Raw genomic sequence first — 65,137 nt, 5'->3', positions numbered from 1 at the left:
CCTGAGACCCAGGGCTGTAATGGGACCGGAGCTGAGTCCACGTGCTGTACCCGAGCCCCGCTACTCCACTCTGGGCATCTCCCTGACCTAACATCTGAAGGAGGGGGTGGCTGGTGCTGCAGAGGGTTGTGCCAGGAGGGACGAGGACCACCTGGGGCTGGAGCACCCACACCCGCCCAGCAGGGCACCAGCTGCCCCCGAGGGTCCTCTCAACCCTGTGTCCACCGCAAGCCATGTCCAGGCAGCAATGTCCCAAGGGAGAGACGGGGTGAACGCAGCCCTCATGCCCGTTCACTGGGAAAGATTCTCTTGCCCCTAGGGCCCTGGAAGACTGTTCCTGCCGTTCGCTCCACCCTGCCTCGCAGGGAAGCTGCCCGTGGTCCTGCACTCTGGGCCCGTTTATGGAGAAAGCACCCAGGTGTATCAGGCCTGCCTCACCGTGTGGACCAGAGCACCTGTCGCCGCGTCTCACCCTGACGGCGCCCCTCTGGGCCAAAGGGAACAGATTTTGTGTCCCTGTGTCTCCTTTTCAGACAGAGAGACTCAGGTTCAAAGAAGGGCAGAGAAGACTCGCTCACTCCATGGCTGGCCGGGAGGTCCCAAATCTCAAGCCACTGCAGAGTCTGCGCTCCTTACAGCCTGGGTCAGCCTAGCCCAGCATAACCCCGGGCCCAAAGGGCCCGCAGCGCCCTGCAGGCTGCTGGGAAGCAGGCCCTGCTCTCCATGCCCCGGGGCAGGGAGTGGGGGTCTTCCTGCCTCCTCAAGAGGGGCCAGACCTGCAGAGCCAGCGGCAGCCAGACTCCCGCCCGTGCTGCCAGACCAACAAGCGCCTCCGAACGTCAGAGTACCCGGCGTACACAGCACCCGGTTCACCCCGCGCCTTGAGCTCAGTGGTGTTGTCTGTGCGTGTGTCTGAGAAAGTGTGTGTGCGTGAGCTTCTGTGTGACACGGCAGATGAGTATCATGTTACCAGTGCTCTGGCAGCGTGGGCCCTGTGGGTGCCCCAAGTCTGCACACCCACGGGGAACCGAAGCTTAACCCCAGGTCTTGTGTCCTTGCCCCTTTAAATAGCGTATGTTAAGGTCAGTGGACAGAGCCCGGTGGCCTGCAGCAGACACATTCCTGGAAGCTCTGGCCACTCTAGCCCAGAGCCTGAGGGAGCCCCAGCTGATTCATCACTGCCCTTTGACCTCCCCGGTTAACCCTTCCTAAACCAGACCCTTGCCCCAGCCCTGCTGTCTTAGCTATAAGGGCTGTATCCACGTGGGGCTCAGGCTGCAAGCCTGTGTGTTTGTGCACAGGACTTGGGGGTGTCTTTCATCCTGGCCGGGGCGTGAGTGACACGTATACTGTGTGTCCATGTTTGTGGCCACGGAGTCAGCATCTGGGCCCGGCCCTGTCCTGTGTGTGCAGCTTTGGGAGTGCTGCGTGTGCTTTTGAGACGCTAGGCGTCTGCGGCTTTCGGGGCCTGCCTGAGCACTCGATGTGCGCACCTCCTCACAGACCAGCCCACCTGTCCCTGCCTGCCTTCCTGCCCTCCCGCCCTGACAGTCACCCTGGACAAGCTCAGCCATACCAGCGGCCCGTATGCACCTGCGAGCTCAGGAACACACACTGTTTGACTCCCAGCCTCGCCTCTGGGAGCCTCGCGGGGTTCCACACCTGGTGCTCAGTGAAGGATGGGCTGGTGAGGGAATGCATTAGAAGGGGCTCCAAGGGGCACAGTCTGGGGATGGGGTAAGCAGGCCCTCCAGGATGGGAGGGAGGCTTCTGGCGGGAGGGCCAGTGGTGGACGGGGTCAGATAGCTCCAGAAGAGGCGGTCAAGGCTGGCCGAGCCTGGGTTGGGGGCAGCAGGGTCTACGGACTGCCCCCGCGCTCCCCGGGGACGTCTGGGGTCACCGTCTGCACCGCCCGGCCCGCGCCGCCCCGCGGGTTATTTATGACCCCCTCCCCCTCCCTGGCGGCGGCGGCGGTGGCGGCGGCGGCGGCGGCCGCCTCTCCGGCCTCGGCCCAGCGGCAAAGGGCCCCCAGCGGGGGGACCGCGAGCAGCGATGCCGCTGCCGAGGCCGTCGAGGGAGTCGGGGCGGGGCCTCTGAGGGCCGGGGGAGGGGCTTTGGCCGCTGATCCCACCTGTGTTCCCCAAAGCGTCACCAGACCTGAATTCCAGGCTGGAGGAGATCCTAGGGCCAAAATTCTGTCCTCCTGACCTCTAGCTCCAGTCAGAAGTGCAGAGGAGCGCGCGGGCTACCAGATGCCGACCGGGACACAGGTGGACAGGAGCGAGAAAGTGAGAGATCCTTGTGGAAGACCTATAATGTCCAGGACAAAGGATGCCTGATCCCTGCGGGAAACAGGCTCTGATCCCGTGAGCGGGAGGGAAACGGGGGTGGGGGGAGGGGTGAACTGATTAGCCAAAGTCCAGGAAGGGGGTTTCCTGAGAGTCATGGCCTGGCCCTTGGAGGAGAATGGGTCCTGCAGGGAGCGTTTAACCCGTCATGGTCTTCTCAGGAAGCCCCCCCCCCCCGCACCCCAGGAGAGGTGGAGCCAGTGAGTACCATGCAGGCCAGCAGGAGCCCGTGGGATTAGCCTGGTGCCTTGCCAGCTGGATCCAGAGTGGGGGCCTTCTTGGCCCGTCCTTCACCACTGTGGGCCTGTTCAGGATGAACGAGGCCAGGGTGAGTCAGGGGTGGTCCTGCAGAAGGGAAGGGAGGTACAAGGTACCAGGTACAAGGTACCAGACCACATGGTACCTTGTCAGATCCAGAGATGAACTTCCCTAGCCTTCCCTTCCCAAACCTCAGTCTAAAGCTCAGGGGTTAGGAGGCCTAAGGGTTGTGAACAGGTGCAGGCAAAAAAACTGAGTGGAGGGGACCGTCTCTCCAAAGCAGTCTCGGGGCTGCAGGCAGCTGGTCGGCCTTCCACTGAGCCCTCTAACCTCTCCAAACTGTGTCCCGACCACAGATTAGCATGATGGCTCTCCCTGGGCCTTGGCTCTGGGGCAGGAACAGCCCCTGCACCCATTAGACAGGGAGCCAGCACACCCGAGAGCAAGACTTGGGCCACAGAAGCTGAGTGTGCACCCGGGTCAGGCACGCACGGGAGTCCACTTTGCACACAGGACAAACCAACTAGGGTCACTCACGTTCACACCCACGCCCACACCGGGCCCCTGAAAGCCCGGCAGGCAGATGTGCAAAGAGCAGAGCAGAAGGGGACATAGAGGGCTGTGGGCTCCCAGACTTGTTCCTAGTCTCAGCACAGACCCTGCTCTCCTAGCTGGTCTGGGGGCTGGCTGGTGCCCCACCTGCGACTGATTTTGGCTGTGAGTGTCAGCACGGGAAAGCAGAGCAGTGGCCAATGGTCAGGCTCACACCCAGCTGGTGCTGGTGCCTGGTAGGAGGTGAGTGATGATGGTGTGTTCCCTCACTTCCTCCCTCCTTGGCACAAGGCGTGCATGGGAGCATGCTCCGCCCCCCAGAGCCTGATCAGACAGAAGCCCCACGAATGCACCTCAGAGGGGTGGAGGTGGGGTCTCAGCGCTGGGATGGGGTCTGAGGCCACTCTCTAGCTCGCTCGGAAAGACAAACCTATCTCCTCAGCTTTCCGTAGGTTTCTGTTTCTCTTCCCGATGATTCTACCCCAAGGCCGACATGCGCGCGTGCAGGGAGATGGGGTTCAACACCAAAGAACAAGCCTCCCTGGTTCCAGGACTGGGCCAAGGCTGACCTGCTTCCTCAAGACACCGAAGTGGATGCGGGTGTAGAGGGTTCCTCTTTCCCAGACTGGCTCATACTAGGGAACAGAAATGTGCTCAGGGGTGCAATCTCACCCACATCGGCCCCTCTTCCTCCCCACGCCCTCCATCCCTCACCCACCTTCCTGCCTCACATACTGTTTGTCCTGGAGTCAGAGAGCCCGGATTTAAAACCGCTCATTACGTGACCTCTCTGTGTCTCAGCCTCCTCCTGTATAAAGTGAGAACGATGAGGAAACGTCGTCCTGCGACGACCCAGTGACCTCGGCCATGTCAAGTGCAGATCAACCGACAGACTCATTGTAGTCCCAGAACCGGAACCTCCCGACACACACGTGCCAACCCTGCAGATGCAGGGACCCCCACGCCCCGCCCTCCGCCGCTGCGAAAACCCTCCCCGCCAGAACCCGGCCCGCGGGCCGCTCCTAGCCACAGAGCCCGCCTCCGCCTCCGGCCTCCGCCCCCCACGTGCAGTCCGGGCGTCCCGCGGACTGACTCCCTCGACCACCGCGCGGTGGGTGCGCGCAGCTCCCCGCTAGCATGCGCCCCATCCCACACCCTCGCCCACTCGGAAACAGGGCAGGGGTGCAGCCCTGTCCCGCCGCCCCCGCCGCCAGCCGCGGGAGCCCAGTCGGCCGTCACGCACCCCCTGCTGGAGCCCGCGCCCGCCCGCCCGCCGCGCCAGGGCCGTTTAAATGGGCCAAGTTGTGGCGGCGGCGGCGGCGACGGGAGTCTCCCAAGTCCCTGCCGGGCGGGCGCGCGCCAGTGTGCACGGGTGCGCGGCCCGGGCGGCGGGGCGGGGACCTGGGACCCCCGGGCGGGGCGGGGCTCAGGGCCGGAGACTTCTGGACTCCACCGCCCGGCTGGGCCCCACGGGCGGACCGGCGAGCCGCGCGCGGGGTCGACCCAGGGGGCGCGGGCGCAGGTGGCCGGGCGCCCTGTGGAGCCCTGGGGCCCGCGATCCGGGTCGACGGCAGCTCCGGCAGCACCACGTCTCGGGCGGCCCGGGAAGCGGCCGGAGGCGGCGCGGCGGCAGGTGCCGGGGCGCAGTAGCCGGTGCGGCGGGCGCGCGGCCGGGAGGCCCCTGGGCCCCCACCCCCGGGCCCCGACTCCGGCCCGGGCCCGAACAAGTTGCGCCGGCCGCGGAGAGCCGGGCTACGGGGCCATCGGCCCGCCATGCCGGCGGTCAAGAAGGAGCTCCCAGGCCGCGAGGACCTGGCCCTGGCTCTGGCCACCTTCCACCCGACCCTGGCCGCTCTGCCGCTGCCGCCGCTGCCAGGCTACCTGACGCCGCTGCCCGCCGCGGCCGCCCTGCCCCCGGCCGCCTCGCTCCCCGCCGCGGCCGCCGGCTACGAGGCGCTGCTGGCCGCCCCGCTCCGCTCCCCGCGCGCCTACCTGAGCCTGCACGAGGCCGCCCCGCACCTGCCCCTGCCCCGGGACCCTCTGGCCCTCGAGCGCTTCTCGTCCGCCGCGGCCGCGGCGCCGGACTTCCAGCCGCTGCTGGACAACGGCGAGCCGTGCATCGAGGTGGAGTGCGGCGCCAACCGCGCGCTGCTCTACGTGCGCAAACTCTGCCAAGGCAGCAAGGGTCCGTCCATCCGCCACCGCGGGGAGTGGCTCACACCCAACGAGTTCCAGTTCGTCAGCGGCCGGGAGACGGCCAAGGACTGGAAGCGCAGCATCCGCCACAAAGGTCGGCGCGGGGCGGGCGCGGGGGCGCAGGCCGCTGCGGTCCCTCCCCTCGGCTCCCCAAGGACCCTTGGGTCCGGACCCCCTCATTCTGCCACCTGGGAGGCCATCTCCGCCCAGAGAGGGCGCTGCGACCCTGGGGCTGCCGCAGGGACACTCCCCCCCGCCCCCGCCCCCACCCCCGCTCCCAGCGCGGTCGCCTCGGTGGCCTCCGCCGTTACCCCAGCTTCAGCCGCGGCGCTCTGGGCTCCCGGCGGCACGCGCGCCGGCCCCTCCTCGCACTCGGAAGGTCTTTGCGGGGTTCCTGCGCCTGCGGCCCGCGGGGAGTTGACGGGAACTCGGAGCCTGCGGGGCCCGGCTGGGCGGGACTCCACTTGCCTCCGGGGTCAGGGAGCCACCAGGTTCTGGCGGGAGTAGAGGAGCACGCCGGCGGCCGGGGCGCGGGCGCGAGCTGCTGGACGGACGGGGAAGGTGTAGGGGTGTCGCAGGCAGGTGGGGGCGGCGGGGCGGGGGCGCGCGGCGGGGCGGGGGCGCGCGCGGAGCTGGAGCGCGGCTGGGCTGCGAGCCGCCTGCTTGGCGGAGAGTCTGGCTCCGAGGGCGCGATGTGCGGGCGCCCGAGCAGGCAAGCGGGGAAGCTCAGTGAGCGCCAGGGGCGGGGGTGGCGGTGGGGGTCGTTAGAAAGTTAGGGACCCAGTCGCGCTGGGCTTTTGGGTTCGCGGCTCTGCTGTGGCCGCCCCCTTCCCGCTGCGGGCTCAGGCACAGCCCGGGACCCCGCGGCGCCGCTCCCCTGCGCGCAGGCTCGGCCTTCCCCGGCCGGGTTCCCAGTTCCCCCCGACCGGCCTGGAGAGGGCAGAGCGGGGGGAAGGGACGCAGGGGCCGGGAAGGAGGCCGCCCTCGGTCAGGGGAGGGCGCTTGCCCGGATTTTGAGTTTCTGGGCTCTGCAGATCCTCGCGGCGTCCGCGAGGGTGGGGTGGGCGGCAGGGCCAGGTTAGGGTTCGGAAGTTGGATGTTCATACACGTGCCAGGAAGGGGAACCGGCCTTGCAGCTTCCTGTGCCCCGAAATTGCGCCCGCGTGTGCCGGCTTCCCCTGTGCCCCCGCGCTGCTCTCTCATCGGTCCTGGCTTGGCTCTCTTCCCAGGAAAAAGTCTGAAGACGCTCATGTCCAAGGGGATTCTGCAGGTTCACCCTCCGATCTGCGACTGTCCAGGCTGCCGAATATCCTCTCCGGTGGTGAGATGTGGGAGAAAAGTTGGGGCTTTGGGGGTCTTCCTTCTCCCCTGTGGAACTTGGGCCTGTATTCTACGATCCAGAGTCCTAACCTCAGCCCTGCCGGTGTGCAGGAGTGAGCCCCCAAGGGCAAATAGGGAGACTTTGCTTTGGGTGGGAATCCTAGAGGAGCCTTCTCTTTAGATGCGGGGTCTGACCACTGCCTCTCTTGGAGCCTCTCCTTGGGAGCCTTGGAGCTGCTTCTCCTGAGGTCCTGGGGACAGTCTAGGTTGTAAAGGCCTCCTCCCTGGACAGTGCCATCCAAGTGTGGCCAAGGGACCCTGCCCTGTCACAGGTCTTTGTGGGGAGGGGGCTTGTCACTTTATCAGCAGGCCCGGCTTGGGAGAGGGGCCGACCCTAAGGTAACACTTGTCCTGGGATGAGACACCGTTGGCGGGCCTGGTATGCCCTCTGGGGTGGTCACAGCTTGGACATGGTTAACGTGGGTTAGCACCTGGGATGCCAAGAGCTAGAACCCTGCTGGGCAAAGCCCTGGATATCCAGGAGAGTCTGAGTGAGGGTACATCCCAGATGGGGGCAGAATCTGAGCAGTGGGGGCCTTTGGTGGCAAGAGCTGGAGATGGAGGCTGATATGGGACCCCGAACCCGGTGTAGACGTATATCGGCCCCCTCTTTGGCCTAGGGGAGCAGCAGAGCTTGGGGCTGTGGGCCCCTGAAGCATTGTCACCCACACCCTGTGCCCTCCAGGCAGCAATAGTTGGAGGACTGGTCTGAACAAGAAATTGCGTCTTGAGAGGAACCAGCTTGAGCTGCTAGGGGAGAGCCAGTGAGGGCCCCGGCTCCTGGCGGCGGGTGTTGTGCTGCTCTTCCTGACGCCGTCAGCAGCACACAGCGGCACACAGACAGGGGTGAGAAAGGACCCAAGACACCCACTTGAGCTTCTTTACTTTGGACTGGAAGTAAGAGGGACGAAGGGATGCTTTGGCTTCCTCGTGGACCCTGGAGGCGGGTAACCTGGGCAGACTGGGAAGCCCCAGGCCCAGCTGCGAAGACAGACACCAGATCCGACACACACGGCGTTACAGCCATGCCTCAGTGTGTCCCCACCCCACACACCATGCCGTGGACTTGTCACCGGAGCACGTGCGCACAGGCAGCCCACCCCCTACCCACTAGCACGGTACCTGCCTGGGCAAAACGCCAATCTCCCTCCCCACTGAACCCACCTTTTCAAGCAGCTGGACCCGCAGAAGTCTTCTAGGCACCCTCAGGGGTAGCCTGGGGTTTCTGTTCGGACTGGAAGGCTCCAGCCTGTCTCAACCCACCCCCTCCGGAGGTCTTCCAGAGGAGTGTTGGTTCAGGTGGCTGAGCCCAGCATCGACTTCCCCAGGACATTGCTTGGACTGGGGAGGGGTGGAGAGTTCAGGCAGGGATGAGGCCACAGCCTTGGACTGCCTGCTGGTCTGGGGCTCCCAGGTCCCTGCCCTGTATGAGGGATGCCTCAGACCTGGGCCTGCCTCTCCTGAACCGGATTCCTCCCAGGCCTATCCCTGTACTCCTCCCTTAGGAAGGAGCTGCACAGTCCCTCTTGACTTTCCAGCCCCCACTTGTGCCGCATAGAGATTGTCTTCCTCCATCCCCCACAGCCAGCCCAGAGGTACGTGCACTCCTCATGGTCACAGACACCCCGGGGGCACAGTGGAGGTGTGCCTACGATGCAGGGGTCACAGCCAGGCAAGGTGGCTTTCCCGTGCCCACCCTTGCGTTCTGGGGAGCCTGTGCTTTCAAATCTATGTGCTGCTGAGCAGGGATGAGGGGTTGAGGTTCTGGGTGTGCGTGGGAGGAAAGTATGCTCCCTGTCCTTGGTCAGGGTCAGGGCTGCCCATCCTGGTCCCTTTTCCTCAGCTTCCCTCCCACAGGAGCACCTCCAAGAGCCACCCGAGGCCAGCATAGGTGGTCTGGCCTCATCCCAAGCAGCAGGCTTACCGCTATCGTTTTCCTCTCCTCCTCGTTGTCTTACGGATGAGAAGCAGAGGGAAATATATTTCCTTTTTTTCTGAAGACAGTAGTTGAATTAAAACAGAAAGGCAGGAGAGGAGGTCCTGGAGCTTGGGCCGCAACAGGCTAGAGAAGGGCAGGGCTGAGTGGGACTTCCCAGCTGTGCACACTTCGGACAGGGCAGAATGTTAAAAACATTCCCCTTGGAGCCTGCTGGCTGGCACGGAGGGGCGCGGGGTCCAGACAGGCCGTTCCACTTGTAGCTTTGCCCGCTGTCTCTGTTGCTGTTAGAGCACAGGGCCCAGGCCAGGGTCCCAGAAGGGGCCACAAAGCAGGCCATCTCGTCTTCCAGGCCAACCCTCAGACTCCATTGCCCCCCCACCTGACCCCATCCGGTGTGCCTCACTGAGTGTTGCAGAGAGGAACACGGAGGGTGTCCCAAGTGGATTCAGGAGGGCAGGTATGGGGGAGACTGTGGCTCGGAGAGTCTGGAGGGGGGACCTGGCAAGGGGGTAATTGTGGTCCTCAGACCCAGCGAAGAGACTAGGGCTCCCTGGCCCTCTTGGGAACACTGCCTAAACCTGGAGCTGGGGTGGGCTCGGTCTGAAAAGAAAAAGCCTTCTTTATGCTGGAGAGCAGGAATATAATGGCCGCATAGCTGTCCTTTAGGTCCAGGATGACATTGGTCCAGGGTGAAGCAAAACCCTCCTTCACACTTTCCTCCTCGGGCTCATGGGTATGGTTGTCCTGGCAGCAGGAAAGAGGGTGTTCGTGGGCCCCCAGGTGACTGAAAGATGAGAAAGAATTAGATGGTCCCAAGGTCCTGCCACTTCCGTGAAACAGCAACCCCTTATTAAAGAAGAAGTTTCCCGCACACCAGAAAGTAATCTCTTCCGCGTCCTCTGGGGCAGCAGGGCCCAAAGACCCTGGAGGGAGCTGCGGTGTGTGGTGACCTTGTCTGGTGTGCCCTGAGCAGGCAAGCTCGGGGGGGGTGCCCCCCGTGTCTGTCACAGGGCCTGCCTTCCTGCTCTGACCCCCGGCACCCAGCACACTCACGACATGCAGGTGGGCAGGGAAGAAGTGGGTGTCAAGGAAGAAACCGAGTCGCTGTTTCTGACCCAGAAGGTGGGATCCCTCGGGGCCCATGGGACAAAGGGTCCCCAGCAAGTGACCTGTGAACCCCAGGCCTGCACTTTGCAAGGGGTCAGCAGGATCAGGCCCCAGACTCGGGCTTCAAACCACCCCTGGAACCCTGCATAGGCTAGCAGAGTAGGAAAAGGACTTGGGTTGTCGGGGTCCAGGCAGGAGCTGTGTGGGAGTGTTCAGCACACGAGCAACTGCATGTCGAACGTGGGCAGAACGCAGACGTGCTGTGTTGTGCGAACGTGGCCCTTGGGGCTCCCTGGAGCCAGGGAAAGCGGGGGTCTGCCTCCCGGTGGGCATCGCCACACTCAGGCTGATAGCCTGGGGAGGGAGCCAGCCTGGAGTGCAGAGTCTGGACACAGAAGAGTCCCGAGGGGCCTGGCCAACAGGGGTTGGGGGGGCAGACCCAGGCCTCACCCCTCTGCTCTTGTCTCCGCCTCCAGACACTGGGACTCCGTGGACCCGTGGGCCTGTCCTGCAGGCTAGAAGCCCTGTAGCAGGGCCAGCCATGGTGCCTCTTTGACCTGAGCGGCTGCTCTGAGGGCCGCTGTGGCCCGCACCTGCCCAAGGGGTGGGCCTGGAGTGCAGGCCCCCCAGCAGCTTGAGGGCCCCGGCTCCTCCCAACCTTCTTCCTCTCTTCCCTCCGTGCCCAGAACCGGGGGCGGCTGGCGGACAAGAGGACAGTCGCCCTCCCCGCCGCACGGGTCCTAAAGAAGGAGCTGACCCCCAGCTTCTCGCCCAGTGATGGTGACAGCGATGGGAGCGGCCCGGCCTGTGGGTGGCGGCCAGGCTTGAAACAGGAGGACACCCCGCATGTCCGGATCATGAAGAGAAGGTACCTTTACTAGGGACCAGGGTGGGGAGGGCGCATGGACTCTGGTTGGGACATCTCTGGGTGGCTGAAGGCCAGGCCAGGCCAGGGTGAGGGCCTTTTGCCCCGGGGACGGGGCTCGAGTTTAGCTTGTCATGTCTTGACATCCTCCGAAGCTGAGAGAGCCTGAACCCTGCGTGCCAGGAGGCCGTGGTGAGAACCCACCCTGCCCCCACCTGGAGGGAGGGGGTGGATGTGGCTCCATGTGGGGAAGGGAGGGGGCTCTAGGAAGGGCCAGGGGCTCCAGGAGGAGGGTCAGGGAGACCCAGGAAGGGAGGGCCCTGCACCACCGCAGCCAGGCGGAGAGAAAGGATCCGAGCAGCCCCTCCCCCGGGAGCGGCCCCTAAAACCCACGTGCTCATTCCTCTTGGCAGGCAGTGGCCCTCCCGGCCCTCCACTGTCCCTTCCAGGCTCCCACGGTCTCCTCCCCCCTCTGCCCGCTCACCTCTTCACCCCACCGCCTGCCTGTTGTCCGTCCGTTCACTTGTCTGTCCTTCTAGCACGTTACTCCCCCCAGAGTCTCCAGGCTTGTTCTCTTCCCAGCTGGTCTCTGAACAGGTTCCAGCTTCTCCTCAAACAGCCCTCCCTGACCCCAGCAGCCCCGCTTCCCAGCCCTCCAGCGCACGCCTGCTGCGGGGACACACCCAGTCTGCAGCCGCCAGCCCTCAGCCCGAGGGGCTTTCTGGGGACAGTGCTGTGGGCGAGGGGACAGGCCCAGGGCAGAGCTGTGTCCCTACTTGACCTCTCGGCCGACAACCCTCCGACCTACAGAGCGAGGCAGGAGGCCGACCCGCAGCCGCCGGGACCGGGAAGCCACCCCCCCCCCCCCCCGGGCTGCCCCCGGCCCACTGCTGTGGCCGCCCCGGGCCTCAGTCCCAACCAACCTGGCGGAGCTGCTCCAAGCACTCGGAATTTGGCTCAGTCGGTGGCTGATGGGCGGGAGAGGCTGGGCCCGCACCCGGAGCCCAGTGTGGCCACTCTTCTGGGTTCGCTGCCCCAAGAAGGAGAGCTGTGGCTGCCTCAAGGCTGTCCTCCCGATTCCTTTGTCCGGTGAGGCCAGGAGTCGGCTCCTGCCTCATGGTTCTGTGCTGGCGGCAGCCACGGCTGCTGGAGCTGGTACCAGACGGCAGCAGAGACAGACCCAAGCAGCCCAGTTCCCTGGGGGCCAGCGCTCGGGGCGGAGGAGGGCCGTGCCATCCTGCGATGGCAGGATGGTACCTGCGATTCAGGTACCAGACCCTGGAGGCCAGCCTGACCCTCTGTTTCTCTCCTTGCAGAGTCCACACCCACTGGGACGTGAACATCTCCTTCCGAGAGACGTCCTGCAGGTAGGGGCCGGGCCCCGGCCAGGCTGATCCCCACACACTGTGCGTGGGCCGGATGGCGCCCTGTTGCTCCCCGGGCCCGCTCCTAACTCTCCAGCCACTGTCCCCTCCTCCCTCCACACTCTGTGCTGGGTCTGTCTGTTGGTGACCGGGCCCTGACAGCAGTGAAAGTGTGGGTTCTGGGCACCACCTGCCTGCACGGGACTGGCCATTTGAGTCGGTCTGCCCAAAGAGGACGCCATGACCTCTCCCTCCCACCCTCCCAAAGACCCCCCGGGGGGACGAGGATGGTGATGTGTGCATGGGGTCTCCTCGGTGCAGAGACATTCAGTAGGGACAGAGCTTGCCTGCGAATTGTGGAAGAACAAGGGAAGGGGCGGGGGTGGCGGCAGGTCTGGCCCCAGAATGCTAAAGGACTTTGGGAGCCGAGCCTATGGGACGGGGTGCTTCGGGCAGTGAGGGGCCGCCCGGCTTCTTGAGCAGAGTGTGTGTTTTCATGGGCCCTTCTGGAGGCCCTGCCCGGGAGGCAGGAGGTTTGCTCCAGGCGGCTGTGCTTCAGGCTGTGGCAGCACGAAGGAGGGCAGGGGACTGCGGACCCAAGGAGATAAAAATGAGGGAACCTGAAGAGGAGGCTGGGGGGTCTAGAGCCCAAGTTCTAGATTCCAAACGAGCCAAAGATGGTCAGTCTGTGGGTGGAGCCCAGGCTGTGGCTTCTGGTCTGTGGGGTCAGGTCTTAACCACAGGGAGGGCAGAGGAGGGGCCCAACCAAGGAGGCAGCGGGCACCCAGTACAGGCCTGGTTTCCTCAGCCAAAACTGAGGGGCCAGGCCCCCGAGGTGGGAGCTTGTCCTCCCCACTCCCAGCCTGGCTCTGTGCCGATGTATTATTATATACATCTCTGAAAATGTCGGAGTCCTAGAGCCAAATTACAATGAAAACATCTTTAAACTTATTTCCACCTCATTTTGAAGCTGCTCAACTGACCATTTTCATGAGCCGATGGCATTTTATGAGCGTTTTGCTTGGGAAGCTACAGGATGAATTTGTCAGTGAAGCTTTAGCGAACCCCAGGACGGCCCCTCCAGCCCTACGATGACCCTTCCTGCCTCCTGAGCACCCCTCAGCCTTTTAAAGTGGGAGAAGGTCCCGGGAGTCCAGACGGAGGGTGCTCCTGAGAAGGAGCCAAGTCCAAGTGCGCGGGGCCCCTTCAGTCCCGCACTGGCCTTAGGGATGGCTGGGATGCCTTTCTGGAGTCTACCAGAGAGGAGACTGTGGTGTTGGGCAGGTCTTCCCGCCTCTTTTCTCCCCACCTGCGGAGGGGGCACCTCAACGTCGGGCTTAGGAGGGCTGCAGCCGGCAGACAGCCTGGCCCCTTGGCCTCTCCGTCTGTCCTTCATCTCTGGTCTCCTGTCTGTTCTCTAGCCCCGTCCATTTATCTCTCTGCTATGCCCGTCCTTTCTGTCTCTGCGTCCGTCCATTCAGTGGTGCTCATCTGTTCATCTGTCATCATGTGTCACTCTATCTGTCCCTCTTCCTCCATCCGTCAGTCTTCATCTGTCTGTCCCTCCATCTGTCCATGAGGTCCATCCACTGGCCCAGTGGCCTCGTCGGAGCTCCCGCTTCAGCGCCTGAGCGCCCCCAGCAGCTGGCAGGAGACGTGGCCCCTGCCCTCCTGAGGCCCCTGCGCTGGCTGGGATGTGGGCAAACACTGAACAGTAGGACAGTCAGCTGAGGGAGGCTGGAGGAGGCCAGGGTGCCCTCGGTGGGGGTGGGGGGGGCAGCCCCTTCTCCCTCAGCCCTTGGCACACAGCCTCCTCCACCAGCCCCTTCTGTCCCTCGGGCTGTCCCTGTCACCTGATACACAGCCCCACCCTGTGCTGCCACAGAGAGCCTCCCGGGCTTGGTCCCTCACGCACGCCAGGGGCAGACAGCGTTTCTGCAGCTGCAGGAGCCTCGGACCTGGGATGCCAACGCAGAGCTTATGTGTTTTCCGCCTGGTGTTTCTTTATAGAAAACCTGGCATAATTTGTTCACGGAGTGGCCAGAACGTGGGTTCCCGAGGCGGGCCAGGCTGTCTTGGGGCCCGTGGGGCAAACCCCCAAGGCAGAGAGCAGGGATGTGGCGAGGGGCGGTGTCCTGACTCCCCCCAGGCCTCACCTCCATGCTGCCACGGCGCCACCCAGGTGCCTGACTGGCCAGGGAGCGACAGAGCTGATGGTCGGGGGGGGTGCTGCCCCAGGTCCCTGTGTGGGCGCTGGACGAGGGGTTCGGGGGAACAAACGATGGGACCTCTCCTCGCCTCCGTCTCGGGGACTTGATCCACTTCCTGTGGGAGTCCTGGGGACACCAGAATTGGATCCCCTCACAGGAGAGCTCGGAGGCAGCGTCCAGCCACCCCACCCCACCCCAGTGCTGAGGACAGCACTTCTCTCAACACCCTCGCACTGATGAGGATGAGAGAGGGATGAGAACTACTGCCAATTAATCCCATAAAGGACTTGCTCCCACCCCACCTGCCCTCCTCCTTGCATGGGGCGGGGCGCCTTCTCTCCTGGGGGGGTGGGGACGGGAAGAGGACCCGCATCTGGGTCTCCCAGAAGGCTCTAGAGCCCAGCCCTGGAGTCTTTGGGGCTGAAACTGATCTGCTTAGGGGCCAGCCTGGATTAGCCTGCTCCGGCCACGCAAGCCAGGGGGCTGGGAGCTATTTAATGAGGTTTAGGGTCGGTTCCCAGGTCATTCCGTGGAGGCTCCCTTGCAGCGGCCCAGCTGGAAGGCTGCCCTATTACAGGTGGGCCAGGGAGCAAGGGGACGGGGGAGGGTGCAGCGCCAGGCCATCCCTGCCCCTCCTCTCTTCTGTCTTGACTTCTGCTGCTCCAGGCAGGTGCCCCTTCTCTATGCCAAGAGCCCCAGGAGCAGACGGAGTAGGGGCCGGTCCCCCACACAGCCCCACTGACGTCTGCTTGCTCTGCCCTTTCTCTGGGACTCTGCGGTGTAAGCTTGAGCCGCTTGAGCGGAAAGAGAAACGAGGGAACCGAAGAGTCAAGCACACGTTTGTTCCAGGCCCGCACATGCCTGGTGGCTGAGGCTCTTAGCTGGGAGCCTCCGGGAGAGGGAGAGCCCCGAGCACACCAGGGCTGCATGTCCGCGCGCGCGCGTGGCTCTCGTGGCCCTTGCGTGAGTGCGCGTGTGTCCCCGCGTGTGCTCACATCTCACTGGCTGCAGGGCTGCCGTCAGAACCTCGGTTTCCGCGTTTGAAGAAAGAGGGTCTGTGGGCGGTTGCCGGCCTTCCTTGAAAGAGCGCGTGAGACCTCCTTAATGAAGCGGCTGGCCCGGGAGCAAATGCCAGAGGCACGTGTGACAGCGGTGTCCTCTCCCGTCACGGCTCATGAGCAGACACCCCCTCGTCGGGTGACTGCCGCGGTCACTGTTCGGCAGTGGGCAGTGGACAGCTGGGCTGCTGGCTCCCTGGGAGCTGCGGCGGGGCCTGAGGGGAGGTCCCCGTGCGGGGCAGACACCTGGCAGGTCCTGGTCCTGGTCCTGGGTGAGACCTGCCTCGGTCACACCCACCAGATGTTTCCCTCGGGACCTGCGGTGGGGACGCGGCGCGCGTGCTGCCGCAGACCACGCAGGGGTGCACACTTCCAGACTGTCCCCTGGCCCTGCGCGGGCCCGTGCTCGAGCTCAGTCGGGCACGGGTCGGCCCAGGGCTGGGCCCACAGCCTCCTGGGGTCTCAGCTTCGCTATCTTGCTCCACCGCAGCCAGGACAGCGACCTGCCCGCCCTCATATCCAGCGTCCGTCGCGGCCGCCACCTCGTTATGCCCGAGCGCCAGAGCCGCTGTGAGTTCCGAAGAGCTGGTGTGGAGCTGGGCCTGGGCGCCGCAGGTGAGGAGCGGGGGGCAGAGGCCACGGCTGCCTGCACTGCGGCGGCTGAGCCCAGGACAGCCAACCCTGCGGTCCTCCGGCGTCTCTGCTCAGCAGCTCCGGAGGCCGCCGCCCCCAGCAGCCTTGGCTGGCAGCCAGGGAGGCCGGCTGTCCCCTGGGGCTCCATGGGACGGTAATTGTGTTAATCCGGGCCAGCTGGGCAGACGGAGGCCGAGGCGGTGGTCCCACCGCGGCTACTTCTGGGCTTGAAGGGGCCGAAGCCACTGCCACCGCCTTCCCGCAGGAGCAGAAGCAGGGAGGACGGTCAGGGACGTGCGGGCCTCCCACAGGCCCAGAAATGCACCTCCTGAGTGGCTCAGTTGAGGGCAGGGACATGCTCTGTGTGCATGAGAGCGCCCGCTGGCCCCACAGAGCACAGGCTCCCAGAGGAAAGGGGACCATGGCCCAAGAGATGGGGGGGCTGCAGCCTGGACCTCTGCAGGGGTGGGGCAGGAGAGTGCTGGCCCAGGAGCTCCTGTGCTCATCTCAGAGGGTCATCTCGGAAGGACGGCTCATGGAGGCAGCAGGAGCTCGGGACGAGAGGGCAGCTGGGGGACCCCAGATGAGCAGGCCAGAGGAGACTCGGCCGTGTGGTTTTCCTGCGGAGAACGGGGCATGGCTGCGCTTGGAGTGTCAGAGGCGCGGGCAGGGGTCCCTGGCAGCTCTATGGCCAGGGCAGGAAAGTCCCCAGCAGTGGCTCTCAGAAAAGCTGGGCAGGAGGTGGTCGGCCCCGTTAGTGCCCCAGGCGCACCTGTGTCTGCAAAGGCCTTTGTGGGGTGGTGGGAGGGGCTGCTTCTGGAGCCTGGTTGGAGACCTCGGAGGCGCTGAGCAGGCGGCTGATAAAATCTGATTGCCCCATCGATCGCTGGAGCCACGGGAGCCCCACAGTGATTGAGACATTCTGAGCCGGCAGGCCCTCCCCCTGCTGCCCGCACATAGGGAGACCTCGCAGTACACGGGCACGAGTGTGCAGGCGTGCAAGCAGGCACGTGTGCCCTGCTCCCGGCCGGGGCTGTGTGCTCGGGGCCGTGGTGTGGCCCAGGCACCCAGGGCTCACTCTGTGTCTGGGTGTCCCCGTCTCATTTACGCTGCAGTTCAGGGCGGGCGCAGGCACGCCAGAGGCCACAGGTGCTCTGCGTGAACCGTCACACGTGTGCACTGTGTCTCCTTGGGGCTGTCGTCCCCCACGGGCTTCCACTTGTTCCTGTCGGCCCTTGGGTGGGGACATTTGCCTGCCGTCACCTCCTCTTGCTTTCCCAGGAGCCACCTGTCAGTCCCTATTCCCACAGGAATGGACCCTGGACAGGAAGGGCCATGCAGGACGGTGAGGGGCTCCCCCTGGGTCCATGCTGGCATCTCGAGACCGTGTATCTGTGTCTATGAGTGACGTGGCCCTTATCAAGGACGAGGGAAGCCCCAGATTACCCTGGCAGGACCTCGCTGCAGCCACGGGGTCTCCCTGGGGGTCCTCCTTCTACCTCCTCTCCCAGACAGAGAGGGGCCCACCCCCCACCGTCCACCCCTGCCCCGCAGCAAGGCGAGGGGGGGTTTCCACTGTGGAAGACGGGAACGGGACTCCGGGAAGTGAGAGTGCTGGATCGGGCGTGTGCAGGAAGGGGCCTGGGCAGCAGGTGTGGACCCGAATCCCCCTCCAGACCGCCCCCCCCCGTGGGATGGTGTGGCCCTCCTAGCAGCTGGGCCCCGATGCCCCCAAGTGGTTGGCTTCCTCGAGGGGCCCTTATGCTGGGTGTGTGGCTCCCTGTCCTGCCAGGTCACTGAGGTAGGAGCCCTTCCGCCAAGCAGTAAGGCCCTCGTCCCTCTCGGGGCAAGGCCTGGGCTTGGGCTGCCGAGATCGATAAGTTATTAGCACCATTCTGTCAGCTGTAAAGTGGGGATTGATTGGCCTCTCGCTGCTGCCGCACTTCCCCGGCCTGATAAAAATGACAGATTAAGGGAATAAGAGAAAGGAATTAGGCTCTGGGAAGCCTGCCTTGCTGAGGTGTCACGGCAGGGCAGGCCTGGTTCACCGAGCGGGTAGCCCTCCCCCCACCCACGCCGGCAGCCTCCTCAGGTTGGAGACAGGGCGAGACCACGGGCTCAAGCCCCGAGGCCAGCACTGTGGTGGTGAGCCCGGGAGACCAGGACATCTGCTGCGCTGTTCATCAGACAGCCCAGGCCTTGAGCTCAGGAAGGAGGGAGCCGGGGCTGGGCTGGAGAGCGCTGATTTGGGGAGACAGATGAATGTCATTTGAGGGAGGACATGGGAGAGTTGCCCCCCCCCCCCGACTGTGGCCAGGCTGTATACAAGACGAGACTGTTCTTGTGCCCTCAAGAGCTCAGAGCCCAGCAGGCAGGCGGGTGTGTGATGGGCAGGGCCAGCTGGCTCAGGCCTTCCGAGGGCAGGGAGGCGTGTGACCTACGTGGACGTGCCCAGGAGGGGGTGTGGCAGGTGTGCCTGCCTAGCGACCTCCCTGAGTGGACAGAGGCTGGGGTCCTCACCCCTGGAGGGAAGGTGACTTCCAGGCTAAACCAAAGCTTTCAGCTCCTCTTTGGCAGAACGATCAGGAAAGCCTGAGAATTTGCACAGGAGACCAGTCTGGCTGCAGAGGGGCAACGGGGCGCCTGTGGACTCCTGAGCTGCCCCTTGACTCTACTGGCACAGATCTCCCGTCACGTACACACATACCCCCAGATCCAGGATCAGAACCGTCCCCTGACCTCTCCAAACCCTGGCACCATGTCCTTTGGATGAAGGCCTGGGACCCTGGACTGGAGAAGGCTTTGAGTTGGCTGGGATCCAAGGGCACCTGGGCCATAATGGGTTAGATTCTGGGCTGAGTGGGGGCCTGCTGGGCCTGAGGCCTGGACCGGGTCCCTCTCGGCCCCTGGACCTCCCAGCTCCACCCTCTCCAAGCCTGGAGATGCATGAGGGGACTCACTCTATCCTCCCCGACAGGTGACCTGTCGGGCAAGAGGCTAGGCCGCTCCCCCCCCAGCAGCAGCGACTGCCCATTGGAGAAGAAGGCCCGGAGCAATTCACCCCAAGGTGGGAGCTCAACTTAGAGGCGGAGGGACAGGCCACAGAGGAGGGAGGGGGTAACTTAGACCCCGTGCAGGGCAGGATCGGCCCAGCAGCAGGTTCTAAGAGGGGAGGTCTTGCCTTTTGTGGAGCAGCACCTGAAGGAGAACCCGTCACCTTCTCCCCAACACAGAGACTCTGCTGCTGCCACAGCCAGGGCCCAGCATGGCCCCCGAGGACCACTACCGCAGGCTTATGTCTGCTCTGAGCGGAGCCGGCACCCTCGAGGACCCTCAGCGTCTCTACCACCTGGGCCTCCCCAGCCACGGTATGTGCCCCCAGCCTAGAGCACCACCCCTTACCGTGGCTGCCCGTGCGTGCTGGGCTCCTGCTGTCCCTGGAGGCCTCCGCTCGGCCTGGCAAGAGGCCCCGGGGTCTGTGGCCACTGATGCCAAGACTGCGTCTGGATGCGGACCTGCAGGCCCCTCAGCCCCGGTAGCCCCTTGCAGGTGGGCACAGAGGGGAGACTCTCCTCCTGCCTCTGCCCAGGCACCCACTTGTCTGGGTCGGTCTGGGGGACGCCCCTCCTGCATCTCCCACAGACTCTCCAGCAGGGCCAGCCCTCCCTGGTGACATGCCAGCACAGTCATTTCACAGATGAGGAAACTGAGTCTGGGATGAGCCCCAGGGAGAGCAGAAGGTGGGACTGAGCCAGGCCCACCCAGCCCTGTCTGGCTCTTGCAGCTTCTCGTTGTCCCCTGGTCCCTATGCTGCAGCCCTTCTTACTGCCGCGGCCGCATGAGACGGCGCCGGACACCTCACCTGGGCACGGCCTGGGTCTCTGTGTGGAAGGCGCCAGGAAGAGGGAGGCAGTGAGGCTAGGACAGCCAGAAGGCAGGATGGGGAGCAGCTCGGAGGGGGCAGCAGGACCTGGCTGGCAGGTCACCTGCAGGCGCAGTCCCTGCCCCCCAGCCCCCACCCAGCTGGCTCTGTCCTTCCTGCCTCTCCGCACACCTCACCCACGCACCATGCGACACCCTGACCCGCTGCACTCTAGCCTGCAGACCCCAGCCCACCGTGCTGGCAAAGGGCGCAGGATTTCTTCTCCTCACACAAGGCACTGTCCCCCAGGGCAGTCAGGCACCGAGAGCCTGAATAATTCACCAAATGTTAATAATTTAAAAATCTTCCTTTTTAATTGCTTTCCCTGCCCTGCCTGGGGCCCGCTCGGCTGGCCTGCGCGGGGGAGGGGGCGCCGGCCACCGGGGAGCAGCGCCGGGAGCCGGGCTGTCAATCAGGGCCTGCGCCGCCGCCCCGCCCGCGGAGCCGACTGTAAATAACCGAGGCCGCCCGGCGCGCGCGGGGGCGAGGGGCCCCGCTGGGATCGATGCAGGCGGCCGCGCCGGCTGGGCTCTGCGGGCTGGCACCCGGCCCGGGCAGGGCCCACCTCCGCTTTTCGGGTAATTAATTTATAAACAGGCGGCGGCGGAGGCGCCTGCACAAACGGGGGGCTGCGGGGGGGACTCGGAGGCCCGGCCCTGAGCTCACGGGGACCGGGTGGGGAGCAGAGTGCTAGGCGCCTTGAGCGTGGCTGCGTGTGACCCAGAAGGGGGTCCCGGGGCGTTGTCAGTACAGGGCTGGAAACCCACCCCCACCTCCGGGAGCAAGCCTGGGGCCTCCCTCTTGGGTCTTTGCACAACCGCCTCCCTCAAGGCTCTCCATACCCTCTGACCTGTCAACATCAACATTCACGCACCGCAGAACCCCTGCCTTCGGAGCCTTTCCCTCCCTCCCACTGCATTCCGGCAACCCTTTCAAACCTTACCTGCCCCACTCCGGATAGGGGCGGGTGCCTCCCAGCCCCCATTCCCGACCCCAGACACAGCTAGTTGCACTGTAAGGATTTGGGTCTCCCGGTCCTGTGGCCTTGGGTTCATCTTTCTGTGACCATGACCAGCCAGCAAGGTCACTGTAAGGATGTGCTCTCATCGGCTTCTGGTCTCCTTGGTGTCCTTCGCTCGACAGGATTGGGTTGTCAGAGACCTGGGGTAGCCTGGCCTCTGGGTCACCACTGAGCCCCCCCCCCTCCCAGATCTCCTCAGAGTCCGGCAGGAGGTGGCAGCCGCAGCCGTGAGGAGCCCCAGTGGCCTGGAAGTCCACCTGCCCTCATCCGCGGCAGCTCAGCGTCGAAAGCAGGGCCTGGCTCAGCACCAAGAGGGCACCGTGCCAGCAGGCACCCCATCCTTCTCAGAGAGGTACTGGGGCGCCCGCATCAGAGAGGCGCCCATCTTCTCGCTGCTCGTTTCTTGGACACGAAACTGGGGTGGGCCTTTCAGAAACCTCGTACCTGGTTTCTGCAGGTCACGTCCACGGCCGGCCCCTCCTTACCTTGTCACCTGCCTTCAGTCGCGCACTCTCTTCTCCCCCATCGCGGCCACATGCTGCCACGGGGCTAGAGTGCGCCGGGCCGGAGCTAGCACTAGGTTCATGGTCTGCAGAGGTCCAGAACACTCCTGCAGTAGAACGTGTGGGGGTGACCGCCCCTCTGGGCAGGGTGTTAAGGGCGACGCCCTTTCTGTTGAGCAACCGTGGGGCTCACGAATCCAGGTGCCCCAGAGACAGCGGAGGGCTTTGCGCCCCCAGCAGGTAGGTGAGAGGCTGGCGACAGACTGGGGGAGCTCCTGGAGAGTGCGGTGCGGAGGGGGGCGGGAGAGGGGAGAGGGCGAGGTCTGGGAACCCCCAAGTCGGCGAGCTGGGACAGGAACACACACACCAGCAGCAGCACCGCGCCCCCCCACCCGCGCGCGGGTCACCTGCAGAGGCCAAGGGGTGAGCGGGTTACGGGGCCTAAGGGCTGGAAGCTCTCCCCGGTCTCCCGCCGGACGCCACGGTACGGCCCCCCACGACGCTGCCCCCCGCCCCCGAGCGCTCTTCGCCGCTAATTGCGCCCCCCACCCCGCAGCCGCACGGGGTCCACCGCAGGCGCGGAGGCGGGGACCCGGCGCGCCCCGCGCGGTAATTACCGCTGCAGCCGCCGCCGCCCGCCGGGTCCGCGCCTCCGCGCCGCCGCGGAGATTAATTGGCGCCGCCAGCCGGGGGCGGGGGCGGGGGCGGCGCACGACCCGGAGTCGTAACGGGCCGCCGCATCGACCGCCCGCGGGGCCGGCAATTAGTAGAGGCGACGGGCAGGGGGAGGGCGCGCGGGGCAGTTCCGGGAACGGAGGGGGCGCGCGGGGACCAGGCCGGGGCCTGCGGCGCGCACTGCTTACCGCCCTGTCGTCCACAGGGAGCTGTCGCAGCCGCCCCCCTTGCTGTCGCCCCAGAATGCCCCGCACATCACCCTGGGCCCCCACCTCAGGCCCCCTTTTCTGGGGGTGCCCTCGGCCCTTTGCCAGACCCCAGGTGAGGAGTGGGCGGGGCGCGCGAGCTCTTTGTGTCCTGAGGGGCCGGTGAGTGAGCCTGTCGCGAGGCCGTCGGAGTGGGTGTCCCCGGAGCGCGCACCCATCCCCGCCCTGCTGAAGCCAGGGGCGGGCCAGGTGGCCTTGGGCGGCCCTAGACCACTCGGCCACCTGGCCTCGTGGTCTGTCCCCCTCCCACCAGGTTACGGGTTCCTGCCCCCTGCCCAGGCGGAGATGCTGGCCCGGCAGCAGGAGCTCCTGCGGAAGCAGAACCTGGCCCGGTAAGTGCGGCGGCGGCCGGTGGGGCGAGGGCGGAACTGCCGGCTGCATGACCCACACGACCGTCCGCTTCCCCTGGTCCAGGCTGGAGATGTCCGCAGAGCTGCTGCGTCAGAAGGAGCTGGAGAGCGCGCACCGGCCGCAGCTGCTGGCGCCCGAAGCCGCCCTGCGCCCGTCGGAGGGCGCGGAGGAGCTGCAGCGGCGCGGGGCCATGCTGGTGCTGAGACACAGCTCCGCGCCGCTGCTGGCCCTGCCCCCCCAGGGGGCCCCGGGCCCCGGGCCGCCCACCCCTCCCCGGGAGCCTGTCCGCCGCGCCCCTCGGAAGGGGGGCCCCAGCCCGGCTTCAGCCCACTCCACTGAGTCCAAGGAGACCACCGGGGCTGGGCTCTGGGCACAAGATGGCTCTGAGGACGAGCCCGCCAAGGATTCAGAAGGAGAGGACCCTGAGATGGTGGCTGCTGGGGGCCAAGCCTCAACCGGAGGGGCCAGCCCTGAGGGAAAGGGGCTTCTCTCAGGGTCCATGATGCCCCCTCCACTGCCCCTGGGCTTACCCTATGCCGTCAGCCCCTACTTCCACACAGGTGGGCATCCCCCCTCCAGGCCTTCAATCCCTCCAGGGGGTGGAAGAAAGTCAGTCCCCACCAGCACCTGGGTCTTAGGGAGGGCGTCAGTGGGGAGGGGGAAAAAAATCCCTGCTAGTCATCAACCCAACATCTCTGAACGATTTGGGCCAAGCCCGATAGAGCCGGTGGGAGAAGAGGAGAGAACTGGCCATAGTCCTAGTAACGCTGCCCCCCCACCCAGGCACCATGGGGGGACTCTTCATGGATGGGGAGGAGGCCACAGCCCCCGAGGACCTCAGCAAGTGGACAGTGGATGATGTCTGCAGCTTTGTGGGGGGCCTGGCTGGCTGCGGAGAATACGCACCGGTGAGGGCGGGAGTGGACACACACCTTCCCGGTCCTCATTCCCCACGCCCCTCCCCATCCCAGAGCTCCCCTCCTCAAAAACCGCGTGTGGGGAAAGAGTGCTGTTGCACGGTCCCCCGCCCCCCACGTCAGTGCCCCTGCCTCCGACATAGGCGTCTACCCAACTCGAAGATCTTCCTTCCGTCTGCAAGTTTCCCGGCAAACTACACCAGCAGCTTCTCTCTGGAGAGCCATGAGGCAACCCCAGCCACTTGGCCCTTGGGGGACTGGAGGGACCCCACAGGGTGGGCAGGCACTGGTCCCCGCATTCAGGCCCTGACATCCTCCCACCCCAGGTGTTCAGAGAACAGGGCATCGACGGGGAGACCCTGCCCCTGCTGACCGAGGAGCACCTCCTGACCACCATGGGGCTGAAGCTAGGGCCTGCTCTCAAGATCCGGGCCCAGGTGAGCACCAGTGGGGGAGGGGGGCCGCAGCCTCCAGACAAGGGCCGGGCAGCACTGAGGCTCTTCGTGGCTGCAAGCCACCAGTCCAGAAGTCCCCCCACCCAGGCCCGTCTCTCCACAGGTGGCCAAGCGCCTAGGCCGAGTCTTCTACATGGCCAGCTTCCCTGTGGCTTTGCCGCTGCAGCCACCAACGCTGCGGGCCCCCGAGCGGGAGCTCACCTTGGGGGAACAGCCCCTGTCCCCCACCATGGTCCCCTCCCCGTATGTGGGGGGGCACCACCCTGCTGGCCAAGCCTCTCCCAAGCAAGAGAACGGAACTGGGGCTCTGTTCCCAGGGCCTGCGGAGCCCCCCCAGCCGCTGTGCTGAACTGGTGGTGAGCCCCACCGCACAGCTTCCTTCCTTTTGATTTGGATGCAAAAACACCAAGAAGTTTTTCAAAGGAAAATGTGAGTTAAGAGGAAAAGAGATTCCAGAACTTTCTGGGGGTAGCCATAGAGCCGGGTGCAGACAGCTGGGAACCCACACCCGAGACCCATCCCGGGTACCTGCAGACAGACCAAAGAATGACAGAGGACCCAGAGCTGGCCCATCATGCCACACCGGCGATGGCCGTGCCCGCCAGCTCTGTCTGGAACGAGCCTTTCTGCAGCCTGCCACTGGGGCAGAGGTCGGGGCAGAGGGCCACCCCAGATCGCTGCTCTCACGGTCTTGATGCCTCTGACCCGACCCTCTGCGGGTGCAGCGGTAGACACGGGCTCCACAGCCGTCACTGCAGGGCTCTGCACAGGACCCATACTTTCTGGTCTTCCATGTTGGAAAGCTAAAGTCCTGTGCACCATCGACTGCCCTTCCCACACCGGCGTGGGCCCTGACCGCCAGGCTCGGGGCCAGCCAAGAAGCTATGTGCCCGACTGGCCGCTGAGTGGGGAGCCGTGCGCCGCAGTCGCTGCAGGTCCCCAGGCTGGCCGCCCTCAGTCCTCCTCGGAGAGCTGGAGGTCTTGCAACTCATCCTCTGGCCCCTGGGCCAGCCGCCGCAGCTCTCGGAGGTCCAGGCCCACCTGTGTGTCGGGGCCTCCGTCTGCAGGGAGAGACCGAGGCTACATAAATTCCACTTGATCTGGGAGAAGCCGGCCCTGGAGATCACTCATCACTAATTAATCACAGGCCTCATTAATTTATCAGTGCAGCGGTAGCGGAGCAGCTGGCCTGGTGTCCCCAAGGAGGGGTGTGGCCCAGCTTAGGGCTATCCTCCCACCTGACTGCCCTGCCTGCCACCCGCCACACCCAGGACACCCTTGGGCTCCCGACAGGCAGGCTCAGAGGGCCACAGCACCACCCCTGACACCCAGGGGCCACGTACCTTTAGAACTGCCGGCTGCTGCTTGGCTGCTACAGCTGCTCCCCTCCTCCTCCTCCTCCTCCTCCTCGTCCTCGTCCTCCTCTACCCTCTGCCAAGCTCCTGGGGACCAAGAAGAAAAGCCCATGGAGTGGGCCCGCCAGCAGGTGCTCACCGGGGGCAGCTGGTGCAGGAGGCCGGGCCGGGCTCCCAGCCCCTCACCCACCCACCCACCTTTCACTCGGGCCCCTTCTGGGCAGGCAGAGGAGTCCCCGGCGCCCAGAGTGAGAGCGAGGGGACAAGGTCTGGGAACACGTGTTCCAATGCCAGGACGCCCTCACCTCAAAGCAGAGTGGCAGAAGGGCCCCAGTGGACATGAGCGGTAAGGTGGAAGCCGGCACCCTCTTCTGGATCCACGAGGCGGCTAGGAAAGCCTTCCAGGTCCACCATCCCCTTCCCCACAAGGAGCTCAGGCCCCTACCTGTCTCTGAGAAGTCCATGATACTGTCTTCCTCATCACTGTCCAGGTCAAAGAGATCCTTAAATTCCACTCGGTCTTCATTCTTCCTGTCTCCCACCTTCCGCCGCTTTATCTCTGGCAAGTTCAGATCTTCCAGCTGGCAGGACCCAGAGCCAGAGCAGGAGGCGAGGGTCGTCCGGAGGCTCTGAGAGCCCAGCCCAGCCCAGTCCCCAACCTGCCCTGCTTCAGCCCCAGGAACCCCCTCCACCTCAAGGCTTAGCCCTAGCCGCGGCCAGGCCACATCACGCGTCACACGTCACATGGCAAGAATCCTGACCACCGTTCCTGTCTCCCCGCCCCTCACATCTCCAAAGCTTCTATCCGACCCAGTGTCCCTTTCCCTCCCGCGTTCTCCTTCAAGCTTTGCCTCCCAAACGGTCCTCCACACAAAGACTCTGCTTGGCCACTTTTTCTAGCCGACTCTTGGTCCACATCACCGGACAGGACTCCTGGACAGCCATCCTGCCGGGCAGGAGAGGAGGCCCCAACCACACGCTGGCCACGCGTGCCACCAAAGATTCAGTCTCACCCACGGCTGGAGGCCCGGCTGCAGCCCCTCATCTTTCTGCCTCCAAATCTTCAACCCCCCATCTCAGAAATGACGCAGACCCACAGTGACAGCACAGGGACAGACAGTCACAGGCATGCCACTCAGCATGAAGCTGTCCCCTCAAGTCACACCATCCCACACCCAATGGCCAGGCCCAGACTCAGAGGCACGGCCCACCGGTGGTTCCCTGCCTCAACTCCTGGTGCCAAGGTCAGTCTAGCCACTCACTCCCCCCAATCCCCAGCCAGTTTGGCCTCCAGTGACCTCCTCCTGAAGGTCATGAGAGAAGCCCCCCTACCATTACCCAACTCTGCAGGACATCTGCCCCTTCGGAGCTGCCACAGAACACGCTGCAGCTGGAACACAGGCCCCCACCCATCCTGCTGACGTCGCTGGGACTGTCCCCTCCCACAAGCCCCCTTCCGCACTCTGGTGTCACAGCCAAGGAGCCGGACCCCGTCTCAGAGTAACGCAGTGGGCCACCCCCAGCAAGCGTCCCCTGCAGACACACCCGCTCTTTGCCACTGATCTCCAGCTGGATCTCGCGCTCCCTCAGCTTCCGCCACTGGCTGTAGTACCTGGTGAGAGGGGTCCCCTCCTCTCGGGTCTGCCTCTCCCAGGCATCCTGCGGGGAGAGGTCTAGGATCAGTCCCAGCCTGGGCAAACCTCCACAGCCCAGCCCGGCCCTGACCGGTGCCCTCAGCCAGTGCTGCCCGCCCCGCTCCCGAACTCCCAACTGACCACAGCGTGCTGGTCCGCCACGGCGAAGGGGGCCCCCTGGCGGCGGCGGCGGATGTACTCTGCGTTCTCCTGCAGCTTCTCCAGCAGCTGGCGCAGCTGCCGGCAGTAGTTGGCCACCCGGCACTCCCGGAGGAAGGACTTTAGCTGCGGGAGGAAGAGGGGCTCAGTCGAGGTCCAGACACAGACCTGCTCTGCACCCCACGATCCGTCTGGGCCCCACATGACCACAGGGAGGTGACGGGAGAGCAGGGAACATGGGTTCATGTGTCGCACAGCTCTGGCCATGGGGAGCCCTAGTGCACACACCTGGGGAGGGGACCCAAGTCCACACACCAGACTCGGGGGGTGTGCGTGATCTCCGGTGCCTGGGCCTGTGGAGGCCGGAGAGCAGACGGCCCATCCCACGGGCCAGGCAAAGGCACGGCAGCAGCAGGGGGGCAGCACGGGGCTACCCTCCAGGTCAGAGGCCGCCCCCAGCCTGTCTCTGTAAATAAAGTCGTGCCGGTGCGCATCCGACCTACTCACTCACGCGTTTCTGTGGGTTCTTGGTACAACGACTGGAAAGCCTGAGAAACCCCGCGACCGTGCAGTCTACAACACTTAGCATCAGATTCTACCAGCAGAGTCTGCAAAGCCCTGTTCCACACTGGGACCCCTGGGACCTGGAGCCCAGAAATGAAGGCCTGCGGACGCAGCCACCCGTGTCTGGACGCGTCTCCAGCCAGTGCGGCTCTGGGGAGAGCAGCCCAGCCCAGCTCACCGAACAAGGCTCCGGCTGTGCGGGTGGCTTCTGCCACCAGCGCCAGACAGGGACAGGCAGTGCCGCCTGGCCCTTTCCATGACAGGCACCTGCCTCCGTGAGGTGGAAAACATCTGGCCTGAAAGCACGTGGGCAGAGGCTAGGCTTGGCTCCTGGCCCCGTGTGGCTGTGACAAGGATGCCTCCCTCTGGTCACTCCGTGAATGGGGAGCCGCGCCCATCAAGCAGCTCTGTCTGCTCTACGGGGGCAGGCCATCGAGGGGCCTGGGAAGGGAAGGTGGACCCAGACGGTGGGTACACACCTGCAGGATGGCGGGCAGCGCCAGCTCGGGGAACGCGATGCTGTGGGCCTGGCTGTGCAGGTACTCCAGGATGAGGTCATATAGCTGCTCCACCAGGCCGTCCTGGGGCGGCAGGGAAGAAAGGAGAAGGTCGGCGCTGGGGAGACGGGAGCTCCGCGCTCTTCCGGAGCAGTCCGATGTGTCCGCCCGCTCTGCAGGGTGGAAACTGGAGGACGGGACCCCACAGCCTCCCCAGAAGCCACGCTCACACTCAGTGTGGCTGAGGCCAAGGAACACCATTTCCCTCTCACCCCAAGAGACCCAGGAAGGTGCACACGAACTCCACACTCACCTGACCCCTACCACCCTACACACTGACCTCAGTGCCCTATGCCATCCGGCTGGGACCCCCACCCAAGGCATCTCCCCACGCCCCTCCACAGGAGGCCAGCCTCACCCGATATGCCTTCTCCTGCAGGTTGACTTTGGACAGCTTCAGGATCACGGTGAAGTTGATGGGCTTGGAGCTCATGCGCCCCGGCCTCCTGTTGAAGTCCACCTGCTGGAAAACCTATCCCAAGGCCACATCAGCCTGGCCTGCTCTGCCGCATGCCGCACACGCCGCACACACCCCGGGCTACGGGCCACTGTGGGGCCAGGGACAGGCAGCCACGTGCAGTGTCGGCCCTGTGGGCCCCCACACCCTTGCCATGCAGCGCTCTGGCCTCCGAGGCCATCCCTTTATCCCCGACGGGGGCTCTGGCTGATGGGAACAGGACCAGGAGCACACACGTTACCGATTCCTTCCTAAAACTAGGCCAAGAAGCTGTAAAAATCAACATCTAGAGACCAAAGAACATGCACACAGCCACGGCCACCACAACGTTCTCCCCCTGTGACCGCATCCCCGAGGCCTTGGGCCAACCCCAAGGCCGCATCCCCAGGAGGACCCCCGATGAAGATCTGGGGGGCACCCGCTCCTTCATCCTCCACAGACCACAGGCTGCGTCCACCGCTCTCTGCGTCTTGGAGAAGCCCACCCTGGGTCCAAACGCTGAAAGCTGCAGCGTGCCTGCCCCCACCCCCGCCCGCACACAGAGGTGATCCAGGATGTTGTCCTGAAGGGCACGGGTGGCCAACACAGAAGACGTCACAGAGCCGGGATGATGGTTCCCAGCCCAGCTCAATGCAACCCTAGATGCAGAGTACCCACGGCTGTGGCAGTAACGTGTCCCGAGGGGGAACACCAGCACTCGAACCTGGCTCAGCCAGAGGTGGTGTGGGGACCGGGAGGGGGGCTGCTCTCCATACCCCTTCCCACCCACCGGGAAGGGCAGGGCAGAAACGGACTCTGACTTGTTTTCTCTGGGAAGGAGCAGCCCAGGTGTGACGGGACGCGCCCTGCAGCGCTGAGGCGCACTGAGGCAGGGTCAGTCCGCACCAGAGCTGTGAGAGGAAGAAATCAGAGTGGGAACCCTCAGGGGCTCCCTTCTCTCTTCTGCTTGGTAAGCAGACACAGAGCACAGCCCTGGGACCCCAGCACACCACACCGAGACACGAACCTGGCCCATCTCGCGGCGGGTGGCACTCGGGCCTCTCTAACATCAGTAATAAGCATACAGTGGGTCCAGGCCTAGCCCCGAGTGGGCTTCTGGGCTTTAGTCAGACCACCTTTCAGCACCTGAGCTATACGCACGTGCAGGCATGCGAGGACACACACGTGTGCAGACGCGTGCGTACACACAAACGCACACAGGAGCGTGCAGGAAAAGAAAGGCAGCTTTGGAATCAGACCGAGGCTTCTGGCCCAGCTCGCCTGCTCTCTGTACTAGACCGGACAGACCCAAGCGTGTCCTAAAACCAGCACGGTCAGGCCAGCCCTCCAGAGCAGCAGTCCATGTCCTCACGGCCACTCCCGCCTACCAGCACGCGACACGAGCTCCGCACAGAGCGATGCCCTCCCAGGACCTGCTCTACAAATGAGAGAACCAGCACTCTGGAAGCACCGAATCTCAGAAGAGACAGTCCAGAGACAGCAAGAGGTGCCTCCGAAGACAGCCCGGGGGCACCGGACCCCCTGCCCCCACCCCCCAGTCCCCGGGGGCGGGCACCCTCTCACCTCCAGTATGAATGGCAGCACGGGGATGAAGGTGCCGGTGCTCCCCGAGAGCCCCGTCAGGGCGCGCACACAGTGCATGCGCAGGGGACAGAAGCGGGCAGTGGGAACCAGCCTGGGAGCACGGGAAAGCAGGGGTGAGCAGACACCTGAGCCTCAGGGACCCCCCAAACCAGCCTCCGCCCATGACCCATTCCCACCCGTGGGGTTCTAACCTCACTTCTGTCGGGGCGGGTGGGCACACCTGCCCCTTCTGACTCTTCCAGACAGAACACGGCAGAACAAAGGGCCCGACTGACATGCTGGTCTCAAGGACCTCAACCTCACTGAGTTGTCGGGGTGAGAGAACACCCCAAATGGCTTGATTTAGTGTCTTTTTCTTTTTTCTCTTTCGGGATTTTATTTATTTATTTGACAGAGAGAGATCACAAGTAGGCAGAGAGGCAGGTAGAGAGAGAGGGGGAGGCAGGCTCCCTGCTGAGCAGGGAGCCCGATGCGGGGCTCGATCCCAGGACCCTGAGATCACGGCCTGAGCGGAAGGCAGAGGCGTAACCCACTGAGCCCCGCAGGCGCTAGACTCCGGTTCATTTTAATGCAGGGCTGCGCCACGCTTGGAAGGCTGCCCCTTCAGGAGCTCAGGGGCGACCCCTCCTGGCCGACAGCAACAGCCACCTGGCCTCCGGCAGCTCCTCCGGTATCCGCCCTGGATACTGGCCACTACTCAAGAGTCACGCCCAGCTCTGTCCAGAAACCAAATTCCCTCCAAGGGTACTTACCCTTTTCTACCCAGCATCACCCAGCACGCACCAGCCGGGGACACTGGGCCACAGACCATACCACCTCCCCGTACTTCCTCGGGCACTGCCCAGTAACAGACCCGGAGTCCAGGGATGGCCCAGACCCTCCCAGAGCAGCAGCTCCTCCTGGCCGTCCAGGATGCCTCCCCTTGCAGCGAGCCCGACCCCCACAGCAGCCCACGGAACGCTGCCTCCCTCCGACTCAGGGCGACCACACCCAGCAGAACTCACTTGATGCAGCCGATCGCCACCTGGGTTAGGGGGTAGACCAAGGGCCGGAGGGCCTCCCGGGGGCCGAGGGCGCCGAGCACGTGGCACCACAGGCACAGGCAGTGCACAAACTGCCAGTTGTACACGGACTGGTACGTCTCCTGCACACAGAGCGAGGGCCATCTGCGGCTCGGCGCGGGGCTCCTGGCCAGGCCCCGCTCTTCCTCACCCACCAGGGGCACGGGATCTCAGCCCACCTGCCCAACCTCGGCCCCCCCGCCCCCCGCCGCCAGCTATGCCCGAAGCCCCCACCAGCAAAGGCCCTGACCGAGAGACTGAGGCGTCCAGGAGCCCAGGGCCATCCCTCGCCCCGCAGGCGCACCCACACACCTTCTTGCGCGTGGTCATGGCAGTGCGCAGGTGGATGGCGAGCTGGCGGATGTAGAGGAAGGCGTGCTGGTAGGCGACGCCAGTGTCCAGGGCGAGGAGCTCGGTCAGGGTCCGCTGCATGAAGCTGATGAGTGGGAGGGTGCTGGGAGAGGTGAACTTGCAGTTCCTCACGTACGTGATGTACGCTTGCTGCCAGGAAAGACCCCAGCTGGAACCACCCGAGCTCCCAGGGCCCCCGGTACCCACCACCCAGCTCCGAGCCACCGCCAGACACCTGGGCCTTTCCGTCAGAGCTGCTGCCTTGGCGGGAGCCAGTCTGCCCCTGTCTGCTGCAGACCCCTCCCCCTACACGCCGCCTGCACCCTGGGCCCCCTGCTGCTGCTCAGCCTCCAGCCTACCGCCGCCAATCTCAAACTCTCAAACGAAGTCTGCAGCGCCCAGAGGAGGGGCCCACAGGTGGGGAGAGCGCAGCCCGAGCAACTGAGACGAGGCAAGGATGCCGTGGAGGGACCGGGAAGAAGAGCCCCAGCTATGTGCCAGGCCGCCACAGGGGTTTCTAGAGGGACTCCATGTAGGACAGGCCATCGGAGGTTGAGGCCGAGCGGCACGGTCCCCGCCCTCTCCACACCCAGTGTCCTCATCCACTGAGGGACAGAGGTGTGCGGAGTAGCCGATGTGGAGCCCCAGGCGTTCAAGAACTCCCATCCCTGCCACGGTCCCCAACTTCTCAGGGAGGGACTGTGACGACGGTGTGGGAGCCCAGGGCCGCAGTGCCAACAGAGGGCACCAACCACGAAGGCAGCTCCCCAGCCCTCAGGCCAGCACTTGCAACCTAGACCCTGATGGACACAGACTCGGGGGCACTAGCGGCCGGAGCCCTGGGCCCGCACTACCTTGAGAACAGGACTCAGGAAGACGTCCTTCTTCTGCCGGCAGACCCTGATGAGGACCAGGAAGGCCAGGACACGCACCGTCTCCTCGCCTGTGCTCCACAGGACCACCATCCTCTGCAGAAGGCAAGATGTCACTGCCTGCCCCAGCCTCCCCAAGCCCAGCCAAGGAGCCCCGTGGTCACCGCTGGGAGACAGCCCTTCCCGAAGCATCTCGGAAGAGAACCTCTCAGGACTCCACTCGGGGGGACAAAAACGTAAAACCAACCCGTGAAGGCAGGACCGCGGAGAAACAAGAGGACGTCCTGCTTCGCTCCTCAGCAGAAACGTCAGAAAGCCACCGCCTTACGGGACTGGTTTTGCAGCCCCAGGAGCAAAGAGCTGACGGAGACAGAACCCAAGCGGGATAGGGTGCGGACGGCACACGAGAGGGGCACGCTGGAAGGGCGGCGACGCGCACCCCCACCACCCTGGCACGGGGCACGGCCGGCTGACCTTGAGCAGCAGGCGGCACTGCTTGGGGAAGGTCAAGTAGTAGGGCACGGAGTTGCTGACATGCTGCAGCACGGCCGCGGCCACCGTCGCCTCGGCCACGCAGGCCACCAGCTGGGGAAGCAGGAGAGCGCCGTGAGGCCCCGAGCCCATGGGGAAACAAGGAAGGACCGGCCCACCAGACGTGGCCAGGCCCCGTGGAGCACCGCAGGCCCTCTCCCCTCTGGAACCACACCTGTATAACGGAGCTCAGGTAAACCTTGATGTCCAGCCGGAGCTTGCCCCACAGTGGGCTGCCAGACGGGTGCAGCACCCTACAGAGAGACCAAACCCACGGCCATCTGAGTGAACCCCACAATGCACACTTTCTCCCCAAACCCACCACCCTTCCTGTTGATTGCTCTCCCCACGCAGCGGCCCCCTTCACGCAAGGGTCCAAACCTGGCCAGCCCTACCTGTCTGTCAGCTTCCCTGCCCCCTTCCGACAGGGCCACCTTCACAAAGCTGCACCATCCCTGACCACGAGTCTCACCCGGGCAACTTCCACCAGACCCAGACACTCCTGTCTCCAGGTCCGCCACCGCCCCAAGCCTCCCTTTCGGAAGGTAATGCGGGACCCTTCCCTGGAGCCTTCTTTCTGGCGTCTGGGGATAGTCTGACCCTTCAGGCCCTCACTACCTCCTAGTCACGTGGCTGCACGGCCCTCCCAGGCAAATGTGCCTCCCCTTTTGCCAAAGGTCTGCCGCTCTCCTCTCTCATCCGAAGACTTCTCACAGCCTCCTCTACTCGGTCTTCCTCTAACATGGAATTTAAGGTTCTGAAACTCAGCTGTGAAAAGGCACCTACCTATGTGAGCACACACACCTCCCGAGACCAAACAGCAAAGAAGCGGAGAAGATACTCATTTAAAGAAAAAAAAAAGAGATCAAAAAAGAGAGAATCCCGACCTAAAAAACCAGTGGCGCAAAGCCAAGCACACACTCTGGGCCCCCTAAAAAATTCTGGGTAGAGGATGTACCTTCTTAGAAAAAAGAAAGGAGGACGAAGCCACCCACTGGCCCTGAGTGCCCAGCCTCTCCCAGGAACACTACAAACGGCCTGGCTCTATGTTCATTCAACGTCCCTCTGTCCTGGTTGGGTCTAGAGAGACCCCCTAGATTACAAGGCCTCTGCCTTCCCCAATGCAGGGAACTGACCACACCTCCCTACTTCCCCTCTTCCCTTTCACCTGCTACTGTCCTTCGGGACTTTTCCAAACAGCAACTTCTGGAGACAGCCAAAGAGATCGCGAATGCAGAAGGTGACCAGGGCATTGAACACTGCAACGAGGGGACCACAGAGGCCATTCACAGTACAGAAGATGGAACAGAGAGCCTGTATCCCACGTCCCCTCACCCCAGCTCACCAGCACTGTCCGTGACCTGGAATTTGCTGGCTTCGGCACCTTCCTGGTCTCCTTGGGTGGTGACCACAGCAGCTCGGAATGCCTGCACGACTTCGTGGAACAGCTTTGGAGTAAGGTGATGCTAAAGGGGTTAAGAGGACCCAAAACATCAGGAGGGGGGTCAGCTGTGTCAGACAGAGTGCGAGGCAACCAGAGCTCCAGAAACCCGCTCTGAAGAGAAAGGTGCCCCCTGCCCACACTCTGAGACGTGGAGCAGTGGCGGAAACCCTGTTACGGAGACACATGCAGGGAACAAAGAGAGGAGTCCAAAATGTTCCTGGAAGGGAAGGGAGCCTGGCTCAGGGTCAGAGGGGAGAGGCTGAGGGTCCGAGATCTGGGTGGCAACCTATGACAGGTGGTATGCAGAACTCTCCCTTCCATCCTTTCTTTTTCCCACAGAAACCAACGAAAGAGCCTTGGAAGAAGGGCTCTGGCTCCAGTGACTGACAAAGGCACAGAGAGTATGTCCTGCCACAGTGGATTTCGGGCACCAGGGAGCACCCGAGAGGGAAGCTGCAGGGAAGAAAGCAGAAGAGCCCCTGGTCTCTGGCCGAAGCACAGACGCAACCCTGGAGCCTCAAGAAACGCGCTAAGTGGACCCCAGTGCCTGTGCTCAGGGAGGGCCCCCCCCCCCGAGATCCAAGTCGCTGGAACGAGGCCAGGGCAGACGCCTTCTAAAGCAGGAGGCGGTGCTGGCCGACTGCCCACCCCATGCCGCGCCTCACCTTCGCCGCCTGCTTCCATCCCTCAACCATCGCGAGGGTCACAGGAGCAGAATCCCTCTGCTTCCCCTTCAGTCCTCGGGGGGTCCCACCCTCATCCGTGTCCTCCTCCTCCACGCTGGCTTCCTGTGCCAGACAGAGGCCCAGGCTAGAGCAGGGGGCGGGGGCCGTAAGTGTGCCCCTGCCCCCAGCAGTCTGGCCTAGGCCCTCACTTCCAGCGTGTCCGGCAGGGAGTGGAGCTGGTCCTCCTCGTCCTCCGCGCTGTCTGAGTCACTGAAGTCCAGCAGGCTCTGGTCGTTCTCCTGCAGGAACTTGTAGAACTCGGGGTCTTTGTCCTTCAGCCGAGAGAGCTGGTCCTTATGCTCAGATGCTCGACCTTTATGCCGGCTAAGAAGGGGGGGGTCATCAAGCACAACGGACAGGCGCGGCCCACAGGGGTGGGGGCAGTGGGATGAGGCTTCTTGGCCTCCACAGAGAAGCTGCAGGGCCTGAACGGCTCCCTCCACAAGGGCTGCGGACAGCCAACGCAGGGCAGTTTCCAGGGTCACGTTCTCAGCAGATCCCCTCTCCCCTAAACTCCGGACGCACACATCCGACAGCCTCTCTGTACGCGCTCCAACACCTGCACGTCAAACCGGACGCCTGCAACGCCGCACCCGTGACTCTCCTGAACTTGCTCTGCCCACACTCTGCTCCGTCTCCCGGATCAGTGACCCGACCTTCCCAGGCTCGCTCTCTACCCAGCACGCAAAGTGCCATGAGCTCGCACCAGCAGCGCCCCTGCAAAGCCCTCGTGCCTCCTCGTAAACCAGCACCATCTCTCCACTCTCCCGCCGGCCACCGTGGTCTCTCCCTGTCTCTGCACCCACCGCCTCCAAGCTACTCTCAGCACAGCAACCGAGGGCCCCCTCCCCTGTGTTCCGTGTCACGTGACATGGCCTCACGGCTCAAGCCCCGAGAGAACTTCCCGCACCTCTCATAGGCGCCTGCGAGGTCTGACCCCATCGCTTCTCCAGGGCCACCTTCTCCTCTCCCGCCGCTCCTCTGTAAGGCCCCCACTTCAGCTCCTCCGTTCCTAACCCCGGAACACTGCACCAGCACAGCTTTCTTCCCCGTCTGCGTGGCCTCCTCCCTCAGGTCTCTGTCCAGTGACCGGCTCCCCAAAGGTCCTTCTGCACCGACAGCAGCAGGAGCCGGCGCACCAGGCTCCCTATTCACCTAACCCTGCTTGGCCCTAACCGCGCCTCTGCTTCACCCGGGCTGCGGAACCTCTTCCAGACCCGAGCGGGACCTTCCACGATGCACCGGCGCAGCCTAAAACACGGGTGGTCAGCCTGGGGCCTCCGTCGGGGAAGCGTCTGCCTTCGGCTCCGGTCACGGGGTCGAGTCCCGCACGGGGCTCTCTGCTGAGCGGAAAGCCCGCTCCCCACCCCCCCGCTCTCCACGGCCCGGGCTCCCCCTCCCCCTCCCGCTGTCTCTCTCGGTGCCAAGCACGTGACCAGCGGCTCCCGAAAGTACAAGGCGGTAAAGGGAGGCTCGTCACAGCAAACACGAAGAACGAGCCCAAGGTCTGGGGCGGGGGCGGGGGCCGGAGGTCCCCGGTCCCCATCCGCGTGCCGGGCCAGGCCAGTGGAAAGTACGCCCCGTGGGGGACGCTCCCCTCACCTGGACGAGGGGCTCCCGCCTGGCCCATCCCGTCTCCCGTCGGCTCCGCGCACCGCCCGCGTCCCGGCTGCCGCGGCTCCTTCGGACTCGGATTCCGACTCAGAATCGAAGCCCGAAGCCAAGAACTCGTCCACTGTCAGCTCCGCCAGGCGCCTGCGGGGTACGACCGCCGAGTCAGGCCTCCGCGCCGGCCCGGCCTGCCCAGCCTCGCTGCAGCGGGGACACGGAGACGCGCCAGGAGGCACCGGAGGGCCCAACCGGCCGGACGCCCCACTCACCGCTTGCCGGCCCGCGCCGCCGCCATCGCCGCCCGCCCGCAGCGTGCGCCCCACTTCCGGCCCCAGAATGCCGTCCGGCAGCCGCACTTCCTCCGGGCGGCCCCGCCCTCGGCCCCGCCCCGCCGCGCCCCACTGGTGGCTCTAAGTTTCTCGAACGGAGGCTCCGGTGGCATCCAGGCGGGAGGGCAAGTTCACCTCCTCTGTGCTCCGGGCTCCCAGGGTGGCCGGCCGGAGGGAAGCTAATGGCGCAGGCCGCACTCAGTCACGGCTCCCGCACACATCGCAGAGTGTCGGGCTGTCGATCTCGACAGTCGGGCAGGACCGCACGGGAGGGAACGCTGACCTGCTGCTCACAAATCACCTACGCCAGGGCAGACGAGGCCCAGGACCTGGGGCACCCTCTCCCTGCTGCCCACTGCCTCCCCGGGGCTCCAGAAGCACGTGCCTGGAAGGGGCTCAATGCACAGACGCCGGACAAAATGCGCCCCGGGGAAAACACGTGACAGACCGGACTTCTATGCAAAGAGCTCTCACAAATCAATAACCAAGAGCCCAGCTTCGCAGGAAAAGCGTAGGCAACGCCATAGGTGGGCAGTTCGCCGAAAAAATGACGCTCTGACGGCCAGGCCAGTCTCGCCTGCATCGAGTGGGGGTCAGAATGATGAGAGTCACTTCCCCCTCACTGGCCAGGCCACAGCGGGCGATCCCGGAGCTGTTACTGAAGCCCGTTTGGCCAAATCCTCCGGGAAGTACTGCGCCTGACACTGGGGTCCTCCGAGTCCTCCGCTGGGAATTTGCCTAAACCCATGGTGTGGGCCGGGCGGGAACGGCCACTGTTCGTCCGCCCCGCCTGTGGCAAGGGCGGGTGCAGAAGCCCAGAGGCTGGACGGCGGCTTTGCTAGAAGGGGAGGGAAAACCGACGATGCCCTCCTATCCCCACCCCCTAAAGGGCAAGAGTCTTGGGCCTGGGACGCCCGATCCCACGGGCTTCTTGGGAGCAGGCGTGACTCCTGGCAGAACCCCCGGGCCCTGCGCCCCCGCCCCACCCCCACCCCCGCCGCTGGCGCCCAGTCCAAGGCCTGGTACTTGTAGGGGTTCACGGGGCGAACCCAGCGACGGCCAGCCGGGCAAACTGGCCTGCCTGGGGTCACAAAGGGGGGCAAGCAGAACGGGGCACCGAGCTGCCACAGGCCCCGAGGCCGCAGGGCCGTCCGGGGTGCTTACGGGGGCGGGGCTTCTTAAAGGAACTGGCGGGGATGGACGGTCCTGGCGGCTGCTCCGGCGTAGGCGGCGGGCGGGGCCCCGGGGGCTTCCGGGAGGAGAGAGCGGGCGGGGCGCCCGGACGCCACTCGGTCCGCGAAGACGCGGGCAGCGCGGAAGGCGGGGCGGGCGGCGCCGAGAAACAGCGGCTGCGGGCGGGCGGCGGGAGCGAGGGACGCTGAGCGGGCCGCCGCCGCCTAGCAGCCCTCCGGCAGTCCTGAGTCCGTCCGTCTGCGCGCTCTCCGCGGGTCGCGGCGGGTCGGGCATCCGAGCCCATGCAGCCGCGCAGCGAGCGCCCGGCTGGCAGGACGCAAAGCCCGGAGCACGGCAGCCCGGGGCCTGGGCCGGAGGCGCCGCCGCCGCCGCCGCCGCCGCCGCAGCCGCAGCCGCCGGCGTAAGTGGGCCGAGGGCCTGGGGACCGTAAGCCAGACCAGGGGCCGAGTGGGTCCGGGAAGGACACGAGGAGGGGCGTGCGCCCACCCTGGCTGGCTGCCCGGAGGAGGCGGCCTCGGCGCCCCGCAGGCTCGGCCCGCCCGTGGAGGTACAACCCCCCCGTTTGTCGCGCACGCAGCGACGTGGGGCCGGGCGTGCAGAAGTGGCTGCTTCCCGGAGACGCTGTCCTCTCCCGCCGCCCTTGAATTCCGGCTGCGCCGCTCAGACTTGGGCGACTTGTCTGCAGGATGGGGGGGGTGGAGCCGCTGGGGAGGGTCAGGTGAGGTTCGACCTGCTGGTGGCATAGGGGCCGTCGTCAGAGCTGTCCTGAAGCCTTAGCCAGTCGCGCTTGGTGCACATCCTGCGTGCCCAGCCCGAGCTGAGGACACTGGACTCACGGGGAACGGGAAGGGCGGCCAGTGACAGGGGAGTGCCTGGTCCCAAAGAGGGCAAAGGGAACTTGGTTCCTACAAGTTACGGGCAGAGACCGGCTATTCCGTGGGGACTCCTGGGCAGAGGGGAGTGTGGTGCCAGAAAGGGTCCTGGCAGAGGAAGCTGCGGAGGGCCAACCCTGGCCTCGGGTGCGACTGGACCTCACGGGAGGAGCAGGTGTGAGGCAGTTTTGCTGCGCTTCTAGGGAGGCTCCTGTATGTGAAGGAGAAGGGGGTTCCTGATCAAGCCAGGTGGGGTTTTGGGGGGGCGCCACCTCGGCGCCCCGGCCCTGCCTGCAGCTTCAGGGGTGGGTGAGCGGCTCCCTGCAGCGTGCATCTGACCTGGCCCTGTCCGTCTGCAGCCCGGAGGCAGAGCGCGCGCGTCCTCGCCAGGCCCGGCCCACGGCCCCAATGGAGGGTGCGATGCAGCTGCTGAGCCGTGAGGGCCACACCGTGTCCCACAACTCCAAACGGCACTACCATGATGCCTTCGTGGCCATGAGCCGCATGCGGCAGCGTGGCCTCCTGTGTGACATCGTCCTGCACGTGGCGGCCAAGGAGATCCGAGCGCACAAGGTGGTGCTTGCCTCCTGCAGTCCCTACTTCCACGCCATGTTCACAAGCAAGTACCCCCCCATCCAGTCTGGGCACTCGGGGGTCTCTGCAGATCTCCCCGGGCAGGAACCGGCCTGACCCACTGTCCCCACAGATGAGATGAGCGAGAGCCGCCAGACGCACGTGACCTTGCACGACATTGACCCTCAGGCCTTGGACCAGCTGGTGCAGTTTGCGTACACGGCTGAGATTGTGGTGGGCGAAGGCAACGTGCAGGTGAGGCAGCCTGGTCTCAGGTCGTAGAGCTCTGCTGGGCCCCTGTGCCTCAGCTCCTGGTGTTTCCCTGTGCCTCTCCCCCAGTCCCTCATGGCCCATTCCCCTGTCCCTGCTCCCCTGGCTCTCTCTCTCTGTCACCCCACAGACTCTGCTCCCAGCTGCCAGCCTCCTGCAGCTGAATGGCGTCCGTGACGCCTGCTGCAAGTTCCTGCTGAGTCAGCTCGACCCCTCCAACTGTCTGGGCATCCGGGGCTTTGCTGACACGCACTCGTGCAGCGACCTGCTCAAGGCCGCACACAGGTACGTGCTGCAGCACTTTGTGGATGTGGCCAAGACCGAGGAGTTCATGCTGTTGCCACTAAAGCAGGTAACGTGCCAGCGAGGGCACCGCCTCGACCCTGACCCAGTCCCTAGACCCTGGCCCCAGCCCCAGCACTCCTGGCTTCCTTCATCTCGGCCCTTCAGACCTGGCCCTTTGCCCCCCCCCACCCTTATTTCCAGCCTCTGACCCACTTTCCAGTCTCACTTCCCATCCCCTGCCCTCTCCCCACCCCCCCACCATACCCCCTTCTTCCGACCCACCCAAACCTTCAGTTTTTGACTTCTGATCCCATCCTATTCTGACCACATCCCTGCCTACAGCCTGTGGCCCTGGTTCTGCATCCCTAGGATTGTTCTGGGCCTGGGCCCGTGGGAACTGAATCTGTGGTTCCTGACCCTGCTTGGTCCCTTCTTGTAGGAACACTGGTCTCCCCATTGGACTCTCCTTCCCGGGCTCCTTCAGGGCTCCATGGGCCCCCAAGGTCCTCCCTAGATCTCAGGTCTGAGGGTCCCCACCCCTAGGTGCTGGAACTGGTCTCTAGCGACAGCCTGAACGTGCCTTCCGAGGAGGACGTCTACCGTGCCGTCCTGAGCTGGGTCAAACACGACGTGGACGCTCGGAGACAGCACGTGCCAAGGGTGAGGCCCGCTGTACTTAGGAGGGAACACATAGTGGCTGAGGGCCTGGGTGCCCCTGGGGTCTGCTGTGTACAGAGACCCCCTCACAGGAGTGACACAGAGACGTTTTCAAGAAGAGCCACGCGTCTGAGGGGGAGCTCCTCCCCGGGGCCTGCCGCCTGACCGTGGCACCCCCGCCTCCCAGCTAATGAAGTGTGTGCGCCTGCCCCTGCTGAGCCGGGACTTCCTGCTGGGCCACGTGGATGCTGAGAGCCTGGTGAGGCACCATCCTGACTGCAAGGACCTGCTCATCGAGGCCCTCAAATTCCACTTGCTGCCTGAGCAAAGGGGTGTTCTGGGCACCAGCCGTACGCGGCCCCGGCGCTGTGAGGGCGCCGGCCCCGTGCTCTTCGCCGTGGGTATGTTCACCTGCCTCGTCCGCTCGGGTCCAGGACCCTCCCCCACATGCTCTCCCTGTCTGCTCCCGTCCCTGACCTGTGCTTCTGTCCCCGAGCCCAGCACAAGCCTACCTCGTACCGCGTTGTAGCCACCCCACACCTGCTCCTCTGTTCACCTGTGGAGGACCCTGTGTGGAATGACCCACTCACCAGTCCTCATCCCCACCCACCCTTGGAGCCCCCGTACTCCCGACCTTGAGCTGCGCTAGAGACCCCCAGCCGTTGCCTCCCTGGGTCCCTTGTCCTGCCCAGTCACTTCCCCATTCCTAGGTGGTGGGAGCCTGTTCGCCATCCACGGAGACTGTGAAGCATATGACACACGCACTGACCGCTGGCACGTCGTGGCCTCCATGTCCACGCGCCGGGCCCGGGTGGGCGTGGCAGCAGTTGGGAACCGGCTATATGCTGTGGGTGGGTAAGTGTGGAAGCTGGTTTTGGGTCAGGGGCTTAGCATATGCCCACTGGGCCAGTCCTGACCGGCAGCGGACCCCTCCCCTAGTTACGATGGGACTTCAGACCTGGCCACCGTAGAGTCGTACGACCCTGTGACCAACACCTGGCAGCCTGAGGTGTCCATGGGCACGAGGCGCAGCTGCCTGGGTGTGGCTGCCCTGCACGGGCTCCTGTATGCAGCTGGTGGCTACGATGGGGCCTCCTGCCTCAACAGGTAGTGGGCGGGGTCAGGGCCGGGTGGCCTCTTGGGGTTGGTTCGGCTGCATCAGGACTGCAGAGATCATGCCTGAGGGGAGCAAAGAGGGATCCAACCTGACTCAAGTCACCAGGGCACCCTGGGCCTCTGCATCTGCACCAGCTCAGCTGCCCCTTCTTTTCCTCTCAAGTTCTGCCCCCAGCCCAGGGGCTGGGCACCACATGGACCCGAGCCCAGGATCATGCAGGCAGCCAGCTAGGGGCCCCTGTCCCCACCCAGAGGGCCTGCTACTTGCTCCAGTGGGATTCTGGGGTCAGTCTCTGTGCCTGCCCAGGATGGGATTTTAATCGTTCCATGGGAGAGGGCAGGTCCTGGGACCAGGGCAGCCTTTCTGCCGCTGCTCAAGGTCAGCGGCAGGCCTGGTGTCCACAGTGCTGAACGCTATGACCCTCTGACGGGAACATGGACGTCCATCGCTGCCATGAGCACCCGGAGGCGATACGTGCGTGTGGCCATGCTCGGTGGGTGACAGGGCCCGCTCTGTGTAGTGTCCCCCCCACCCTGGGGACCCCACACATAGCAGGCCCACCACGGGCACATTGACTCTGCAGATGGGAACCTGTACGCTGTGGGTGGTTACGACAGTTCATCACACCTGGCAACTGTGGAGAGGTATGAGCCCCAGGTAGGAAACAACCCCAAGCCCGTGAATTTCCCTTTCCAAGAGCGACTTGAGGTCCTCACTCTGGTCACCCACATCACCCAGATGATCAGCCCTCTAGGTCCGACCCCGTCCCACAGATACCCTGTCCTAGAGTAGGGCTCTTGCACTGTGGAGGAGGCGGGAGGCTGGTGACGGACGGGTCTGCCCCCAGCTGGTCCCCTAACCGCAGGTAAACGCATGGACCCCCGTGGCCTCCATGTTGAGCCGACGAAGCTCAGCAGGGGTGGCTGTGCTGGAGGGGGCCCTCTACGTGGCCGGCGGCAACGACGGCACCAGCTGCCTCAACTCTGTGGAGAGATACAGCCCTAAGGCCGGTGCCTGGGAGAGCGTGGCCCCCATGAACATCCGAAGGTGCGCTGGCCTTTCCCCCACAGGCCCGGAGTGTCCCCCTGTCACCACTGCCCACCAGAGACTCCCAGGTCTGCCTTGAGGCCTCCTGCCAGTGTGATGTGACCGCGCCTCCTATCCATATACACGCACCGCCCAGCTCACCGCCCAGCTCCGGGGTCCCGCCCCGCGCCCGGGCCCCGCCCAGCTTCCTCCGACCCGCCCAGCTCCAGGGCCCCGCCCGGCGCCCCGGCCCCGCCCAGCTTCCTCCGACCTGCCCAACTCCCTGTGACCCCACCCCCAGCGCCAGGGCCCCGCCCAGCACTCGGCCCCGCCCCCGGGGGCTCCTCTCAGGGCTCCGTCCCGGGAGGTCCTGAGAGCAGTGCCCGCCCCGCGGCTTACCTCCCCGCCCCCCTCCCCACCGCCAGGAGCACGCACGACCTGGTGGCCATGGACGGCTGGCTGTATGCCGTGGGGGGCAACGACGGCAGCTCCAGCCTCAACTCCATCGAGAAGTACAACCCGCGGACCAACAAGTGGGTGGCCGCGTCCTGCATGTTCACGCGGCGCAGCAGCGTGGGCGTGGCCGTGCTCGAGCTGCTCAACTTCCCGCCGCCCTCCTCGCCCACGCTGTCCGTGTCGTCCACCAGCCTCTGACCCGCGGCGCGGACTGCACAGAGACCCTGCCCCGCGGCCTCCCACATGCCTTAAGCCCCACAGGGCGGCCCCAGCACCTCACGCGTCGGGGGCGGAGTGCTCGGCCCCCACCAGGAGAGTCCTGCCCTGTCTGTCCTTATCTCTGCGTGGAGGCCGGTCCTTCTGTGTTCACTGCTGTGTGTGTGCGCGTGCGCGCCGTGTACTCACTTCCGGTTTATTTATTTATTTATTATTTATCGGTCAGTGAACCGCGCAGCACCTGCTAGTTAACACCTTTCCCCTTGACGTGTCCTGTGTCTCTGGGACCAAGCTGCCTTCCCAGGTGTCCTGCCCCACTGGGGGCACCAACGAGCAATGGGGGTGGACACTTGGATTGCGCATGGGTCAGAGGTGAGCTCAGACTCTAGACCTGGAGGGACTGCGGGGGCAGGTGCAGAGCAGCAGGCCAGGGTTGCAGGGGTGGGGGGCTGTTTCTGAGCAGGTGCAGACCCTTCCAGCCTGGGTTTTGCACGCCTCCCCTACCTTGCCCAGCCAGGCACACTCCCAAGGAGGGCATGATGCAAGCTTCCTTCTCGTGGGCATGGTGTGTCTTCTGGATCCTGCCCTGAGCTGAGCACAGTGTGCCCCAGACCCCACACAGCAATATGAGCCAACTTGAACAATAAACACGTTTCTCGGGCTCTGTGGGCTTCAGGCTGACTGTACATCTCCACCCTTTGGGGTCTTATCTGAGGTGACCAGGAGGGCCTGGGGACAGGTGAGCAGCTGGGCTGAGGCTCTGCTTTGGTATCTGGGTCCTTCAAGGCAACATTGTCACGCCCAGGTGGGTCAGGGATGTGATATCGTGCATGGGCACCCAACTAGGAGTATGGTTCCCGGTCAACCTGGCCCTGAGAAGCCCTCATGGTCCCATCTCATCCCAGGCTCTGGGGAGAGGGACATGCATGGTACTAACCCGACCTCACCACACCGTGATGGGCCTGGGTGCACCCAGGAGGTTTGTGGCCTCCTTCTTGGACTTGGGCCTGGGGTGAGGTTTGGGCTGAAGTGGGAGAAGTTGTGGGAGGGTCATGGCTTCCCCTTGCCCAAAGTCACAAACTCCTATTTCAGCAGCTGAGAACAATCACACACCCGCTCACAGTCAGTGGTGACTCGGAATGTGGCCTTTAGGTGAAAACGGGATGTGTGCTCTCCATGGGAGGGGTGGTGTTGGGGAGAGGGAGCCCTGGGCTCACAGAGCCCCAAGCCCAGGCAACCCTAGCCTGAGTGTGGGCAGACCGAGTACTCACAAACCAGGCTCCCGAGGCCCCTGGCATAGACTGGAGGCTGAGATGGGTGCTCCCGGCTGGACCAGGGGAGAAGACTCCTCCCCACCAACCCCCCCAACTCCAGGCTGGCCTGTGTGCATGGAGGACCCAGGTCAGAGAACTGAAAGCCTTGGGCCTAGGTCAGGGCTGGGTCCCTCCCAGAAAGGCTCCACCCTCATCCGGCCCTTGGGCAAGGGGCAAGACTTCCCAGAGCTCCGCCTGGGAGGCGGGACAGGAGGCTCAGTGCGGAGGGACCCGGACCTGCGGACCGGCTCGGCTTGGTCCCGCCACCACTGCTGCCCATGGGGAACAACCACTGCGTACCTCAGGCCCCTAGGAGGCTCCGGGCCTCCTTCTCCAGAAAGCCCTCGCTGAAAGGAAATAGGTGAGGGGTGTGGAGCACAGCCTTGGTCCCCAGATCACGGGGGTGTCCCTCAGGCTGCCCCGGGGGGCCAGGCTGTGAGCCCCCCTTCCCTTGTCCCAGAGAGGATGGCGCAAGGAAGCTGGCCGGCCCGTTTGGCACCGAGGCAGGTCCTGACCCGGACGCCACCGCTGACAGGATCTTCTACTACATCCCCGGGCCGGTGAGCAGGCGGGTGGGCATGTCCCAGCTCACAGGGTGCCGTGGTGGTGGTCTCTGTGGGACTGTGTGTACCTGTCCTAGCGTCACGGGGCTCAGGGTCTTCCCTGTCAGCCTGGGGGGAGTCAGATCCAGAACCAAGTGAGGAAGGAGACACCGCCCCGCCCTGGGGAGCTCACCTGGCGGAAAGCCTGAGCAGAGATCGAAACTGAGACAGTGAAACTGAGTCAGTGGGGGGCGGGCCGCAGGCGGGGCCTCCCGGAGTCTCTGCTCCACCAGAGGGGGCACCGTGACCAGGCTCTCCACCCAGAACCTTACCTGGGGTGTCCACCCACTGCCCCCCCCCCGAACTTGGGTGCCGGCCAGCGCGTCCAGGCACATTCGAGGGGGACTGGCAGGTCTGTGTCGCTGCGTGAGCACGGGGGTTGTGTTGGTGCGGCTGCTGCCACTCCGCGAGAGTGAGGGGCTCCAGTTGCACCCTGAGCCAGCCTCTCGCCTACTTCAGGCTTCAGTTTCTCCCAGGGGGTGTCTCGGCACCCACCCCTGCCTCGTTCCATAGCAGCGCACCGTGATGCCCTACCAAGGCCACACAGCAAGGACGCGGCTCCCGCATGCCAGGCCACCTCTGAGCTGAATACAGCTGACCTGGATAGCGTCGGGTATGGTGGGAGGCTCTGCTATATGCAAAAGCCCCAGAATGCGAGGGAAATGATACCCCAAAATCTGACCCCAGGCCAGAGAAGGAGGAACGTTTGGCACTCCGGGTCAGAGCTCCAACCCTGCACTCTTCTTCTCACAGCGTTCTTTTGAGGCCCCGCAACTGGCGCGGGCTTCCAGAGCCCACCTTTCCAGCTTGTCCCCATCAAGCTGGGAAGCCCAGGCTTGTCCCCTTTCCTGCCCTCTGAGGTCCCAGGGCCCCATGCAGGCAAGTGCGGGCTTGAGAACCCATGCTGCCTCAGAGAAGCGGACAGGCACTTCTGTCCAGGGTCTGGCCGGGCTGCGACAGCCTCCGTGTGACTGCACCTCGCACCTCGACTCTGCCAAGCCCCGGACGTGTCATTGTGCCTGGTGGAATCACGTGAGATGTGGCCCTGCTGGTCCTCTCTGGCCAGAGCACGGTAGCAGGAGAGGGCAGCAGGCTGCTAACCCTGGGAGCTGGGGCTGGGGGAGGAGCCACCTCTTGGGTCTCCCCCGTAGGGGGTTCTGCACCCGGCCAAGGCTCGGAGCGGACTCCTCGCTAGCCCCTAAGGCTGAGCCTGGGCCACAGGGACGGCTTCATGGTCCTTGCTGTTCGTGGCCTATTTCTCATGGGTCCCATCCCTGCGTTGTTCCCCACACTGGGTGTGGACACAGGAGGCCCCACCCAGAGGGAAGGAGGCCTCACATTCCTGGGCTTGCCCAAGGGGCAGCTTAGCTTGGCCAGGACTCAAAAGCCCTCAAGGCAGCCTCTGCCAGCTCCCAAATAGAGCATGGCCCCTCCGCAACTCACCCCTGAGCCCCTGGACCTCAGCCCTTCTAGCCAGGGTGTCGGGTCAGTGCCCATCCCCATCTGACTTCCAATCAGATGATGGAGCCCCCAGTTAGAGAGGCTTCCTGTGTGGCAGGACTGGCCAAGTGTTTGTGCCCCGACACTCCGTCCCCTCAGCAGACAAGCGGGGAACCCCCAGCACATCTCGGGCCTGGCCTACTTCTAGGGATACAGCAGTGGGCAAAACAAAGAGCCTGTTCTCTTGGTGTTCCCATCCGCAAGACAGAACCAAAAGATAAGGCAGGTAAAAGACAGGGTAAGCCCAGATGTGGCTGGTGTTGAGAAGAGTAAAGGAAGAAAGGTGTGCAGAGGGGTCGGAAGGCTACAGTGTGAGGTTACCAGACGGGACCTCACGGAGAAGGGGACATCTGAGCCAAGTCCTAATGGGTGGGGGAATAGCAAGTATTCGTGTCAGCCTGTGCCCCATGTGGGAGGAGAGGACAAAGGGAGGAGCCAGATCAAAGGGGACCCCGTGGGCCAGTGCCGGGACCTCGGCCTTCTCTGTGGCTGAAGTCCCCGTCCCGCTGCAGTGCATGGACGCGGTCAGCACACGCGCGCGAGGGACGCATCTCTTTCCAGCTGCCTGTTAGCTGATGCGCTGCTGGCTTGCAGTGGCCGTGGTGGGAGTGTTTACGCAGAACCCCTCCCGGGAGCCAGGTAGCAAACGCTTGGAGCTGACCTTGGCGGCCCGGGGCGGGGGTGGGGGGGGAGTGGGGGGGGAGTTGAGCATCGGCTCCCTCAGACACGACAAGTCTGGGGAGGCCAAATAATCAAGACGAAGGTGCACAGGTTAGGAAACACCAGAAATCGGGGTTGAACATCCACGGAGCTCAGACCTCACGGTCTCTACACCAGACCACGTGATGTCATGCGTGTTTGTGGCTCCTAGTTCCATACTAAGAGGCCGCGAGCATGCGTCGGGCTTCTGTACCTATGAGCGGTGGTGTGTGTGTTCCTCTCCTTTGTATCCTGTACCCGCGGGCGTGGGCATGTGTGGGGGAGCTGGCCCCAGGTCAGGCCCCCTTCCCTGAGCTCTGCTCCCCACAGGACCTCTGGGGCCTGGAGAGCCAGCCAGGAAACCCAGAGCAGCCGTTCCTGAGCGTGTTCAAGAGGGGGCAGCGGAGGGTGCCTGTGAGGGATCTGGGCAAGGTCGTGCACTACGCCAAGGTCCAGCTACGATTCCAACACAGCCAGGTGGGGCCAGGCCGGGCCGAGCGGGGGGTGCTCGGGTACCAGCCTGGGGCCTTTCTCCCAGCGCTCAGACCAGCAGCCCTACTCTCCCCAGGACACCAGCGACTGCTACCTGGAGCTGTTCCCCTCCTTCCTCTACTTCCAGGCCCACGGCTCCAAAGGACTCACCTTCCAGGTGAGGGAAATAGGCAAGGGGGGAGGCCGGGGTAGAGGGAGAGAGCAGCCTCTTGGGACGTGGGTATCCGCGTGCACTCGGGGTCCCCGAGCCCTCCCCTCCCACCATGTGCTCTGGCAGGGGCTGTTACCGCTGATGGAACTGAGCGTCTGCCCGCTCGAGGGCTCCAGAGAGCCTGCCTTCCAGATCACAGGTGCGTGGGGGACATGCGTGGACCTGGCCCCCAGGAGGGGCCTCTCACCGGGGCTGCTTAGCGAGCTCGAGCTCTGGCTGAGCTTCTGAACCTGGAGGGACCCTGAGCCCACGGGGGGGGGGATCCTGGCTTTTCCTCCAGTGGGCACATAAGCGTTTGCCCAGCTGGGGTGCAAGACAGCGGGCAGGGGACATCCAGAGCCTGTTGGAGGCCCGTGGTCCCCCCGGGGGTGCCACAGGCTCCTCCTGTCCCAGGCCCTGTGGTGCCGGGGGAACCCTCGGATCAGGCCTTTCCTGTGGGCTGCTGGCCCCGCCCACTCCCCCGCCGCTGTCTACCCCTAGGCCCGCTGCCCGCGCCTCTTCATGTGCTCTGCCCCAGCCAGGCTGAGCTGGGCCACTGGCTGTACCACCTGGAAAAGCAGATAGCCCTTGTGAGAGGGCCACAGCTCCGCCGCTCGGCACCCCTGCAGGTCAGTGCTGGGGACCCCCAGGCCGCTTTCCTCTCCCCTCTGTGCCCACGGCCTCCGCTGCCCCTGACCCCCCCTTCACCAGGCCCCCCCCGACGATGAGCTGCCCTGGACTCTGCAGCGCAGGCTGATCCAGCTCCGGGCAGCCTCTGGACATCGGCCGGGGGGCAGCGCCGTCTGCGCCTCGAGGGTCAAGCTGCAGCATCTGCCCTCGCAGGTGTGTGGTGGGGGAGGTGCTCGGGGTGGGAGGAGGTGGGGGCCGAGCGGTGAGGTCAGAGGGACACAGGGCTGAGGACCTGGAGGCACAGGGTGGGTGAGAGGAGATGGGGGAGGGTGCACAGATGGGGAGGGGTGAGGAGGGGAGGAGATGAGGGAGGGGTTCAGGAGGCAAGTGGGCGGGGCCTCCACGCACAGGCCCCGCCCCACTCCGCCCTCTGACCTCCTCGCAGGAGCAATGGGACCGGCTCCTGGTCCTGTACCCCACGTCCCTGGCTATCTTCTCCGAAGAAGCCGATGGGCTGTGCTTTAAGGTGGGTCCCTCCCGGCTGAGGACGCGCCCGGGAGACGCCCTGTGTGGGGGTGGGAGAGGGCAGCGGCTCAGGAGGAACCTGTATTTCGGGGCCTGTTGGGACACAGGGCGCTGGCCCCACCCACCCGGCTGCCCTGGTCAGTCTGGTCTCCGCGGTGGTGTGGCAGAGGAGGCGTCCCTTGTCACACTGGAGTGTTGGCCACCAGCAGCAGGACCGTCGCCTGGGGCCGGTGGCATGGGGCAGAGTCACTCCAGGGAGACACTCTTGTGCCCAGGATGCCTGAGGGGCCGTACCTCTGAGTGGCCACTTCCCTGGGGTCGGGGACGCGTGTGTGCGTGCGTGTGTAGGACGGGGCTCTGGGCTGGCGTGTGTCTGTTGTGGGCCCTGCAGTTAGCTTCTGCTCTGGGGGTGATCACGGCCCTCAGTCACTGAGGAAAATGCAGGGTCTTCCCCCCCGATCCCCCATCCTACCCCCAGTCTTAGTAGGTGACCCAGGGAACCAGTCCCCAGAGGCATCGTCTGCCTGCCATTGGCCAGTGAAGGCCCCACCCAGAGTCCAGGACGCAGAGCTCCCTCACGCCAGACAGGGCGTGCAGACCCCCTCAGGGGTGCAGCCTCAGGCCTGTCTTGCCCTCTGCCTCACCGTCTGAGGGCCCAGGCCAGCTCTGCAGGGTGAGACAGAAGTATGGGCAGAGACCCAGAGTCCACCCCCCAGGCGCCGGCCCCATCTTTCATCACTGCCCCCAGGGAGAGCTGCCCCTCAGTACCGTCCACATCAACCTGGAGGAGAAGGAGAAGCGGATCCGTTCTTTCCTGATTGAAGGTGGGAAGAGGCCTGGCCCAGGAGGGAGGGCGGGAGCCTGCTGGGTGCCCCAGCTCCGGGGCCTTGCAGGGGCCTGGCTCTCTGCTGGCCAGCACCCCTCACGGAGTCTGTGCGTCAGGCCCTCTCATCAACACCATTCGTGTGCTGTGTGCCAGCTATGAGGACTACAGCCACTGGCTGCTCTGTCTGCAGACCGTCTCGCCCCGGGCTGGAGGCCCCCCGCCGGCTGGCCTCCCCGGGCTGTGGGGGTCCACACAGGTGAGGGGTCCCCAGGAGGAGATGCTGCCCCCACGTCTCACGTTCTGGGCTGAAGCATAGGTCTAGGGCCTGGGTGGTTAGGGAGAGGGGTCCTGCTCTCTGTCTCACCTCCCCACTCCCTGCCGCCCGCTGGCTAGGTCACGGGTGGCGGCCGAAGCTCCCTCTCCTCAGAGGGACGAACCAGCTGGGACTCAGGCTGCCCTGCGCCCCCCTCCGCCCACACCAGCCACTCTCTCCCCGAGTCGTCAGCGCCGTCCACCACAGGCTGCGCTGCCCAGCCTGTGCCTGTGAGTATCAGGGAGCGAGGAAGGGTTAGCAGAAGGCAAGCGCAGGAGGCCGTGTGGACAGTTTGTGTGGGAGAACGTGGGTCCCCATGGCACTCCACGCCAGGCAGGACCTGGAGGGAACTTTGTGCAGCCTCAGAGGACTGAGTGGGTGAGGGCCCTTGGGAACCTTCTGGAAGGTCTTTGGTTCCTGTAGGACCAGGCCAACCCTAGCTGCACCAGCACCCGCAGGCCGAGGGCCGAGCTGAGACGGAGTAGCAGCAGTCGGTCACCCAGGAGTAAGGCCCGGAGTGAGGAGCCCAGCCTGGCCACCTCGCTGTACTTGGACCTGACCAAGGTGGGCACGGCACACTGACCCAGTCCTCACTCCCACCCTCCACCTCCCTGGCCTCCGTCTCTTCGGCCCAGATGGTCCCGGAGCCACCTAGAGGCCTTGCGCAGAGACGGGAGGGCTCGGGCCCCCTCCAGCCCCAAGAACCCTGTGTCTTCTTGCCTGCAGCTGAGCAGGCAGAGCCTAGAGGACAACCCTGAGGCCCCAGACCACTCTCTGAAGACCCCACACTCCCCACTCTATGCCGATCCCTACACGCCACCTGCTACCTCCCATCACAAGATCTCGGACGTCCAGGGCCTGGATGAGGTCAGTTCCCTGTGGGTGACAGAAAGGTAGATGTGTCCACAGCCTGAGGTCTGCTCAGGCCACGATGAGTGGCCAAGGGGCTTGGGGGAGCACCGGGATCCCTCAGCTCCACGGAGGTCCTGGTCCAGGGCCTCAGGTCCCCGCCCTTTCCCCGGCAGTTCCTCAGCGCAGTGCAGAGCTCGCTTGGACCTGAGTCCTCGAGCCCGTTCCCCTCGGTCCCTGTGTCTGTGCCTGTCTCGGGCCCCAGCTCTGGACTCTCCGGTCCCCACTTGCTCTCCAAGAAGGGAGCCCTGCAGCCAAGAGCCTCTCAGCGGCACCGAGGCTCCATCAAGGGCCAGGGGCCACCCCCTCCAGACTCCCCTCAGCATGTGAGTAGCAGCACTCACCCCTGCCGGGTAAGGCGTCCCGTGGAGGGGTGGAAACAGTGTGGGGGCTCTGGGGGAGCAGGAAAATGGAAGCAGGAAGATAGGGCGGGCAGAGACCGAAGACGGGAAGGTGGAGGCAGGAAGGGAGCCTCCGCAGCCTGAGAAGAGGGGGGGCCGGGATCTGGCAGATTGGCGGCTGCCCTCCAAGCCCCCTCCCCCAGGGCTCAGCTCTCAGACTCGCGGTTGTGATCCCCAGATCTCACCTGTGCACGAAGTCTCGCCCGACCCCCTGCCACCTCCCTCAGGTGAGTGAGGGCCCTTGTCTCTCTCTGAGGGGAGCTCTGGGCGTGGCTTCCTAAAGGCGCTGGCATCTCTGTCCTCCCCACCAGGTGGTCACCCCCCCAAGAGCTGGGACATCTGGGACAACGCTTCCTCTCCCTCCCACAAGCAGTGGCCCCGAGGAGGACCGGAGGCTGGCGGGGGGCTCATCCAGTGGATCTGATGGCTTCGGGGTGGCTGGTTCCCAGGACCACCTGCCAGCGTGGGCTCTGCGTAGGGACTACGGCACAGCCTGCGGCATCCTTTGTAGGGCCACGGGCTGACCGGCGTCCGACCCCCGAACCCCACCCAATGCTGAGGCCGTGTCTGATCCCAGCAGGCTGAAGAGAGAACTTCCCTGGGCTCTGGAGGGGCCGGGAGGGGGGCCTCATCCTGAAGACGGCCTGGCGACACGGTGGGACCACGGAGCAGAGCGGGGCTCACGGGGGACCCAACAGCAGCCCCTCCTCCAGGGAAGCAATGAGGGAGGCCACTTGGCGCAGGCTTTACCTGCCGGTGGGAGGAGCAGCAGATGTGAAGGTCAGAGGGCCGAGCATGTCAGGTTAGTGAGGGTCAGAGCACGTGAGGTCAGAGGGCGTGACACGAGGAGGTCGGCAAAGCCCGCGACACAACAAACAGAGGTGGAGGGCGTTCTGGGCGCGTGTCAGTGGGCTGGGGCAGGTCAGGAGAGACTGACGAGAGACTAAACGAGAAAGAGAAGGTTTTATTTGTGCTTGTGTGTCCATGCGTTCTCCGCTCAGCAGTCAGGAGTCCCCCATCTTGGGGACCCTGTGCACAGGCCCACCTGGCACCCCGCCACCTTCCTGCCCAATCCTCGACGCCTCAAAGCCTTAGGACAATCCCAAATGTCCGATCCCTTTATCTGACGCCACCGTACTGGGCCTCTGCACCTCCTCCAGGGTTCCCCAAAGGAGGGGCTCCAGCGTCTGCCCTGCAGACCCCCACCCTGCAGGGGCTGCTGGAGCCACTGTCCGACCCGCCCCTGTGGGGACCTGCTCGCTGCCTCGGGCAGGAGCCAAGGCAGCCTCGGCCACAGACCCTTGGGGCTTAGGGGTCACAGAGGCCTCAGAGGCTGTCCCTTCCTCAGCCCACTGGTCCACAGGATAGAGTGTCCCTGGGACACCCCCCTCCAACCCGAAGTCCATCTAGTCTCCTCACTCTTGCCCCCTTCCCAGATTTCCAGCTGGGGCTTTGCTACTGCTCTAACACCTTCAAGTTCCCGGTGCCTTATCCTGCCTCTCCCCTGACTAGATAACCCAGTAAATATAGGACACCCAGTCAAATTGGATTTCAGATAAACCACTCATAACTCAGTGCAAAGCATCAAATGCTGCGTGTCTGAAATTCAAGCTTCACTGGCACCCTGTGTTTTATGAGCTAGTCTGGTCGCCTTCCTAACCTGCTCCTTGCTCAGCATCCACCCAGCCTTCCGGAATCTCCCTCCTCCCAGGTGTGAAGCATCGCCTTGGCCTTAGCCAGTGGTGAGACCTTTGGTGGCACCCAAGGGAGCAGGACCAAGAACACTGGCTCCTTCCGAGACGCTGTAGAACACAGGGGTCAAAGGGCAAGACCTGAGGGCAGCACCTTGTCCTCAGTGCCTGTGGCCATTTCTCTGTCCTGTGTCTTCCTGGACCAAGCCTGGGTTCTAAGGGCTGGGGCTGCGGCTGCGGCGTCCCTTCCTCACCCGCCGGCGGAAGTAGTGGATGGCAGAGACGGTGCCGATGTTGGCCAGCAAGACTGCGAGGGAAACACGGAGCCTCCTGAGCGCCAGCTCTGTGCCGGCCTGGCCTGCACAGCTGCTACCTGCATGGCCTGGTCCTCAAAGGGCAAGAGGAGGCCAGCGGGGCGAGGGGTGGGTCAGCCGTGAGAGGAGCAAGGTCACGGGAGGAACCTAGGCTTCACCACGCACCCCTCACCCCTGCCGGCCCAGCAAGTGAGACTGGACGGCACTGGTCCCCCCCCAGGGCCCCCAAACCTGTTTTCCAGGCATCTGGGGTATGCAGGTCTGATGTTCTCACCGCCCAGGTGGCGAAGGCCACAAACACCAGGCACATGTCGTTCTGGCTCAGGGTCAAAGAGGCGAGAGGATCTCGGAGCCCCCCTAGGAGAGAGAAGCACGGTCTGTGTTCGGGCTGCCCCCTCGGACACCTCCGTCCCAAGACACAGAGCGGCGTGTGGCATAGTTGAGTCAAGCTGGCCTGAGCGGGTTGCCTCTGGGGTGCCACTTCTGGTTTGTGACGTATCTTCCGAGGGGAGCGTGACGTGAAGTCTACTGACAGCCTGACCGGGCGGCAAGGCCCGCGCCGTCCCAGCATCCGCCGTGCTAGAGGCTGGGGGCAGGACATTGCCGTCATCGGGGCCCAGATACAGAGTGATGGTCCGCGCAGACACCGACCCCCGAGCGGCTGCAGTGCCTGGCCTAGTCTGCTCCACCCAGATGACGTCCCGAGACGGCCAGGAGCTAGTCCGTCCTTCCCAGATCATCCCCAAGCACCCTCCGCCGGCTCATGACTCGGGGTCCTAGCCTGCCCCTCCCCAGTGGCCCTCCTGGCTGGACTCCCTGGACAGTAAGTTCCCAGGCCTGGACAGCCCCTGGGGCCCACGCGACACGCACCTGCTCGCCTGACTGCCAGACTGAGCTGCTCTGCTGTGGTTCGGCTGGGCTCTGGTGGGCTGCCAGGCCCCACGCCCCAGGGCACCAAGCTGGGGGACTCCATGGCCTGCACCTGGAGCAGGGCGGCCAGCTCCGGCGTGCCTCCCGGGGAGTCCTCCCCAAGGAAGTGTTCGTAGGCCTCAGGGATGGAGATGGGCACAGGGTCTCCAGGTGGAGCGGCCCGTACAGCCTCGGCTCGCGGGGGCTGGACCACAGGGTGGCCCCCCCCGTGCCCCGGCCTCCGGCCTCCGTGGTCCTGGAAGAAGAATTCGCACACGTCTGGCCACCGTGCTTCAGACAGGGCCTGGTCGGCTTCTGCCTCGGCGCCTTCATCCTCCTCCTCTATAGTGTCACAGAAGAAGAACTCATAGGCCTCTGGGAGGGTCACCGCAAAGCTTCTCCCAGGCCTGGGCCCCACCGAAGTGGAGGGGGAAGGGGGAGGCAGGTGTTTGAGGATCCGAGGCTGCGGAGACCGGGGCCCAACTGCCATGGCGTCCCAGCCTCCAGGCCCCCCTCGGCCCCCGGTGGCTGTCCTGGGGGATGAGGGTCGGGCTGCGGCTGCTGACGGGGGTCCCGGGGTCTTTCCTGAGCCTGGCCCCTCGGGGCTGGGCACAGCCATGGAAAACCGCACTTTCTTCTTCCCCCTGGGGGCTTGGACCCGGCCTGGTGGGGGCTCCCCTGAGGGACGCCCGGGGGCACCTGCTGAGGGCTCCTCTCTGGGCTTCTCCCGGTGTCCTCCTGGGGACCCAAGAGGGCTCAGTCGCGGCGTGGCCACTAGGCCAACCTCCACCTTCACTGCGTCGGGCCCGGCCGGGGAAGTGGGAGCAGCTGCCCACAGGCCCGCGTCAAGCTGGGCCTCGGACACAAAGTGAGGAGGCAGAGCGGGTGTGGACGAATCCACCTCCTGCTTGACCCCTGGGTCCAGCACAGGCAGGTCCGTGTCCAGTCTAGACTTGGAGGCAAGTGTAGACAGAGGCATGTCAGGCTGAAGCTTGGAGGCCGGTGTAGACAGAGGCGCAACTGACTCAGCCACTGAACTATCTGGACGAGCGTCCCGGGCAGGTGTGGACGTGGTGTGCAGCTCAGCTCCCGAGGCCATTCTCAGGAGGTCTGCACCTTCCTCAGTCGCAGGGACAGGTGTTGGCGGATCCGGATCTGTTCCCGGCTGGGTCACCTGTGCAGGGGCTCCTGCAGACTCCGGACCCCGTTCTTCCTGCCCCGCTGCCCCAGCGGAGAGACCCTGCCCCTCGGACGCAGCCAGGCCAAGGCGCTCCTTGGGCCTGACCTCAGCAGGCAGCGGGGAGCCCTGCTGGCGGGGAGCCAAGCCGGGGGTGCTCAGGCACCCGCCCCCCTTGGCGCCGGCGGCGCGCCTCTTCTTTCGGCTGGGGCTGCGTGCCGGGGCTCCAGGGCTGCCGGGGGGCCTCTGGGGAGCCGGGGTGCAGCCAGGAGGCTCGGAGTTCTGGGGAGGCTCACCAGGGGGACTGGGGGCAGGGCCCGGGGGGGCAGGCCCCTGCAGAAGCCTCTGCATCTCGCCTGGGGAAGACACCGGCCCTCGAAGCGACAAGCTCTGGCCTTGGGGGGTGGTGTCAGATCTGAGGGACGGCAGAGCTTCTGACCGTGCGGACGTGCTGGGCGTCTGCTGATCGGGCCCCGGGGCCAAGACAGGCTCACGCCAAGACCTGCTGACCAGCGGCCGGGGAGCTGCCTCATCCTCCTCCTTGAAGCCGGGCCAGCCCCTCCTCCCAGAAGCCGGCCGCCCCTCGAGAAGGGGTGGAGGCCCCGGAGGGCTGCTGCCCCCGCTGTCCCCTTGGTCAATGTCACTGGACAAGAGCTCGTCCCCTGAGGCCAGGCCAGCCTGCAGGAGACCACACTCTTCCGTTGTGGCCGAAAACTCGGCCCAGTCCTGGTCACTCAGCTGGATGCTGTACTGGAAGTTTTCCATTTCAGGCCAGCAGAGGCGCCGGGACCGCAGAGCTGGAGGCGGGGCGGGGTCCTCGTGGGCCCGGGGCCCGGGCACTGGCCGGACAATCGCTGCGGCGCCTCCCACCTCCTTGGCTCGGGGCCAGCGCCCCATCCGCCTCCTGAAGGAAAACCGAAGGGGACGCCTGAGGGAGCTGAGCAGCCGCCAGAACCGGCCCGCCTCCGAGTTAGAAAACCTGAAACTCCGCTCTCCCGATCTCCTGCCCACCCAGACGGTGACCTTGTGATGCGCCAGTGCCTAGAATCAAACTCGGCTCAGGTGACCCAAGCGCACCAACAGCATTCCTCACGTTTGAATTTCTGACCCCAGAAGCGGCTTCCCTCGCATCGGGGAGCGTTTTCTGCTCCACTGGGTCAGCTCCTCCCCCCACAGTCGCCCTCCAGACCTGCAGGTTCCAAGGCCGACTGGACGCAGCAGAGCCCATTGCAAGGATCACCCACGGGGAGTCCGCTCACCGGACGAGGACCAGCCCGGGTCTGTCCCAGCCTCAGGTGGCAGCTGGCCACAGTGCCCAGCAGGTGACCAGCCTTTGGCAATAACCTTCCACCAGCCTTGGCTGGGACAGGCTTCTGGGCTTCCACTGAGATCATCAAGGTCACACCAGTGCTGGCTAGAGCCCACTCAGGGGTCATCAGGGAGTGCCTGGCTCTGCCCCCTGCCTAGGCAGGAGGTCACAGGACAGAAATGAGCCTCCTAACTCCCAGTGGACCACAAGGGCCGTCCTCCAGGACTGCCCCTCACCCAGGCCTGCCCAGCTGGCAGAGCTCCCTCCTTCTGCCTCATCTCAGTGAACAGAGGTGACCCCAACTGCCCGAGGGCCCCCTGTGTCTCAGCCTCCTATGGGAAGTGCTCTTTGGCCTTCGGTCCACTATCACCACCCCCGGGGAGCCGCGAGGTCACTCTGGCCAGGCTGGTGCTGACAGGCAGTCACCTTGCGACCAGAGCACTGTGCCTTCCTGGCCCCTGAAATCTGCCCTCCTCGCTGGCCCTGGGGAAGTCCCTCTCTCTGACTTTGGGACTTCTTAGGGTGGGAATGAGGGACTAACAGGGTCATACCTGGGACCCCGTGGCCAGCCTGGGCAGCAGAGCTGGGCGTCCGAGCTGCCTGTCCCAGAGCTGCATGGTACTGGGCTCACCACGCGGGCCCCACCCCCACTGCCAAAAATACCCCATCGCTGTGGTCACATGTCTCCCGCCCGCCGTCAGGGTCCAGGACACAAATAGATGGCATTTGAGGGGCCTCCAGCTCTGTGAGGGACGCCGTCCTGGTCGGGTCAGACGCTGGCCAGAGAACGCTGCCCGGCCGTCGGTCCTGCACGGGCCTCCTTTGCCCAGGCTGAAGGCCACTCTGCACTTCAGCTCTCGGCCCGGGATGACCTTTCCTCTGCGAGGGGCCCCGCCCACTGTAGAATCGCGGCCGGGCCAGCAGTCCACCTCCCGCCACCCCCCCCCCCCAAGCCGAGGCCCTTCTGGGTCTCTGGGCTTTGCCCTGTCACCTGTGTGGAATAGAGAGCACTGCAGAGGGTAAGCGGGGACTCGGCTCTCCAGAATGTTCCTAGAGGTCCCGCAGCGGGGGCTGCCGCTGACTGGGTTGGACTAGGGGAGCGAGGTCTGCACCTCCTCTGGCATCGGAGGCTCGCTGGCCCCTTCCCCCCAACACTGCTGAGCCTGCCAGTGGGCCGAAGGGACAAGGGGGATCACCGAGGGCTCTTGGCGGCGGGAACCCCGAGGAGTACGGGCCTGGGGCCTCCACGGGGTGTTGGCAGGGCTCAGGGCGGAAAGTGGGTTACTCCGCCAGCAACTCTCCTGACCCCAGCTCCTACAGACGGTCCCAAGAGGGAGGTGGAGTCCGACCCTCCAAGAAAGGGGTCCTGGAGCCCCAGCCCCCAGCTGAGCCAGTCACCAAGTGTAGGCCGGCCGGCGTGACAGGGCCTCAGAGACGGGTCTCCAGAACGACCCCTCCTGTTCCAGGCCCTCGTGAGCACTTTTCCTAAAACCTGTCTGTCCCCGGAGGGGGCACAAGGAGGACTCTTTTCTCACAGCTGGGCTCGGTGGGGCACAGAGAGGGTGAGTGACTTGCGCACGACCACACAGCTGGCAAAGAGCAGAGTTGGGTCCCAAAGACGCTCCCCCAGGCCATTCTCCAGGCCAACCCACATCCTCATCCCCACGCACTCTCTGTGACACCCACACCTGTGGCCTCCAGGCGAGGGGACATGAAGAGGGGAGCCAGACAGCAGACATCTGAACAATGGGGTCAGGTCACTTCTGACCGCAGCGTCCAGCAAGAAGGAAGTGCTGCAGGGAGAAGGGGGCCCTGGAGGGGCTGGAGAGCCTCTGAGAGGAGAGCCTGGGCCTTGGGCCACACGATCTCGGGCGCCCCAGTGGGTGGCAGACAGCAAGGGCCGAGGCTGTGAGGTGATGACGGAGGGAGCAGCTTCACCACGGGGAGACGCTGGGTGCTCTGAGTCCCGGAAAACGGGTCCGCGCGTCACACACACGGGAAGGGCCCGGACGGGGAGCGTGGCGTGTGGCGGTGCAGACCACCCGGCAAGGGCCCGCCTGCTGGTGTCTGCCGCCCCGCCGCCTTGCACGAGCCAGCCTGGCCCGCAGGGAACTCACACAAGTGGAACTGCGTCCTGAGCTCCGTTCTCTGTCTGTGGGAAAAGAAAAGCTTGTTTTCTTCTTATTTTGTTCTCCTGTGAGTGTCCTGTACTCCCCACACCAAACGCTTCCCTTCTGCGTCTCTGGCCCCAGCGGCGGGTCCTACGGTTTCGCTCGAGTCTGACACCTTCTGCCCGGGGACACAGGTGAGGGCTCAGCCACACAGGGTGCCTGTTACAAGCAGGTCCTGGGCTCCCCGAAACTCTGTCCAGCTTGGCTACAAACCAGAGGTCCCACGACCCCTCGCTCTGGGATGCGACGACCTTACTAGAGCGGCTCCAAGGGCGGGGAGGCCCTTAGGTCAGCCAGTTTATCCCAAGAGGAGGTACAAAGGGTGCAGATGAGCAGCTGGAGAGAGGGAAGGAGAGGGTGAGGCGTGTGGGAAGGGCACAGAGCCTCCTTACCCACTGGGTCCCCAACCCAGAAGCTCCTCGAGCTGGGACTTTAGGGGGATCCCTCACCTACATATGGTGGGTCCTCACCTCCATTTCCAGCCCCTCTCCCCTCTCTGGAAGAGGGGGCTGGGGCTGAAAATTCCAAGCCCCTAATCATGGCTGGTCTTTCTGAGGACGGTCCCCAGCCAAGAGCCTCCCAGAGTCACCTCGTTAGAACCAAAGATGGAAATAGCACATATATGGCAATGAAGACAGACAGATGATCGACGACAGATGACACAAACGGTTGAAAACACACACAAGATGCTCTGGGATTCTTATCACTTGGGAATTTCCAAGGATTTCAAGAGCTCTGTGCCAGGAGTGGGGCGGAAACCGTCCTCTCGCCGGTGGCCTCCTTTAAGCCTCAACGTGCGTTGGAGTCGGGCACCCCGGGGGCTGTGCTGGTCAGCTTCCCACCAGGAGTAGTCCCACGTGGGGATGTTCCCATCCCTGCATCATTTATCTGTGGATGGAAATCTGGGTGTTTCCACTTGGCAGCCATTACAAATACTGAGGCTGTGAACATTCCAGAACATTTCTTTTGGAAACCCTGTGTCCTTGGTTTCGGAGGGCGCGCTTGTCCAGTGGTCTTGCTGGCGGCTGCGCACTTGCTCCGACTGGTGGACACCCTCAGGGGCCTGTGCGCTGCGCGTCCCCACCGGCGGTCAGTGTCACCTTGCCCTGGGGAGGCTGGGGAGCGGGGAGCCACGCTACAGCTTCAATTCACATTTGCTTTGGTGTTGGCCACAGCGTTTCTTTTCCTGCGACGGTACGTGTCTCCCCGGTGCTTCGCCGCTTTTACGCGCCTTTCCCTTATCGATTCATAGGACACGTGCGTTCTGGGTAAGGGTTACTTACTGACGTCTGGGCGAGCAATATCTTCCCCCTCGGGTTTTTTTTTTTTTTTTAATTTTATTTATTTGACAGACAGAGATCACAAGCAGGCAGAGAGACAGGCAGAGAGAGGGGGGGAAGCAGACTCCCCACTGAGCAGAGAGCCCGATGCGGGGCTCGATCCCAGGTCCCTGAGATCATGACTTGAGCCGAAGGCAGAGGCTTTAACCCACTGAGCCACCCAGGTGCCCCCCCCTCAGTTTTGTTGTCACTCTCTTCCCAGTGCCTTTCGATAAACAGAAATTTTAAAATTTTAACATAGTCCAGGTTATTAACAACCGCCTTACATTATCACCTTTTCTGTTCTTCGTTTTTTAAAGATTTATTTCCGGGCCGCTGCGTGGCTCAGTCATTAAGCTTCTGCCTTCAGCTCAGGTCATGATCCCAGGGTTCTGGGATCGAGGCCCGCATCAGGCTCCCTGCTCAGTGGGGAGCCTGCTTCTCCCTCTCCCACTCCCCCGCTTGTGTTCCTCTTTCCCTGTCTCTCTGTCAAATAAATAAATGAAATCTTTGAAAAAAAATGAGTAAAAAGATTAACCCACTTTTTAAAAAAGATTTTATTTTTATTTATTTATTTGACAGAGAGATCACAAGTAGGCAGAGAGGCAGGCAGAGAGAGAGGGGGAAGCAGGATCCCTGCTGAGCAGAGAGCCCGATGCGGGGCTCGATCCCAGGACCCTGAGATCATGACCTGAGCCGAAGGCAGAAGCTTAACCCACTGAGCCACCCAGGCGCCCCAGGATTAATCCACTTTTTAAGAAAATGTTTATTTATTTTAAAGACTTATGTATTTACTTGAGAGAGCGAGAGAGCACGAGCGAGCAGGGATATGGGCAGAGGGAGAGAGTCCCAAGCAGACTGTGCTGAGTGTGGAGCTTGATGCCGGGCTCGATCTCACCACCCTGAGATCAGGACCTGAGCCGAAATCAAGAGCCAGAGGCTCAACCAACTACACGGTCGCACACCCCTCACCTTCTCCGCTCTTTTAAAGAACTCCTTGCCTGGCCCAGCGTCATAAAGATTTCGTGACGATACCCTTGCATATCTGAAAGCTGCGTTTTTTTACCTTTCACATTGGATCTGCAACCCCCCAGGTGTTGACTTGGCGGGACGGTGGGTGATGGGGTCCTGTCATCCTTTCTTGTTTCCACGTGGACACCTAGTGGGCCCAGTGCCACGTCAAGGCTTGGGGGCACACATATGTGGGCCTGTCTGTCTCCAGACTGGGGCTCAGCAGCACAGCCCCACCTGGGGCTGCAGCCCTACAAGGGGAGACATTCGCCAGGCTCGGGGCAAGGGCTTTCCAACAGTTGCCCAGACTGCCCAGGGAGAAGAGAATACAGAGCTTGAAGGGAGGCAGGGAGGCCAGCTCTGAGGCTGTGGGGAGGGAGCAGGTGGCCTGGGGTGAGGGAGGGAAGGGTCTTATCTGAGGACACTGAGGACTGAGCTCCCGCCAGAGGCTCCTCTTCCTCCTCCCCCACAGTCAGGAGGACGCTGTGCTGGGGGCAGCGGAGGGAAGGGTGTCGGCTGTAAGATGAGGAAGTCAGGGTCCGAGGGTGTTCCCTGGTGGTCGTTAAGTCTTGTGGGGGACCTGGGCCAGAGGAACAAGTGGCTGGACAGATGGGCACACACGTCCTAGAGCGGAGAGCAGAGCCCCAGGCAGGGAGGTGCGCGGGGAGAGGGAGGTTACCAGAGAAGGTGGACTGCCGTACGCCTGGGGGCCACCGGAGGGCACCCGGACTCCACGGGAAGCAGAGCTCAGCCCTCCTTGCCCTGGTCTGGGGGATGGATCCTTCGGGGATGCTGGGCCCCGTTCCTGAAGCCCTGGAGTCCCCTTTGAGCCTTGACCTTGCCGCGGTGAGCACTCAAAAATCAGAGAATAAGGGGCGCCTGGGTGGCTCAGTGGGTTAAGCCTCTGCCTTCGGCTCGGGACATGATCTCAGGGTTAGGGATCAGAGGGTCCTGGGATCAAGTCCCACATCGGCGGGGGCGGGGGGTGCGCTCTGCTCAGCGGGGAGCCTGTTTCCTCCTCTCTGCCTGCTTGTGATCTCTGTCAAATAAATAAATAAAATCTTTAAAAAAAAATCAGAGAATAAGAGCCAACTTGTAACGAGTAGCTCTAATGTGCCAAGCAGTATGTTTTACACAGATTACGGGCTTTTAACTTAAAAAATTTTTTAGTGAGGTCTAATTTACATACAATAAAGTACACATATTTGAATGAGAAATTTGCTAAGTTTGGACACTTGTGATGCCCAGGAAGCCACCACCACAACGAAGACAGTGGACGTGCCCATCCGCAGGCGCCTGAGCCCTCAGTGACGCCTCCCTCCCCCACTCCCGAGCTAACCATCAACGGGCATTCGGTCACTACATTTGGGTGACGAGGTCTAGAACTCTACGTAAATGGGGTTATAAAGGATGTACTCATTTGCAAAAGCGTATAGTATGTCTGAGTTCCGTCACACAGCATAATTTGAGATTCCTCTATTGTATTGTATATACCAATAGTTCATTTTTTAAAAGATTTTATTTATTTGTTTATTTGACAGAGAGAGAGAGAGAGGGAACACAAGCAGGGGGAGCAGCAGGCAGAGGGAGAAGCAGGCTCCCACTGAGCAGGGAGCCAGATATGGGGCTCGATCCCGGGACCCTGAGATCACGACCTGAGCCGAAGGCAGATGCTTAACTGAGCTGCCCAGGTGCCCCAATAGTTCATTTTTTAATGAAGATTTTATTTATATTTTAGAGAGAGAGAGCACAAGTGGGGAGAGGAGAAGAGGGAGAGAGAGAACTCCTCAGGCTCCATGCCCAGCACAGATCCCGATGCAGGACTTAATCTCACTGAGACCATGACCTGAGCTGAAACCGGGAGTCAGACGCTCAACGAACTGAGCCACCCAGGCGCCCCTCATTGTGGTTTTGATTTAAATTTCCATGATGACGGGGCGCCTGGGTGGCTCAGTGGGTTAAAGCCTTTGCCTTTGGCTCAGGTCATGATCCCAGGGTCCTGGGATTGAGCCCCGCATTGGGCTCACTGCTTGGCACGGAGCCTGCTTCCCCCCGCCCCTGCCTGCCTCTCTGCCTACTTGCAATCTCTCTCTCTCTCTGTCAAATAAATAAATAAAATCTTAAAAAATAAAATAAATTTCCATGATGACTAATGATGTTGAGTTTCTTTTCAGGTGCTTATTGGCCATCTATATATCTTTGGAGAAATGTCTGTTCTGATTTTTCACTCTTTTTTTTTTAGTTGGATTATTGAGTTGAGAGTTATTTATGTTATATATATTATATATAATAATAATATACGATATACATGTAGAACACTTATCAATATGTAATTCTTAGTATACATATGTTATGAAATGTTTTTCTCCTATGTCTTTCACTTTTTGTGGATAATGTACTTTGAGACATTTTAAAATTTTTATGAAATTCCGTTTACTTGTTTTTTCTTTTGTCACTTACGCTTTTAGTATCATATCTGAAAAGGCTTTGCCTTCATCACCCAAGATCATTTCCTTCTAAAAATTTTATGAAAGTTTTAGCTCTTAACAAAACTAAACTAAACTTAGCAAAACTAAAACTAAAACTCTTAACAAAAGAGTTAACTTTTGTGGATGTTGTGAGGGAAGATGTGGGTGATCAGCTGTCCCAGCAACATTGTTGAAATGACTATTCTTTCCCCATTGGACTGTCCTGGCATTTTTGTTGAAAATCAATTGACTGTAAACATGAGGGCCTATTTTTGAACTGTCAGTTCTATTCTACCAATCACTATGTCTAACTTCAACCTCATACTGTCTTGATTACTGTAGCTCTGCAATTAATTTTGAATTAATTTTGAAATCAGGAAGTTTAGTCCTCTAGCTTTGCTCTTTTTTTTTTTAAAGAATTTATTTATTTGACAGACAGAGAGTGAGA

At 63.7% G+C, this 65,137-nt stretch overlaps 5 protein-coding genes across 13 annotated transcripts; 3 read left to right on the top strand and 2 right to left on the bottom strand.

The window, feature by feature from the left end:
- The first annotated feature begins 4,487 nt into the window (after window positions 1-4,487).
- SAMD11 (sterile alpha motif domain containing 11) lies at window positions 4,488-24,416 on the top strand. Of its 3 annotated transcripts, none has more exons than XM_045980947.1 (14): window positions 4,488-5,448; window positions 6,584-6,675; window positions 10,467-10,648; window positions 11,962-12,012; window positions 15,768-15,892; window positions 18,888-18,977; window positions 19,144-19,278; window positions 21,043-21,205; window positions 22,237-22,352; window positions 22,551-22,629; window positions 22,712-23,208; window positions 23,432-23,556; window positions 23,892-24,002; window positions 24,124-24,416. In XM_045980947.1, the coding sequence occupies exons 1-14, from the start codon at window positions 4,932-4,934 to the stop codon at window positions 24,367-24,369; spliced, it is 2,529 nt and encodes an 842-aa protein (XP_045836903.1). In that variant the 5' UTR covers window positions 4,488-4,931; the 3' UTR covers window positions 24,370-24,416. The 3 variants fall into 3 exon arrangements, with proteins under 3 accessions (XP_045836903.1, XP_045836996.1, XP_045837089.1); XM_045981133.1 differs by lacking the exon at window positions 4,488-5,448 and adding an exon at window positions 5,814-5,932; XM_045981040.1 differs by lacking the exon at window positions 23,432-23,556.
- A 17-nt stretch (window positions 24,417-24,433) lies between these two features.
- Window positions 24,434-37,532, bottom strand: NOC2L (NOC2 like nucleolar associated transcriptional repressor). 3 transcript variants are annotated; one of them, XR_006815337.1, is made up of 19 exons: window positions 37,195-37,532; window positions 36,917-37,069; window positions 35,464-35,638; window positions 35,255-35,377; window positions 34,491-34,611; window positions 34,314-34,404; window positions 33,321-33,399; window positions 33,089-33,199; window positions 32,597-32,710; window positions 31,704-31,892; window positions 31,335-31,474; window positions 30,310-30,421; window positions 28,648-28,761; window positions 28,212-28,313; window positions 27,151-27,294; window positions 26,921-27,034; window positions 25,810-25,956; window positions 25,364-25,471; window positions 24,434-25,081 (listed from the first exon to the last, which is right to left on the bottom strand). XR_006815337.1 is itself a non-coding variant. In XM_045981386.1 (19 exons), exons 1-19 carry the CDS (start codon window positions 37,365-37,367, stop codon window positions 24,975-24,977), a joined length of 2,391 nt encoding a protein of 796 aa, XP_045837342.1. In that variant the 5' UTR covers window positions 37,368-37,532; the 3' UTR covers window positions 24,434-24,974. The 3 variants fall into 3 exon arrangements, 2 of the variants coding, with proteins under 2 accessions (XP_045837342.1, XP_045837214.1); XM_045981386.1 differs by having other exon boundaries at window positions 25,391-25,449; window positions 25,787-25,956; XM_045981258.1 differs by lacking the exons at window positions 24,434-25,081; window positions 25,364-25,471 and having other exon boundaries at window positions 25,486-25,956.
- A 1,056-nt stretch (window positions 37,533-38,588) lies between these two features.
- KLHL17 (kelch like family member 17) lies at window positions 38,589-44,582 on the top strand. Of its 4 annotated transcripts, none has more exons than XM_045981508.1 (12): window positions 38,589-38,848; window positions 39,680-39,939; window positions 40,027-40,148; window positions 40,294-40,515; window positions 40,992-41,108; window positions 41,293-41,506; window positions 41,816-41,960; window positions 42,045-42,212; window positions 42,627-42,715; window positions 42,806-42,879; window positions 43,088-43,269; window positions 43,674-44,582. In XM_045981508.1, the coding sequence occupies exons 1-12, from the start codon at window positions 38,730-38,732 to the stop codon at window positions 43,900-43,902; spliced, it is 1,941 nt and encodes a 646-aa protein (XP_045837464.1). In that variant the 5' UTR covers window positions 38,589-38,729; the 3' UTR covers window positions 43,903-44,582. The 4 variants fall into 4 exon arrangements, with proteins under 4 accessions (XP_045837464.1, XP_045837647.1, XP_045837549.1 ...); XM_045981593.1 differs by lacking the exon at window positions 38,589-38,848 and adding an exon at window positions 39,017-39,166; XM_045981650.1 differs by lacking the exon at window positions 38,589-38,848 and adding an exon at window positions 39,191-39,495.
- An 821-nt stretch (window positions 44,583-45,403) lies between these two features.
- Window positions 45,404-53,287, top strand: PLEKHN1 (pleckstrin homology domain containing N1). 2 transcript variants are annotated; one of them, XM_045981899.1, is made up of 16 exons: window positions 45,404-45,594; window positions 45,694-45,793; window positions 48,365-48,511; window positions 48,603-48,683; window positions 48,804-48,876; window positions 49,218-49,345; window positions 49,464-49,559; window positions 49,792-49,872; window positions 50,620-50,695; window positions 50,814-50,953; window positions 51,091-51,240; window positions 51,434-51,574; window positions 51,737-51,877; window positions 52,036-52,245; window positions 52,499-52,547; window positions 52,632-53,287. In XM_045981899.1, the coding sequence occupies exons 1-16, from the start codon at window positions 45,512-45,514 to the stop codon at window positions 52,742-52,744; spliced, it is 1,809 nt and encodes a 602-aa protein (XP_045837855.1). In that variant the 5' UTR covers window positions 45,404-45,511; the 3' UTR covers window positions 52,745-53,287. The 2 variants fall into 2 exon arrangements, with proteins under 2 accessions (XP_045837855.1, XP_045837775.1); XM_045981819.1 differs by having other exon boundaries at window positions 49,428-49,559.
- Window positions 53,288-54,226: 939 nt separating this feature from the next.
- PERM1 (PPARGC1 and ESRR induced regulator, muscle 1) lies at window positions 54,227-57,176 on the bottom strand. Its single transcript, XM_045987200.1, has 3 exons — window positions 55,196-57,176; window positions 54,557-54,682; window positions 54,227-54,318 (listed from the first exon to the last, which is right to left on the bottom strand). Exons 1-3 carry the CDS (start codon window positions 57,174-57,176, stop codon window positions 54,227-54,229), a joined length of 2,199 nt encoding a protein of 732 aa, XP_045843156.1.
- Between the last annotated feature and the right edge of the window lie 7,961 nt (window positions 57,177-65,137).

This window comes from Meles meles, chromosome 1, assembly GCF_922984935.1.
Source record: "Meles meles chromosome 1, mMelMel3.1 paternal haplotype, whole genome shotgun sequence".
In the NCBI taxonomy this organism is placed as follows: domain Eukaryota; kingdom Metazoa; phylum Chordata; class Mammalia; order Carnivora; family Mustelidae; genus Meles; species Meles meles.
Note: the sequence above shows the minus strand (reverse complement) of the source record. Positions and strands in the feature narration are given on the sequence as shown.

Bases quoted from the DNA above. Each gene is read 5' to 3' on its own strand.
- NOC2L (XM_045981258.1), bottom strand. From the start codon at position 37,367: ATGCCACCGGAGCCTCCGTTCGAGAAACTTAGAGCCACCAGTGGGGCG. The intron at 34,612-35,254 runs GTGAGGCGCGGC...TAACCCCTTTAG, and splicing joins GATGGAAGCAGGCGGCGAAG to CATCACCTTACTCCAAAGCT. The intron at 31,893-32,596 runs GTAGTGCGGGCC...CTTTCCTGGCAG, and splicing joins TCCTGAGTCCTGTTCTCAAG to CAAGCGTACATCACGTACGT.
- SAMD11 (XM_045980947.1), top strand. From the start codon at position 4,932: ATGCCGGCGGTCAAGAAGGAGCTCCCAGGCCGCGAGGACCTGGCCCTG. The intron at 18,978-19,143 runs GTGGGAGCTCAA...TCCCCAACACAG, and splicing joins CCGGAGCAATTCACCCCAAG to AGACTCTGCTGCTGCCACAG. The intron at 22,353-22,550 runs GTGAGGAGTGGG...CCCTCCCACCAG, and splicing joins GGCCCTTTGCCAGACCCCAG to GTTACGGGTTCCTGCCCCCT.
- PLEKHN1 (XM_045981819.1), top strand. From the start codon at position 45,512: ATGGGGAACAACCACTGCGTACCTCAGGCCCCTAGGAGGCTCCGGGCC. The intron at 48,877-49,217 runs GTGCGTGGGGGA...GTCTACCCCTAG, and splicing joins GCCTGCCTTCCAGATCACAG to GCCCGCTGCCCGCGCCTCTT. The intron at 51,241-51,433 runs GTGAGTATCAGG...TGGTTCCTGTAG, and splicing joins GCGCTGCCCAGCCTGTGCCT to GACCAGGCCAACCCTAGCTG.
- PERM1 (XM_045987200.1), bottom strand. From the start codon at position 57,176: ATGGAAAACTTCCAGTACAGCATCCAGCTGAGTGACCAGGACTGGGCC. The intron at 54,683-55,195 runs GTGCGTGTCGCG...TCTCTCTCCTAG, and splicing joins TCTGGCAGTCAGGCGAGCAG to GGGGGCTCCGAGATCCTCTC. The intron at 54,319-54,556 runs GTTTGGGGGCCC...TTTCCCTCGCAG, and splicing joins CCCAGATGCCTGGAAAACAG to TCTTGCTGGCCAACATCGGC.
- KLHL17 (XM_045981508.1), top strand. From the start codon at position 38,730: ATGCAGCCGCGCAGCGAGCGCCCGGCTGGCAGGACGCAAAGCCCGGAG. The intron at 41,961-42,044 runs GTAAGTGTGGAA...CCCCTCCCCTAG, and splicing joins CGGCTATATGCTGTGGGTGG to TTACGATGGGACTTCAGACC. The intron at 42,880-43,087 runs GTAGGAAACAAC...CCCTAACCGCAG, and splicing joins TGGAGAGGTATGAGCCCCAG to GTAAACGCATGGACCCCCGT.